This window comes from Dendrobium catenatum, unplaced genomic scaffold, assembly GCF_001605985.2.
Source record: "Dendrobium catenatum unplaced genomic scaffold, ASM160598v2 fragScaff_scaffold_447, whole genome shotgun sequence".
In the NCBI taxonomy this organism is placed as follows: domain Eukaryota; kingdom Viridiplantae; phylum Streptophyta; class Magnoliopsida; order Asparagales; family Orchidaceae; genus Dendrobium; species Dendrobium catenatum.
The window spans coordinates 343,101-407,530 of NW_021318909.1; the positions used below are offsets into that span (position 1 = coordinate 343,101).

The window sequence follows — 64,430 nt, forward strand, 5'->3', positions numbered from 1 at the left end:
GCAGGGTGCATCCACTTATTACAGATATGGTCTTGGGAGCATCTGCATGTTGGAAGACCTCAGCTTCATGTACCATTTCCTATTCAGCTTGATGGTTTGAGTGTTGGAATAAGGTAATCTGTTATATTTATGTTATTTAATTTTAATTTTATTGCTAAGGTATTAATAAATATTAAATAGGTGGAATGAGGAACGACTTCGGGAGGTACCTGTAGGAAATGTTATGACATACAGGGATGAACTTGATGGCTTACTGGAGAGTCAGGTATGTTAAGTATAATTATATTGATACATTTTAATCATTTTTGTTCCATATAATGACGATTAATTTATTATATAAAAATGATACAGGTAATATGGGAACCATACACTGCAGAGATTCGTGCTCAGGTTCCAGAGATATGCACTTCAGGTCAAGACACTTGTCTCTCGAGAGTTCCTTTGATCAGTTGGAAAAGGGTTGAGTGGCATCTCCCTGATCGAGTACTACGACAATTTGGATACTGCCCTTCCACTGATATCATGCCAATGGATCCTAGTTTTGTAAGAGTTGATGGACGTGGTAAGTCAGATACTGATTGGGCATTGTATCACCAGGCAAGTATTGCACTATGGGAGAGCAGGAGAGCATACATTGTTACTGGAGAGATTCCTAGGTTGGACTATGATTATAAGGTGAAGCAGTACTTAGCATGATTTCATTCTTGGGCTACACTATACATGCTAAAGCCCCCAGTGGATCCTCCGAGTACATACTATCTAAGATCACCAGCTGAACGTCACATGGTAAGTTTAAGTTATTTAAATTTAATTATATGAAAAATTTTAACTGAATTACTTATCCTAGCAGCGAGATTTCTTTGTGAGCCTGGAGAGAAGATTCAAACCACACTTTGGCGGTACTGAGGGGACACCTGTACAAGTGGATGTGAATATTATTGGAGATATGTGCCAAAGATTACGACAACAGATATACATTGATGATGCTCATTATTTTGATGAGGCAGATGCTCATTCTTAGTCCAGCCATTCCGACTGCAGATCCATATGATGCTGGGCCATCCTCCTATCCTGATCGGTCCCTCTCAGAGCCACTTCACAGCTGAGTTTGACGTCGCCTCCACACCTCAGTTCGTACCTTCCTCCTTGGGAGAGCCCCCAGTTACTCAGCAAGATGTTAGTGATCAGAACCAGCGCCATCTACGTACCAGGCCACTACGAGCACCTCAGCATTTTACTCGAGGCACTGATGTGATTCCACATCAACATAAAAGGAGGCATTAGTTTTTTGTATCATGTATCTTTTAGTTGCTTTAGTTATATTTTATTTTTTATGTTTCTTATTGTGCTACTATGGAACTACTATTTCGTATTATGGAATTAAATTTATTATGCTCTTCTATTAACCCTTACATGAAGTTTGATCTATAGAGCGTACATAATTTATTATTATCAATTAGAGCGTATATAACTTCTCAATGATCTAAGATCTAATCTTTCTAAATTTGAATTCTAAATATACCAAAAACTTGAAAAATAGATTAAGCCTCTATACCAAAGCCAACTTTTATTTATAAAACAGAATATATAGTAATTGATCATAATCCTATTTAGTTGCAATTTTTTTTTGTCTTCACAAGAGTAAGTCGCCCGTTAAACGGGCGACTTACTACGACTACATAATCCCGTTACTTCAAGAAATAACGGTTAGTTGAGTTATTGAGGGATAAATCGCCCGTTTAACGAGCGACTTATCCTAAATAAGTAAGTCGCCCGTTCAACGGGCGACTTTGGCGAGTTTAAAATTTTTTTTTTCGTTGGTTAATCGCTTAATTAAATTTTAAACGTTACTTAGTGAGCACATAATAAAAGGGCCACCAAAGAATGCAAAGATAAAAGGTGGAAATGCCTACAACATAAATATTGATTTATGTATTGAATTTCATCCATGTATGATGATATTTTTCCAACCGTGAAACAAATGAAAAAATAATAAAAATCATGCGCTCTGAAAATCATTGTTTCAAATCTACATTTCATCAATCAAAGCTATCAACCACACTCTATATATTAACAATGGAATTCATATATTTAAATTTTAGTCTCGGATAGCACTGATCACATTTTACAACTATGCTTTCCTTTTCATATAATAAGAGATATTAAATCCTGCAATTATATATCTCTTTCATATAATAAAGAGACGCGTGGTCAACTGCACTGTGCAATTATTTTATTCTTAAAAACCTCAGATATTATGCACGTGAGAATTTCACCAAAACGTGTCCAATTTTGCTGGTCAAAGAAGAATGGAATAATTATTAGATTAAACTGTCCACTAAAAATTGGTTAGCTTTATCTACAATTATTAGATGCTCTTTTGTTCAGGTTGCTTTTTATGAGTTATATTGCTATATTTTTCTTAATCATAATTAAATTAGTAATGGAGCTTCTTAATGACATTTACTTTTTACTTGAGAGTTGAGATACTGTTTGCATTTTATAAATTAATATTTATAGGATAGTCCTATTTTATTTTATTTATAAAAAAAGATATCTAAGGGTGTTTTATGATATTAAAAATTATGTTATGTGTTTACATAAATAAGAAATGTTGTATGAGCATCTTATCATTTTGATAATATATAAATGTCTTATGCTTTTGAAATATTTTGATGCAAAGTATTAAAGTTCAAGAATTTTTTTTAAAATTTTTAATTTTATATTTTAAATTAGAATTTAAAATATTAAAATTATAATTTTAAAAATTTGTTTAGCAAATTTTGGAAAGTTGGTGAATAGTTAGTTGCAAGAAAGTTGAAAATAGAGTTAGATGATCCATCATTTGAATGTGACTTTTTTTTTTTGCAAAATAGGTGCTTTCAAATCCATGATGAAGTGTTTGACAACTCCACCCTCCAAATGAAATTAAAATGATAAGGTGCCTCCAGTACTAAAAAGTTGTCTTTTTAGCGTCAACTGGTAGCAGCGGTAATAGAATGTCATTGCATTACTCTGGAGATTTGCAGCGGTTATAACCGCTGCTATAGTCAGCATTTCTACCCCGCCGGTTCTTAAACGCTACGGAATGTCATTGCAGCGTATTGCAATTACAACGGATATGTAGCGGTTTAGAACCGTTGCAAGAAAAATAGTAGAGGTTAAAACCGCTGGGATAGGCCCAAAATAGTGCTGCAGTAGCCCCATTTTTTGGTAGTGCTCCATGGATCCTTTCCTATTGAAAAAAGCAAACCAATCAAGTGACCAAAGACGTTCTTTCCATTAAACTCAATGTTTGACAGAGTATAAGTCACTTGGTTACATCATATTAAACATGTTTATGGCTAACGTTGTCATGGAGATTTGTAATACTAAGTCACTCAAAAATATAAATAGTGAAAATCAATCCCAATTATATAATTTTCATGAGTTAAAATGATATCCAACAGAAAGATTTCTTCATATAATTAATATAAGAGATTAAACATCTGATTCACCAAGGACATTAGTGCTACTAACCTAAAAAGATTGAACTCCTCTTCTCATGGATTTTCTAGAAGTTATGTCTGAACAAAATGTAGCATACATATCTCTTAGAGGTAACTAAAGATCTACCTTTTAGAATAAATTTAAATATCAGGTTTTGGTAAAAGAGCTGGCTTTGGGATTGTTAGTCGAGGAGGCGGTGTAGCACGAGGCTTGCGGCTAGTGCTTCTTCCTCTAGGCTTAGGAACAGTTGGAGGTCGGATGATTGGGTCCTTGGGACACAAGGTCAAGGGATGCATAATGGAGTCGCATTGTGAGCAGTGCTCTGGCTTCCAGTCATATTGCACACGCAGGGGGAATGATTTTCCATCAACAGAATAGAATATTTCATCAGGGAGAGGAGAGGAACTGGTGATTTGCACACAAATTCTAGCGAACGTTAGTCTAGTTTTTGTGGCAGTGAGAGCATCGACTGCAGGGGGAATACCTACACAGCTTGCGAGTTTAGAAATACCTTTCGAGGTCCAGAGAGATAGCGGCAGGTTCATGATTTTGATCCACAGTGGAATCGACGGGAACTCTTCCCTCTTTGGAATGAAATCAGGAGACCACTTTTGGAGGATGAAGGGTTTTCCGAAGAAGAACCATGGTCCTCCGGTCCACGCCAGCTCATAGTCTTCTAAGGCCGTAAACTTCAGGAGAAAGAAACCGTCGTCCATGGTGAGGAGGGAGAAAGCTCCTTTGAGGTTCCACGCTTTTTTTATTGTCGCCAGCAACGCCTCGTAGAATGGTCGCTTACCAATGGAGTACCCGACGAGAGACAGCGACCATTCTGAAGCTCCAGTAGTAAACTGTTCAGTTGTAAAACTAGCTGTAAAATTTTGGGCTGGGACGAAGGAGAGCTAATGCGAAAAGGTTGTAGAAACTTGAGGAGTGGTGGCTAGGAGATTTTTCCAATCCAGTGTAGAAGATGATGTATGGAGCGTTGGAGTGGTGGAGACAAGAGGCGGGAAGCCGACCATGGGGGATGAGCCCCGGCAGGGCGGCGGCGGGAGGAACAACGCTAGGGTACTCTCAAAACCCTAGCAGAGCAAAATATCTCACTCGCTTGTGTATAATTGATAGAATAATTTTACACAGCCTTAAGAAAATGTACTTGATTTTCGATCCTGATGAGAAGTCTATGTTAATGTCTAATGAGTCACACCTTATCATAATCTTTTTTTTTTAATTGTAATTATTTGCCACAAACTTTTATGACAAAAATTTTTATTATCAAATGATATAGATCTTAATATTTGGAAATAGTGGCAAATAATACATCATCAAAAAATTAATATGATTAAACATAAATCTTGATGTAATATTTGAATATATTCACAAAAATTTTCAAAATTTTTTTATAGATATGGAACCAATTTTTCAAGAATTTTTGTCTAATTAATAGGCCAATTCAATGAAATATAAATTATGATTAAGAAAAATATACTTTGTTTACACCCTCATGAGAGGTCTATGTTAATGTCTAGTGAGTCATACCCCATAATCTTTTTTTTTTTTTTAATTCTAATTTTGTGCCACAAATTTGTATGACTAAAATTTTTAATTTACATGCAATATGGATTTTGATATTTGAAAATAGAGGTAAATAATACATTATCAGAAAATTCATATGATTAACAAAAAATCTTGATGTAATATTTGAATTAAAAACTAGTTAAACTAAATTCAAAAATATAAGAACTTCAATTTTAAGAAACTTAACTTCGGGTCCAATAACACTTAGAATTTTCTTTTTTCTTTTTTTCTTTTTTTTTGGGGTTGGGGGGGGGGGGAAAATAAAATTTTATTCAATAAATGGAAAAGTACAATGACAGACTAAGACAAGATAACACAAGACAGATAAAGAACAAAAAACAAGTGAAAATGACGAACCAAGCCTTCGGACTCAGGAAATGGCTACATTCAGCAACCCTCTATCAACTAGGCAAGAGTCATCCATTGGAGGTAGCAGACCACATGCCAACCCACAAATGGCTGAAGACCACCTATCAACCAGAAGAAAACCTAAAAGGAAAAAAACATCAACCCGCAAGCCACTAACGACCACTCAAAAGGAGCCACCAAGGTTGCCAACAAGCCACAACCAACTAGGTGAAAGCCAAATGCAGCCTCATAATTGTCTAAAAAAACAAACCAAAGAAGTAGCACAAAAAACAAAACCACCACCAGTAAAGAAAGAGACACCAGATACAACCAAGACCTCAGAGCCCTAACAGGAGCCTAACCCAAGGAAACCCAATCCACCAACCCCCAAATAAAACCCATATGCAACCAACCCAAACAATAAAATCCACAACAATAGAGACAAAGACTCCTCACAAATATTACTACCTATTGGATTTCTTCCTACCATGTTTGTCCTTCCCTTGCGAGAAACCTTTAGCAATAGAATGACCAACCTCCAAAGCAAACATATCATGAAAATCAGCCCCAAGTTCACCACGAACATCGCCAAGCGAGGAAGCAGCCTCTTCCAACCAATTCATTTGGTTCAAACAACTACCCCTCAAGTTTACCCTCATATGAACTTTCAATTCATCATTGGAGATAAGGGAGATCGAAACATCAATAAAAGGTTCTCCATTTGGTTGCATATGAACAATTGACAGAGTAGACTCATATGTAAGCAAGCGAGAAGCAACATTAGTTTCATTAGATGATTCATCCAGCAACACCTTGTTGACAAGACATTAATCCTTCTCCACGTACAGCCACAAGCGCATCAGCTAGAGGAGGCTCAACACTTAGAATTTTCTTATCCAAAATCAAATGAGCCCAAATTAGGTTATTGAAGAGTAGCTATAAACGTCTCGAAACTATTTAAAGGAATGATCGTTCAATTTGGGTAGTCACAATTAAGATGAGCTTATTGATGAGAAAAATCAACCAAATTTATAATCACCCAACTCTGATATCATTAAAGAACTTAATTGCCAAATGAATGAACTATGATGGAGTTAATCAACATGAACCATTCAATAAATTGTTTGAGAATTTTATTTAAAATTACCAAAATGTCACTCTATAAGATTATAAATGGACAATTATTCTTCACATGAAAAGATTTTGGAATTAAGAAGAGTTTGAAGATATGAAAGACTCATATTCTTGTTCGACAATCAATATTAATGTTCACCATCATAGCCTAACAATCATCACTATCATTCCTCAACAACTATTCCTTGATTGTCATAGCTATTTTACCATCACTCGATCACCATCATCTTGCCATCACCTTATTGTCGTAACTTCTCCATCAGTACACGATTCTCATTGTTTTGTTTTTGTTTTTTTTTTTTTACCCGATTCTCATTGTTAAATCACAATGACATCACCCGATCAATGCCATCACCCTTCACTATTTCTTAAACATTATTTACTGTAATCACAAGAGGTCAAGCTAAAGTGATACACTTTGCAATCCTATCATACATAATTGGCGGGAAAAGTAAAATTCTGTAAATTTACTTGCATGGTAACATATTTATTGTGCCAAACCGTACAATCTTCTATAAATTTTTCCTCCATTGAATTCCTCTTTGTGACTGGAGGTTACTCAAGTCAAAATTATATTCACTCGCATCTCAAATAAACTCTATCTCCTAATCCATTCCAAGAGTTCCGAGCTACCGTCTTCACTGCGAAAAATTATTTTGTGTGGTGTCCGGACATGTCCGGAAGTCAATTCGGATAAACCATGTCATCCAATGTGTATTGGATGACATGATACGTCCGGATTAATTCCCGGACACCCGAACATGCAAAAAATAATCTCTCCTTCACTCCACTCTGAAATTCTTGACAAATATTGGTGACCGGTTTTTTTTTTACTTTAGCAGTACCGCATAACACACAGAAGGACTATTTCTCCTACTTCTTGGCTTTTTTATGCTCGCTAGTGGTGGGCACTCGGTAGGAATGTAGGCTTCATGGTATTAAAATGATGAGGTACAGAGGGAGAGGGAGAGGTAGAGGGAGAGAGAGAGAGAGGAGGGGAATGAAACTGATTACGCCAAGAAGATTTACCAGCAAATGCGGCCGTGAGAAAGTAGAGATGGGATTTGACAGCAGATACTGAGGTTGAGACGCGTCATCTCTCTCTATATATTGCAACTTCCCTCATCCACACTTCATCGTCCCACTTCTTCTCAGCTCACTCGCTTCCTTCTCGTTCCCTACTATCGCTCACTGTTTGTTTCTATTCGATAAAATGACCGAAAACAATGCTGTTAAGTACTACTCTCAAGCTGTGTTCACTCCCATGGAAGTCTCCATAGAGCTTAGCCAGAATGAAAACGAATGCTTCGAAAGCTTCGATGACGACGGCCGCTTAAAGCGAAAAGGAACGATGTGGACGGCGAGTGCTCACATAATCACCGCAGTGATAGGCTCCGGTGTGCTTTCTCTGGCCTGGGCCATCGCCCAGCTCGGGTGGGTCGCCGGCCCGGTCGTCATGATCCTCTTCTCTTTCGTCATATATTACACTTCTTCTCTACTCTCCGACTGCTATCGCTCCGGCGATCCCATCTCCGGCAAGCGTAACTACACCTACACCGATGCTGTCACGGCTTACCTTGGTCGGTTCTTCAGCAAGATCAATTTTTACTGCGAAATCTACTGATTTTTAACTAGCTCTTGCTTGTTCTGTAAATGTTCTTCAGCAAAATCAAATTCTTACTACAAGATTTCTCAATTTTATATCAATCTATGATTGTTCTCTCATGATATTTCCACAAGATCAAATGTTTACTGTAAAATATAAAGATTTTAAACTAACCCATGCTTGTTCTCTCAGGTGGGTTGAAGGTTAACATATGTGGTTTTATTCAGTACGCGAATCTCTTCGGCGTGGCCATTGGCTACACCATTGCTTCCTCAATTAGCATGACGTAGGTTTCTCCTTCTTCCTCTGTTAAATTAGGTGGAAATTAAGAACGGTAAAATAATAAAATGCTTTGAAATTTTCAACAGGGCAATTCGGAGATCGAATTGTTTTCATCAGAAAGGTCAAAATAGCCCCTGTCACATCTCTAGCAACCCTTATATGATCATCTTCGGAGTTATAGAAATCATTTTCTCACAAATTCCTGACTTTGACCAAATTTGGTGGCTCTCCATTGTCGCCGCCGTCATGTCTTTCACTTACTCCTGCATCGGCCTTGCCCTCGGCATAGTTCAAGTTGTTGGTAATTTACTCTTAATTTATCTCTTCAACAGAAAACCAGTTATGAAATTCCCATGCTAAAGACTCTCCATTTCTTTTCCAAACAGCAAATGGCGGAATCAAGGGGAGCTTGACTGGAATCAGCATCGGTGCAGTCACCGAAACCCAGAAGATTTGGCGCAGCCTGCAAGCTTTCGGCGACATTGCGTTCGCTTATTCCTACTCCATGATTCTCATCGAAATCCAGGTATCAATCTTTTAAATCAATCAATCAAAACTTGAACTTCAGCTTTTTTTCTTTTTTCCCTAAAACCTTTCTTCTGCTTCAGGATACAATTAAGTCCCCGCCCCCATCCGAAGCAAAGGTAATGAAAAAGGCGACTCTTTTAAGCGTCGCAGTAACGACAGTTTTCTATTTGCTCTGCGGTTGCCTTGGCTACGCCGCCTTCGGCGACTCAGCTCCCGGAAACCTACTCACCGGCTTCGGCTTCTACAACCCTTTCTGGCTTCTCGACATCGCCAACGCCGCCATTGTCATCCACCTCGTCGGCGCCTACCAAGTCTACTGCCAGCCTCTGTTCGCCTTCATCGAGAAATGGGCGACAAGAAAATGGCCGCATTCAGAATTCATTTCCAGAGATATCAATATCTGCAGGTCATATAAACTCAACCTCTTCCGACTGGTTTGGCGCACGGCGTTCGTGGTGGTTACTACGGTAATCTCAATGCTTCTTCCCTTCTTCAATGACATCGTTGGCCTTCTTGGCGCAGTTGGGTTCTGGCCTCTTACTGTTTATTTCCCGGTGGAGATGTATATAGTTCAGAAGAAGGTAGCTAAATGGAGCACTAGGTGGGTTTGTCTGCAGATGCTTAGCTTTGCCTGCCTCGTCGTCTCGTTGGCAGCAGCTGTTGGTTCCATAGCAGGCGTTGTCTCTGATCTTAAGGTCTTTCGACCGTTTAAATCTAGCTACTGACATTAGATAATGGAAAGCTGAGCTCTGTTTTTATTTGTTGGATTTCTGTTACTTAGCACTTGTTTTATTGACCTGCTGCTTGTAATGGATGGAAAGTTCATCTAAGAGAAGGAATGGGATTAAAATTTTGAGAAGATGAGTGCCTGTTGCCAAATGGTTTAGGGCTTTTGGGATGCCGAGAGTTTCATGGAAGAATCTGAATGGTTTGGGTTTTAGAATTTCGGCTAAATAGAGTGGGTACATGCCACATAATAATGATATATGATCAAATAATCTGGTATATTATTTATTTAAGAAAATTTTGTTTAAAAATTTATTTCGGATCAAATTATTCTTAATATAAATACATTTTTGTCGAGCTATATTCCACCCGATACATTCAAGAGCACTGTTTCCAACTCCTTCCATTCACTATCAGTTGTCAGACATTCTTTGTACTGAGATTTTACTTACAGTAAGGTAAGAATAGTTGGAATTCGGAGGGAATATCTCAAATAGCTAGCAAAAATGGTATAACTCTGGTCGTGGATGCTCTTATTGCCCAAAAAAGTCATCTCACTTACGCTCATGTCTATGTGCAGGTTAATAACAGAACTGTTTACCTAGAGCACATTCCCATCGCTATTGAGGATGAAATCATAAATCTAAAAATTCAATGTGTGGCGGCCAACCCCTTGTGATTTTTGTGGTTCTTTAGTTCATTCCCAGGGGTCTTGCACGTCTCAGCCTCCAACTGAGCAAAATGAGAACATTCTAACTGTTTTTATGAATAGGTGCAGAAGACCATCCCAGACTCCTGAGGACCTCCAGCTAGAGTAGCTACAAAATTTGTCATTAGTAGGACTAAGGCTCCAACTTCTCAAAGCTAGATTCTCCACAACCTGTAACTAGAACCTACTCAAACTCCTAACCTTAAAGTAAAAGACAGATTTCGCATAGCCAATAGCAGCTGATATCTTAACCTCATAACCCTCAAGCCAATAAGTTCATTTTGAAACACACATCCTCCTCCACAGATCAAATTCCTCACAGCCAGCAATAGCCGCTCTCTCAAACTCCTAACCCTCAAGCTAATAAAGTCATTTTGAACCACCCATCATCCACCATAGGGTCACCAGTCTTAATAAATTTGACTCCTACTCAAACTCCTCCATTGAGGAAACTATTCAGACTTCGATTACCACAATTGTTTTCGTCACAGCTCCCACCTCTATTGTTTCTCCAAATAAATTTGACATCCTAACAGATTCTCTTTCTGAAGCAAATTATAAGGAAGAAGCTTGTGTGGATAAGAGCTTATTATCAAAGTGCAACTTAAAAAAGCATACTTCAAACATTACCTCTCATCAAAAGAATCCAAGAACCAAGCACTTGAGAAAAGGCCCCTCGTCTTCTGCTAAATCTAAATGATTTTTCCTTCTATTGCCACTTGCATGGAATATTAGGGGATTTAATAATCCCAGGAAAGTTCTCACTTGCAAGCAATTGGTCAAAATCAACAATTTGGATATGTTTTGCCTTTAGGAGAATAGGATTCAAGCATATTCTTTATCTGATCCCTGGGTTTCTACTTCACATTGAATTTTTGATGGTGAAGTGAGCTTCAATAATTTTGATCTTTCTACCTCTGTTAGAATTTAAGTCAGATGGTCACCCAAAAAAATTCACTTATCCCCTACCTTTACCTCTTATTAAATGATCAGTGGTTTGATTCATCTCGTGTCTTCTTTTGCTTTTCTTCTTTCTGTCATTTATCCCTCTAATTCTGTTGACGAAGGCTCCTCTCTCTGGCCAACAAATTTGTGATACTGCTCCATCTCCTCCTATGCTCTGAATTATTATGGGAGATTTTAACTACTGTAGATTTCTTCCCATAACCTACTCTGCTTATTTGTGCATTGAAGGAGAATCATTATATAGTGTAATTTCCAAAGAGAAAGACTTTTGGACAGTAGATGTAGGTCAAGTTGGTTGAACCACTAAAAATATTGATTTGCATTTTCTTACTTACCACACTTTACTTTTAGTTGTGATTTACTTTATTGCTCTTTATTTTGATTTAGGGATGTCAAAATTGGGTCACGGGTCGAGTTTAGGTCTAACCTGAAGCTGACCCAGCACTATTCGGGTCAACTCAAATCCAACCCATTTTTCAAATAGGTCGGTTTTTTCGAACCCGAACCCAGAACCGCATAGTTTTCTCCTTGGACGACGTTCCCTTCCTGTCAGAATCAAAGTTACAACATTTTGATTGGAAAGAACGATGGGAGTTTGCTTGCTGTGAAGGTAACTTCTCCCTTTCGTGTGCTTCTTCGTACCTGTTCGACTTAACTCCTTAGACGACTTTCCCTTCCAATCGAATCGAAAGTTACAACATTTTGATCAGAAGAAATGACATGAGTTTACTCGCACTCTATGAAGGTAACTTTCTCCCTTTCGTGCGCATCTTCGTATATGTTTGACTTCACTCCTTGGACGATGTTCCCTTTCAATTGAATTGGAAGTTAAAACATTTTGGTCATTGTGGGCTCCGAAAATTCGGCCCCGGCCTCTCCGCTAGTTTTTTTCTTTTTTATTCGGCGAGGGAGTTTTAACTGATTAGTTCCGAGGTAAATTTTGGAAGGCAGATGGGTTTCTAGATAAGACACTACCCATAGATTTCGCCCTCATTTTATGAGGACTTTATAATCTGAGTTCTGGTTTTCTATAGGAGCAAGCCCCTATAGTTAATTACCCCTCTCGATCACGAGAGAGAACTTTCGATTAAGGCTATTCGTCAATCAAATACGTAGAGATATGTGTTATCTGGCATATAGTAGCAGCAATGGATTTGGATTTGGAAATTATATTTGAATTTGGGTATTTGGGAAGTTTGGAAAATTTGGAGATATGATATTTAAAACTCAAAATTGCATCATCTTATACTTAAAGTAGATGGTTGGGGAATGGATGATGGACCCGATCAAGATCCCATGGTTTTGTCATCCCGGGCCATCATGGTCCCTGGTCTACTTAGTCAGAGGAGGTAGTCGACCCAACCTGACAGAAGGATCCTTATCGGCAGCCATGGGTTGCTTCGTCCAAGGGGACCTTGTAGACCTGTGGTGGATATTTGCCTAAGGGGACAAATTTAAATTCACCTTAGCTAATAGAGGGCTTTGTGCCCTATCAATATATCATATTGATTCATATCTCAAGGATTTGATGTCAATAAGGAACGTATCGGTGCTGGTCATAACCGATATTTCGTGGTGCCATTTGACGGCAAAACAACTCGATTCAGAGGGCCCCGGGTCATAACCGTTTATCCTGCGGTGTCATTTGATGGCAAACGCAGGTTAGAGTACACATACCATGTCCTTACTAGCATGAGATTATTTTAGAATGGATCCTAGTGATATTTTCGACTAGGCATTTGGCTCTAAGTGAGCTAAAGTTATATTTGAATTTGTCCATCTCGGCAAACTGTTGCAGAGGGTGGATGGATTTTGCTTTAAGCATTGATGGATTTATTTCAAATTTTAAATATTTGGGATTTTAGAATTCGTTGGATTTTTTGCTCTGGGAAGTTTTGGATTTTTGAATTTTGATGGGCATTTGGGTGGCATTATGAAAATATTTGGAATGGACCCCTCCGGTTGAGATTTTCATTCAACACGATCATCATTGGGGTGTTTGGGGTTATTTGAAAATATTTATATCTTGAACCTTGTCGACCCTATCGACTTGCCGATAGGGGATCAGGTTTTATAGGCTTTGTGTCTTTATTAGTGAATTCATATTGTTATAGACCTTGAAGGTCTAATATGAATGTATTAATACAAATACATCGATCACCATAATCGTATATTTTTTTTAAAGGTTCGAACCCTATTGACTCCTACAAATTCGTATAGAAGGATCGGGTTTGAACTTGAATTCACTTATCGACCCGCGTAACATCCCAAGATGTCACGTGTATACCAATAACATGCTCGTCCGGGCCCATACGGGTGTTTGGGGGTATTTTGTAATCATTTGTTGAACCTTATCAACTCTTACCTACCTGACTTAGGAGGATCAGGTTCAACTTTAATAACCCGCGCAGCATTCCTAGACATCACGTGTGTTCCAATAACACGTTCATCGGAGCTCATGTGGGTGTTTGTGAATTTCATTGATTTAACATATCTTTTTGTGTACATATATGTATACAAGCTATGGTGCACGTGCATGGGTATTTTGAAAGTATTTGTAGATGCCTTATGTCCACTTGTATAGAAGTTGCGGATCCGATGGCGTGGCGTTGTAGTTGTGGACGCCTTCTGTCTACTCGTACGAATGTTACAGATCCGGTGGTGTGAAGTAGCAGCTTCTGGATTAGTTATTTGCTGCTTTGTACAGGTAGATTATCATGCACTACTTGCATGATTTACGCAGGTAGATTATAGTGCACTAACTAATCTCTTGCCTTGGATCATATGAGCTCGCACTTGTCATATTCTTCATACATTTGCGCAGGTAGATTATAGTGCATGTAGATTTTTGGTCTTTTCAGTATATCTGCTACTGCTGCATCTAGATAGGTAGATGTATTCCTTCACAGACTGAAATTGACTTCAGGATACTGCATTTATTGAAGTCTTTCTGCATCTACCCATAAGTGGCATGATGCGCATACATCTGTCTTTGTAGAGTGCTTGTATATATTGCAGATCTTTTGTTGTGTATAAAGGCTTTTGTATTTATCACAGTTCTTCCATATTTATCTGTAGATGCTCATTATACATTTATTCTTCAAGAACAAGTTATTACCTATGCACGGATATCATATGTATTTGTTGTCTTTTGTATGTCATGGATATTCTACTTGCTTGCTGGCATTAGATTAAAAATCTAGAATATCGTCATTCAAGATTTTATATTTTTGAACTTGTTGTGCAATCATAGACCTAAGGGTCCCAAGTCCTTGTATTCATGGCTTTACAATCAAACTATCATTCTCATGATCTTCTTATCACTTACAAATAGGTTAATTGCAAGTTTGTTGTCTTCAAATATGATTCACAAAGATAACTTGCAATCTATATGATGGATTTGATATTCATCCATCTCTTCATCCCAATTAAGATGATTAACACAAGTGGCTTATTATTGTTCAAATAAATTACCATTTTAAATCTTGAAATAAATTTGTGTATGAGTCATTGCTTGCTTGGATGAGATTTGGATGGATTGCCCTCCTTAATTAACATTTACATTCTCATTAGAATGATAATTCCATAAGAACATTGATTATCCTCCAAATTACATTCTTTGAAGCTCCTCCATTGATGTTTATTTGAGTCCTTCAACTTGTGTTTATGAATGATTTAGATCTCTTTGGTTAGCATTTTGCATTCAACTTGAGATGACAATTCCTTAACATTCCATTAAAGTTTTGATATCATTTTCAAGTCAAGCTCTTTATAATTGTCTCAAGTCACAATCTTGAGTCATTGTTTTTTTTGCATTTGTTCTAGCTCAAAATGTTGGAGCCTTGCTTCAATATTGCTTCAATATTCAAATTTGATTTAAATTGTTACAAATTCAATTAGGCTCAAGTTCAAGTCATGTTCCGATCGAGTTTGAGTCCAAATGAAGTCCTCCATATGATCCAACTTGCTTGAGTTCAAATGTCCAAGATCATGTTCAAGGTCTTTATTCTAATCATTTGATTTTTAAATCAAATGTAAGCTCAAATCTTATATTTTTAAATTTATTTGAGTTTGAGTTCACTTAGGTCAATTGAATCAAGTTTACAGTCCGAGTCCACCGTTCTATCAAATTCAAATGTTCACAAGCTGAGTCTAAGTTCGATCGTCCTTTGAGTTCAATCAAGTCCAAATATAGCATTGCGTTCACCCGAAATTTCGGCAGTCTTCCGGCGTCTCCCCCGTTTAGGGGAAAACTACGGAAAACTAGGCCATTCCCACCACGCTAAGAAAAGCGTGTATGGTAGGTGCCCTCTTTCGAGGACACTGCGGTCGTGTATTTTTTGATCCCACACCACGCTAAGTATGGGTATTTTTGAAAATGTTTTTGCAAGAAAAACAGTTATTTCCCCGCAAGCGGGTACTTATGGGTATCCCCGCTTTGTCGTACGCATCGCACCGGGCTCCCTTCCCACCACGCTAAGAAAAGCGTGTATATGCGGGGTTTCATAGGCGATACGAATTTCGAAGAAAGGATTTTGGGTGACTGCTCGCTTCGTCGCAAGCGTCGCAACGCACTTCCTCCCACCACGCTAAGAAAAGCGTGTATAGGTGGTCGCTTTGTTGCGCCGCATGCATTGAAACGAGTTTTCTAAAATTAAAAAAATTTCCAATTTTTTTTTAAAGCTCTTTTTTTTTCTTTTTCTTTTTTTTTTTCTTTTTTTTTTGTTTCTCTTTTTCTCTCTTTTTTTTTGGAGAAATCTTTCTTTTTTTTATCATTTTTTTTACAGATACACACATGAATTTGCACATATATACATATATATAAATATTTACATACTAAAGAGAGCTGTGTGATAGAAAAACATGTTAACTGTTAAAACTAAAGGAAAACAAATACTAAAGAATAGTAAAAAAAAAAATGCTAACTAATTAGAAGATGGCATCCAGCAGAATTGTGGACTTGAGATAGATGTAGGAATGGGCTTCATGGCTTTGAGAGGTGAGTTAAAAGGTTGCTGTTTGGGCTGTTTTGGCCCCATTAAATGAAGGAAGATTTGCTTAAGCAGGCTAATGTGATTGCTTAGAAATGTGGATTTGAGTTTGGGAGATGGGCTTTTGAATTCAGCAAACTGCTGTTGGACTCTTTGGTGGTGTTTAGACTGTAAATGATGCAAAAGAACCAATCAAAATGTCACAACTTGATGTTAGAAGGGCCCACATGATAGGAATCTGTTGATTCTTTCTATGTGGATTAAAGGCTGAAGCTCAGAGCATGGGTTGTTAAGTAATCAAACAGTTTGCTGCATGCTTCCTTTGATTCTCGTGACCAAAAGGAAAGGAGAAATGCAAGACCCTTGACAGAACTCCACGTGGAGAGTGGCAAAAACGTTGCTGAAACGAATTTAAATGGAAGAAATAGTCAAGAGCTGAATGCAGATTGGTTGAGATCGGCAAAGTACGAGAACTGAAGAAAGCTACTGTAGCTTCTATAAACCATTAAAGGCTTTAAAACTCCTGTAGATCTCCCTTTGAAATAAGTGCAATATTACTTCCATTCAGCAGTTGGAGGAGAAAACGACAAGACTTCAGGTGTTCGGCAGGGAAAACGGGGTGAGGTTAGATGGAGATCTTGATGCATGTGGGAGGGTAGATCGAACCAAGAGCAAGTAAATGTAGTATGGGGAGTGCGCTCAGTGCAAACGAACAGGGAGGCTGTGGGAAGCTCGTGAGTAGAGGCTTGAATGCGTGAAGGCCGGCAGCTACAGTAGGAAATCAGTTAGGTGATTTCAGCAAGCAGGTTGGGAGGCGGATCTGCTAGAACCTGAGCGGGAGATCCGTCTTGAGTGGAAGATTGGCGTCGGAATCCACTTGAATGAAGGGATTAAATTCAGTGTGAGGCAGATCCACCGGAAGTTCGATTTGGTGTTGGTAGGGACGGAACTTGAAGAAGCTCAGCAGGTGGGAATTTGGTCATCTGAGCGTGGGGAGGAACAGGCTAAAGGATTTCGCACAAGCTGGAGACTTTCGTTGAAGCAGAGATGTGTGGATTGGAAGAAGAGATGAGGTTCAGAAGATTGTGGATGGAAGGAAGCATGAAGAGAACGCCAATAAGCATGATCTCTATTCGTTGGAATCAACCGAAGAGCTCGTTCCACTTCTATTTAACGATGAAGTCTTCATTCAAAGCGAGGTGAAACGTCTGTCCGAGGTTTCCATTCAGCTGGATTCGGCAGAGATTTTCGTTCAGAGGATACGAGGTTCTCACTTAATGAGATGTGAAATTTGTTTTGAATTTTGCTCTGATTTTACTTCTTTTAAATTAATATTAACATCACTAATATGTTATTAATATTAATATAGAGTTTAAAGATTGCAATCGCATGTTGAATTCAAATGAAGTCCGATGATTTGTATGTGAACTGCTCTGCTTCGCGTGTCGGCTTTGTCGAATATAGGAATTAAATATATTTAGTTATTTAGGATATTGTCGATATCTCGGTCGCAACGGTGCAGTTCGTTTTGCGATCAGACTTCATTGACTATCGTCGATGCCTCATTTTCGTCATAATGCACGTCTTTGTTCATATTAGATCGCCTCGGAATTTATTTCCACCACCTCAATGATCCAATTGATTGAATAAAATATAGGATTCTTAATGGAGACGATGTTCCGGACGCAATTGCATTGTCCGTTTGTCGAGTCGGACGCTGTCCGAGCGTTTTCGAGGCCTCGTTCCTTCGAACGCAGGCCTTTATATCATATTTGCATCGCCTAAAAATTCACCACCATCTTAGATGATCCAAAATTTATTAAATAAAATGTGTAATCTGAATGTCGATGATGTTCCGAACACAATGGAATTGTCCGTTGTCAATCGGACGTCGTTCGAGCATTTTCGAGGCCTTGTTTCCGTCATAATGCAGCCTTTATATCATATTTGAATTGCTTAGAAATTCGCCACCATTCAGACGATCCAAATTTATTAAATAAAATGTAGACACTTAATGGTGACGACGTTCCGGACACAATGATACTTTCCGTTTTGCAATCTGAAATCGTTTGGGCGACGTAGGGGACAAACTCCTCGATATGCGTGTTATTACATTGGGATCCGTGTCACCATTACGATTGATCCAATTAATCACACAAAGATGTATATTTTGAATGTCGAGGACGTTCTGGACGCAATGTCATAGTCCCGTTTTCATGATCGGACATCATCTGAGCGCGTCGAGGCTGATTTCCTTGAAATACGCATTGCTCGAAATTCATGTCATCATTAGGATAATCTAAATTGACAAATAAAATACAGTTTTTGAGTATTTGCAATGTTCTGAAACATTGACGAAGTCCGTTTGTTGATCTGACATCGTTTGATCAGCCTCGCGCCTTTAATTTCGGAGATCGTCGTCACCTTTTGACCGATCCGTCCGATTCAATTGAGAGAGGCCTCGACCCAACAGAGTTCAGTGTCCTGATCGCAAAGATACCATCCATTTGACACTCGGAGGTCATGTGACCCTTCATAATGATGTTTGTATCAACCCGTGCGCTGCTCGATCCGCCATTTTTGTTCTTTTGCGTGTAGTTTAAGAATATAAGGGTCAACATTCATAAACAAGAATGGGAGTTTGCTCGTTATGAAGGTTTATCTCTTTCACGCGCTTCTTCGTCATCTGTTCGAATTCACTCTTGGACGACATTTCTCTTCAATTGATCAGAAGTTACAAACATTTTGATCAAAGCAACAACTGAAAGATCGCTCGTTGTGAAGGTAACTTTCTCCTTTTCGTGCACTTCTTCGTTCACACGCGGCTGGATTCCAGGTCAAAACCAGATTTTCGGGTGAACTCGAACACAACTCGGAATTTGAAACGAGTAAAAAATTAAGGGCTCAAACTCAAAATATTCTTGTCGGGTTCAAGTCAGTTTTTCGGGTCGTTTCAATTTGACACCCTAGTTTGATTGTGATCATATTTGTGAAAGAGGATTGTGATGAATATTTTTTATTTAATCTTGACTTTCAAAAAAAAAAGGCAGAAAATAAAATTATATTTGCTTTTATTACGAAATGCGTTACAAAAATTTAAAAACACAAAAAAAATTGTACTTTATTTTAGTTGTGATTTGCATTGTTCCAATTCATTTGTTTAATCGCTTCCGCATATTTCAAGATTATTTTTAATAAAAACTTTAGTAAAGTTTTATAATTATCAATTCAACCCCCCTCTGCTGTATCTCATAACACTATCAATTAGTATCAAAGCTAATGGTGAACTATCACATTAGAATTGCGTTGAGTATAGTATCAACACAGGATTTACATATAAAATAGATGGATGTAAAAATTGTCTTTTCCCATGTTTAATTAAAAGAAGAGTTTGTACAAGTTGAACCTCAAGGATATATGATTTTAAAAAATAGAAGACAGGATGTGCTGTGTAGGCTCAAAAAGAGTCTATATCAGTTGAAATTGCGGAAGGCCTATAATACAAAGAGAGGAATAACTTTGTGAGGATGTGAGATCTACTAGTTCTTCTAACTTAAATAGTAGTTGTTAGAGGAACTCCCTATACATCATCAACCTAAGTATAATATACTTAAAAGAACCTTCTAGAGTTACCTCTTTGAAGTCCTTGTACATTTTCTCTTCATTGAATGTCACATCCCAGCTTTTGAAAATCTCTAATTCTGATAGTCCTAGAATTTATAACCAAACTCACCTGAGCTATATCTAATGAATATGCACTACTTAACAAACTTTGGATCGAGCTTACTCCAATATCTTGTATCAATATGAATATAAAAGGTATTACTAAAGACTTTTAAGTGAGATAAACTAACCTCTTTACCACCAAACTTTCTCAGTTAACCCTTTAATCTAGAGGAATTGTTGCAATACGATTGATTATATAATCAACAATATTTTCTATTTCTTTCCATAAGTATTTTAGTAGACCAGCATATAGTTTCATTCTCCAAGCACTCCTTATGATAGTTCTATTCATGTGCTATATAACATTATTCTATGGACAAAAATAATAAAATTTGGGAAGTTTAAACCTCAGAAATTTCAAAACAAAAATAAATTCAAGATACAAAATACCTCGTAATGTCTACAAAATAATTTTTTTTTTTTAAATTGAGGAGTTATCTCTTTTAGTTTTAAGGCAATAATGGCAAAGAAAATCGGAATATACATAAATATATAAAATGGATACAAATAATAAAGACTTATCCATCAAGTCCCGGCGTCGCCGCCGCTTGTTTCTCCTGGCGACACTAGCTAGGCCCGATATCGCTGGCCCCCTCTGACTTCAGATCGGCCGAAGCGACAGGAACGACGACGCATGGCTTTCGCCAAGGAAACAGTGTAAGGTACAGGCAGGCCAAGATCCAGAAGAGCCAGGGGACGGCAATGAGGACAATGCCGGCGACGGCGAGCCAGGTGGAGTCCTCCATCTCCGGCAAGGTGATGTATAGGATGAGCATGGCGCCGCCGGCGAGGATGAGAAGGAAGAAAAGGAAACTTATGAACCAGAAGCAAATGTTACCGGACTTTACCGTTGGGATAGCCATTTCGCTGGCCTGGTGGTGCGGCGGCTGGTCCCCAGCTTTTGGCCCTATAAAATTTCTATTTAGAAACTAAATGTTTTTTTTATTCTGCACAGATCATGAATGGAAGTTTTTTCCCGATCTGTAATATCAAGAATGGTGGGTTATGGCTAGACGGAGAGAAAAAACCGGGGAAACGGTGAACTCCAACAACGGCCTTAATCTTATTTTATTTTATTTATTTCTTCATTTATTTTTATAACTACGGCCTCTTAATAAGGGTTAGGATGTAATTGTCAAAATATTCTAATACAAAGTATGTTAGGATTAGGATGTAAATGAGCCAAGCTGGTGATCTTGATCGACTCGTTAATGAGCACACGGGTTAAGAATAGTACTTATTTGAGTTTGAGATTGACATTAATAAAATTCGACTTTTTAGCTCACAAGCTATCTTTTATATTAACTATTTTTGATATTTAGAAAAATAGAAATGTTGCTGTCATTTTTGCACTAAAGCTACTCTTTGGTCATTTTTTATTTTTATTTTTCTTTAAAAATTGAGTTGCTTCCATTGAGTTATAACCGCGATGTCTGTGTCTGACATCTTCTCCTGTGAGCTGCCACTACAACTCTCTCTGATGAGCTTCTCCAAGGGTGATGAGCACTTGAGTCACGCTGAAGCTTAGTTTTATCTTAACGAGTCGAGCTCGAGCTAAAAACACAAGCTCGAGTTCAAGTTTGAACTTATTGTGATTGTATGAGCCAAGCTCAAGTTAAGTAAAACCCAGCTTGACTCGTTTATACCACCATATTAAGATGAGCCTTGAAGTTATTAAATTATATTAAATTATTATTATAAATGATATCATAATAACATAAATCTTAGTGCAAATTCAAGGACAATAAAATTTTCTCGACTCATTTTGTATACTACATATTGTTTATGTATTTTTTGCTAATTGCATGCCTTCAAATATAAAAAAATAATAGTTCAAAAAAATGTTTTAAAATTTGGGCCAAATTAAATACAAAGCTTAAAAATAATTCTCCATAAAACAAATTGATATGGAAAGTCTTAGATATAATAGAGCTTAGGTCTAGTATATCTTTAATTTCTATAATCTCTTTTTGTAATATTACATATAGTTGATGTAAAGAGTCATAGGGATGAACTGATATGAAGAATTGTATGTTATTTGAGTTGGTTATTTGGTTTGTGGGATTTTTTATTCTTGCATCCTCTCTTTTTTATTTTTTGGATCAACTATTTCAGTTAGAATCAGAGATATAAAGAAGATGGACTGCCAAAGAAGATTGATTATCGATGACGATCAAAGCCATCATGCCTTTTGGATAGCTAAAATGAATGCATCACTTGATTGATTAGATTATTTATTATCTAATTTTATTTGTTCGGCATAGAGATTATGTATGGCAACCAAACTGACATCTTCCCCTTTGCTCCTCCAGCATGCCTGCACGGCTGGGCCCATATCCGCGCAAAACACCACCTCCAATATTCAACCCACCAGCGCCTTTGTAGTTCATGCATTTGATCAGCCTCACATGAGCATTGTCTCTTAATTTTCCTAAACTTCCCACTCTTAAAGAAGATCCTACTTCAGTTGCTGATGATGACACCGAGTCATCCTCAGATGATGACTCGTCTAGGGATATCAACTATACATCTGATGTTTAGTCATCCACGACATCGCCACGGGGATCCTAATTTTGGAGAACCATAACTCTTCAACAGACAAAATTACCTTGAGAGCAACCTCACACTCGAAGTGTTACGCCCCAGAATTTAATTTGAAAGAATTATTAGTTTTTCTTTCTTTTAATAACAATATTAGAGCTATCTAATATCATCTATCAGTCATAAATAGTGAATCTAAATTTTATAATTCAAAACAACAATATAAATCAATACTTATTACCCCAAAAATCATATACAATTCTCATGAATTATTAATCATATCATGTCTATACAAATCCTGAGTGCATAAAACTGAACATGAAGTCAATCTCCTTTACCTTGACCTGAAATTATTTAACAATATATAATGAGCTAACTAGCCCAGCATGTCACACTAAAACCTATAACTGAATTCATAGTATGATAAAGGAGCAATATATATGTCCGAAATCAATTCATAGTAATGACATTAATATGATTCTTGAATCAATACAAATAGTAAAAATCACATGTAATTGAATTATAATCTATAAACTACTATATGAAATCCAGTAAGTCAGTACAAGTGTGAAATCTATATAGCAATCATCATATCAAAGTGGTAAAATCAAATTATTAGTAAAATTGTCAAAATTACATCAATGTAATTAAATCATATAGAAGTGTACACATACTTTCTAGTGATTCTACTAATATTATATTAATATTTTAATCATATGCTCAGTGTATCACATGCTCAATCAATGTTAATAATCAATATAATATAGTGAGTCAATAAGAGTATCCGTAACAATTTTAGTGTTCATATTAAAACTAATAGATCCAGTAATAGTAACAATACATCAATGCTATAATAATAATTCTTACAGTAATAATGAATTTGAATACGCATTTAAGTAGTCATATTAAACAAGTAAGGTGTCATGACTATCATGATATTTTCATTACATTATCAATATTAGTAAATCATTGGCTCAGTAAATAGAGTCGTCGCTCTTTGATCATCATCACAATAATCATCTCCTTATAACTATCAATCGTTGCTCTAAAATCATTGTATCATTCTATCGAATAACACCAAACTATAGTATTTAAAGGAAAGCCCATCATCCCACCAGTCTATACATGTCAACAGCCTCCAACCAATGGGTCAACCAGTCTTTACTTATTTTCCATATATTCTAATAAAAATAATAACAACTAGCTATTACTCAATCACACTTTCATTTCTATTCTCAAAGCTTATATAATAATATACTTAAATAGAATACTTGCTAGGTCAAAAGTACAGTCAAAATGTGCAGTTTCAAAATATAACCAAATTAAAAAGGATTATATAAAATACCATTTCAAGACTTTAATCATATTAAAGCATTATTTTTGAAAGTCCAAATTATTTCCTGTTCAATAAAATCATGAAAATTCCAAAAGCAAGTAGAAAATTTTCAAAAAAAATATTCAAAAAGTTCATAATCTCAATCTTAATAATATATAAAAATTTACATAATGAAAGTTTTACTAGTCCAAATTTATAGACATTTTCACTAACGTAGTTATAAAATTAACTGAGAAATTTAGGAAAATATTGAATTTTTAAAAATAGTGAGGCAAAATGTGACTCATCTCGCTCCAGATAACTTTCCCAACTGGCCTGACAACTAAAAATGGTGAAGCAACTAAAATATGAACTTTCTCTCTCTAAAAACCCTCTCTTTCTCTCTCCTCTTTGACTAGCTCAGTGCTCAAATGATCTGAGAAAATAGATTTTAAACTATATAAAAATTCTCATAATGGCGTAGCATTGTGGTGCTCATTTTTAACCATTTAGGCTATCAAAAATTTATAATAATTCGAGAGCTAGGGCCGTAATATCACTTTCTAACACCTTGGCTGAGTGCAACACTGTGGTGCTCGAACATGTGGCATTGGGGTGCTCCAAAAGTGACATTATCGGATTTTGCTGAAATTCGCATGCAACACTTGAGACTCATTTTAGAGCACACCCAAACATTTTTCAAGCATTAAAACACTTCATAACATATGTTAATGGGTTCAAGCCAAAATTTTCAAATATTATTTACCTTTTTCAAGTTGTTACACGAAGCCACTAAAAAGCCATTTTACAAAATCATTAGTGAGAAGTATCCTCCTCGGAATTTTCCTTCTCTATACTATGGTTTAAGCTCCAAGAACTCAGAAGGCCATTGGAGCCCAGAAGTACATATGTAGTTATTCTGTCAGTGGTCTATCTATGATCTACCCAATACATCCCCTCACTCCAGCTTGATTTTGTCCTCACTCCCACTTCGTTCATATGATCCCACTCTATTCCCATGGTCACCCATCTCGATCCCCACGCCTGGCCTCCAACTCGCTCATAATCCATGAGCCTGCCTCCGCCTTCCACATCACCTCTTCTGTATGCCATCCATGATGTCTCTCATTGACACTTACGAGACCATCTACCTCAAATCAAATCTCACCTCTGGAACCTTCGAGCTTCCCAGTTTGTTTTCTACCCCTTCTCGATCCCCGACATCAAACTTCAAACCAGAAAACATTCTCTTGCTTAATAAAGAAGAAGATACTCCTCTCCAAGCAACTGATGTTGGACTCTATTTTCGTCAAGACCGGAGAGGTTCTCAAAGGTATAGCTAGCATTGCTTATTATATTTTTCCTGAAGTACCAAAAAGGAAATATGAACCGGAAGTTGATATATGGAATATTGGTGTTATGCTTTACATTCTCTTGTGCGTTGTTCCCCCTTTCTAGTTAAAGTCTAAGCGTTGAAGTTTCAAGGCTATCCTCAATACATTGGTCAATTTGAAGAGTGAAACTTGGCCAAGTATATAATTATAAGTATACCTGATATGTAAACCTCCTTATGCATAAGTCAACTCACCTTACACTACCACCTCCACATTCTCTACTTTGTAACAGAATACTTTTTCGTCATTACAGTTTGATTTCTACTAATTTAATCAACACCATTGCTTTGTAACTAACTACCTTATATGTGATCTACTATATCTACTGTGTAGAGGTGGGGTAATAATGATTTGTTGAAGTAGCAAAGTTCTTTAATCTTCTTGCTTGTTATCTTCCTCCTCTTCTCTTGTTTCTTCTATGAATCTTAGATGTTGAAGCCGACGATCTTCATCATGGTATCAGAGCCATAGGCCAATTTTTTTTTCAAAGCATCCTTATCTTCTCTTATGTCTACTTCATCTACCACCTCTCTGATGGATACATCCAACTCTACTTGCTCCCCTGCTGAGATTTCCATCCCACCGCGGCTAAAGTTTTTCATGTCCAATGTGAAGACGATGGTTACAGTTACAACTAACCTCTGAAAACCACCTTATATGAAAATCTCAACTCTTAAAAATGTTCACTACAAACAATTTTGAAGGCCATCTTACGTGATCTAAAGTAAAGCCGACAAAAAAAGATTACCTCCTCTGATGGTACTAGTGTGATTAATCCTCTCTTTACTTCCTGGATGCTTATTGATCAGCATTTAGCTTTAGCTATTTATTCTACTATTTCGCCCTCATTACTGCCATATATAATTAATCTTGATTCCACTCACAAGATTTGATTAACGCTTGAATGCTGGTTACGATCCTCCAACTGTTCCTGGCTTCTTCAACTCAATGGTGAACTACATCAACTACAATTTGGTGATAAAAAAAAGTTCCAATACCTCTCAGACATCAAGAACAAATTCTTGATCTCGAGCACACTATTATACCTACCAACTCTACTGGATTTACTCAAGCATCTAAGTATCCATCTTGGAGGACATTTATAAGTAATGAATTTGAAGCATTACAAAAATAGCGCACTTGGATATTAGTTCCTATGATCCTAGTCAGAATATTTTGGGTTGTAAATGGATATTCAAAATGAAATATAATTCGGATGGCTCCTTTGCTCTCTACAAAGAAAGACTTGTAGCTCAAGGGTTCAAACAAGAACACAGTCTAGACCATCTTGAAACATTTAGCCTAGTTGCAAAATTTGCTACCATTCACATTTTGCAAACAGTTGTTGTTACGAATCACTGGTCTATTTTGTAGTTAGATGTGTCTAATGCTATTCTCCATGGCACTTTAAATGAGACGGTTTATATGAAACAATGGCTGGTTTTATGGATTCTCAATTCCCACAACATGTTTGTCTCTTACAAAAAGCTATTTATGGTCTCAAGCAGTCTCCGAGACAATGGTTTGGTACTTTCTCCTCCTATCTCCTCACCCCTTCTCTGTTATTACTTCATCACGATTACATTCAATTATATATGCTAGTGTATGTTGATTCATATTGTTAACTGAAAACTCTCAAACTGAAATCAACAAATTGATTATTGCAATTAAGTCTACTCTATGAGAAATCTTAGCAAATTTAATCAATTTCTTGGATTGCAAGCATCATACACATTCTATGACATTCATTTAAACATGTCTTACTATGCAAAAGAAATTCTCAATAAAGTAGCCATGTTAGAATGCAAATCGGTGCTCACTCCTTTGCCAGCAAATCTACATACTACAGTTCAGAATTCCATACCTTACTCTTGCCCAGATTTTTATCGCCAAATCGTTGGATAGCTCTAATATTTTTCCATCACCCATCAAGATTTGCTATTTGCTATCAATTTCCTATGCCAACTCATGCATAAATCATAAACTATACATTTCCAACTATAGAAACATGTGCTTCACTATGTTCAGAGCTCTCTTCACCTTGGCCTACCGATTACTCGATCCACTTTGCAATTAACAACATTTGCTGACTCTGACTAGGCTTATGATAAAATAGATCGGTACTCATTTACTGGTTACTGTGTTTTTCTTGGTACTATACTAATACCTTGGATGGTCAAGAAAAAAAATTTGATTGCTAGATCATCAACTGAAGCTGAGTATAGAGCCATATCCACAGTGGCTTGTGATCTCATTTGGCTTCATAGTCTTCTCAGTGAATTCCAAGTTCCTCTCACAGCTCCCACAAAACACTATTGTGATAATGTCTTTGATCTTGCTTTAGCCAATAACCCAATATTTAATGTCCGACCTAAACATATTGATATTGATTTTCACTTCATTCGAGACTAGATTCGCTCACAACACATTTCAGTTCATCATATTTCAGCACAAGATCAACCAGGTGATATTTTTACAAGTCTCTTATTGTGGTTTGATTTCTTCACCTTCGAGACAAATTAAAATTTGATCACCATCTATTAACTTGAGGGGGCTGATAAGTATACCTGATATGTAAACTTCCTTATGCATAAGTCGACTCACGTTGCACTACCACCTCCACATTCTCTGCTTTGTACCATAAACCATTTTCAACATTATCGTTTGATTTCTGTTGATTTAATCAGCACCATTGCTTTGTAACAAACAACCTTATATATGCTCTATTGTAGCTGCTGTGTAGAGGTGGGATGATAATGATTTACTAAACTAGCAAAGTTCTCTAATTTTCTTGCCTACTTTCTTCCTCATCTTCTCTTGTTCATGTTGTGAATCTTGTATGTTGAAGCCAAGGATCTTCATCATATCAGACGGTCCGAAGAATCTTGTCAAGGGGATGCTTTGCAAAGACTCATAGAATAGGTTAACAATATTTGACATTCTCAACCATCCATGGATTAAATAAGATGGAGAAGCACCAGATACACCTCTTGACAAAATTGTTCTCAATAGGATAAAGAAATTGAGACAACTGAACAAGTTCAAGCAAGTTGCTTTGCGGGTCAATGTAGGATGTTTATCTTATGATGATATTAGGGGCCTTAAAGATATTTTCAAGAACTTTGATACTGATAACATTGGGACCATAACAGATGAAGAGATAAGGCAAGGGCTGCTAAAGTAAGGAACAAAGCTTTATGAAGCAAATGTTAAACAACTATTGGAAGCCGCTAATGTAGATGGAAATGGAACTATCAATTACGATGAATTAATAACTACAACTTCTACTGTAGAGCTAAAACATTATCTCCTGCAAATTCATTCAACTTTTGCAGAAGATTCTGATATTCAGTTTATCAATAAGACCTATGTTGTTACTATTTTTGAGAGGTCAAGTGCTATTGAGATATTACTTAAGGACATGAGTTTAGTTGACACTTTTTCTGGTTGTCGAAGGGTTGAGGGTAGTATAATAAGATGCTTACAAGATGGCTTGTTGGTTGGACCTTTAGGAGGGAGATTTAACCGATTCGTTGGAAATTGCATTGGCTGAACATTGGAAACATATACTCATATGAATAAAAGCTTGCAGACATGCATCGAAGAAGCAAAATATTTGGTCCAGGAGGATTGCTTATGATTCTACACCTATCTCACTCTCCATAATGCACTTTGACTTAGTCGAGCTCTTTTGACACGAGGGAAGTGTGATGTGGAACATCTTAGCTATAATAGAGCTTATGTCAAGATTAACTTTAATTTCTAAAACTTCTTTTGCTATATTACATATAGCAGATGTAATGAATTATAGAGATGAATTGATATGAAGAATATTATGCTCTTTTGAGCTTGTTATTTGATTTCCTGATTTTTTTATTCTTGAATCATCTTCTTCCTTTGGATCCGCTTCATCACAAATAATATATACATACCAACTTCAATCACACTTACAAAAAAACAACAAAAAGTCACCATAATACAAACTTCAATCATCTCCACTTTTAAAAAATACATTGGGAGATTCATATATTTATATAAAATTATTATAATTTTGATAAAATGTTCGTTTATTAAAACGGAGCTAAGACGCGATTATGTCCCCTGCTCAGGCATCTGAAGACACTACACTGAAATAAGACTTGCTGTAGAGAGAATCCCCCATCTTTCCAGAATCTTTCTTCCTCTTAAACAAGTCTCCAATCAGAGGAACGATAGGCTTCTTCTTCTTCTTCTTCATAACGTTCGCCCTTCTCCTTCTAGTAACCTCAGCAGCATCAGCCTCTCCAAGCCTCAGAGCCCCAGCCAAAGATGGAAAGTACTCATACTTCACCTCCATGATTTCCTCCTCCTCAACACCCCAACGGTCACTTCCCACTTTCAAATTTTTCTCCTCTTCCATGAAAACACCACTAGCCGCTTCCATCTCGGCAAGCTTCGCTTTGCTCTTATGGAGCTCTGCGTTCAGTGAGGCGACTGCGATCTCTGTCTCTGAACCCCTTTGCTTAAGAAAAGTTACCTCGCGCTTGGTTTCTTTGAGCTCCGACTCCAGTTTCTTCATTGTGCTTAGAATTATATTCAACTCGTCATCTCTGTCTTGGTTGAATCTGGAAGAGGACGTGGAATAAGAAGGAGAAGGAGGCGAGTATTGAGGCTTTGGAGGTGGATGCTCGGGCTTAAGGCTTGAGCTGGTGTTCTGAGAATAGGCTTCTCCGGAGAGAAGGCGCTCGCCGAAGACGGCGACCGCCTCTTTCACCGACCGGAAAGGGCGGCGGGTGTCAACTTCCGATCGGGAGGAGGTCATAATGGTCAGGGATGAGGATGCTCCTCTTTCCATTGGTTAACGAAGGGGCTTGAAGACTAGAGGGCGGAGAGGAGATCATATTTGATGTTGTGATCAGGAGAGGACTTGGTTTCTTTGCTTCTACTGCACTGTGAGGAAGGTAAAATACTGCATTGTGTGAAAGAAAAGAAAAGTTTTGAGGGGAAAGGTGGCCATTCACCTAATGCTTATTAGCACTGAAAGAGTGTCAGGGGTTTGAGATTTAGTCAATTCTGTAAATTTGGATTCAGTAAAAATTATTTGAACGATAAATATTAAATTTTTAATTTTAGTTTTAAGATTTATGACAGTTAGATATTTAAATACAAAAAAAGCACTGAATTATATTAATAAAATTATTATAAATTCTAGATAACTCCATAACATATAAGAAGTTCAACATGAGCTCGAAACAGAACATCATATTATGATAGAGTAATAATAATCTAGATATCGAAAGAATACAATGTAATCTTGGATTTTAGACTATTAGTTTTGTTGCGGGCTAGAATATATGCGGCGATAAAGTTATTATTTTGCGTCTTAGCGTTATACGGATAGCTAGCTTACACACAAAGAACACAAGATTTTTTACGTGGAAAACCCTTAAAAAGGGGAAAAACCACGGGGCCTAGCCCAATTGAAAATGATTCCACTAGAATTTGAGTAGGTTACAAAGGGCTGAATCGCTTCCAAGGGCGATCAGAATACAACTAGCAACTGTTCGATAGAAGTCTGGTGTTAAACCCGGCGTCACTTGATTGTCGGACAGTACCCAGGCGTCACCTGGAAGTTCGGGTGTTAGTTGGTAGTTTTGCCTTGAGCAGAACGTCGGGCCTTGAGCAGAATGTTGGGCCTGAATGTCGAGCCTGAACGTCGGGCTTTGAGCAGAACGTTGGGCCTTCAGCAGAATGTCGGGCCTTCAGCAGAACGTCGGGCCTGAACGTCGGGCTTTGAGCAGAAAGTTGGGCCTTCAGCAGAATGTCGGGCCTTGAGCAGAACGTTGGGCCTTCAGCAGAATGTCGGGCCTTGAGTAGAACATCGGGCCTGAACGTCGGCCTTCAGCAGAACGTCGGGCCTGAACGTCGGGCCTGAACTTCGAGCCTTGAGGTGGTGGTGCAACGAAGCTTCGACAATGGTTCGGCGAGGTTCCGACGGTGGTCCGGCGAGCTCCGGTGGTGGTCCGGCGAGGTTCCGGTGGTAGTCCGGCGAGGTTCCGGTGGTAGTCCGGCGAGCTCATGTGGTGGTCCGGCGAGGTTCCGGTGGTAGTCCGGCGAGCTCATGTGGTGGTCCGGCGAGGTTCCGGTGGTAGTCCGGCGAGCTCATGTGGTGGTCCGGCGAGGTTCCGGTGGTAGTCCGGCGAGGTTCCGGTGGTAGTCCGGCGAGCTCATGTGGTGGTCCGGCGAGGTTCCGGTGGTAGTCCGGCGAGGTTTCGGAGGTGGTCCGGCGAGCTCCTGTGGTGATCCGGCGAGGTTCCGTCGGTGGTCTAGGAGGAGCTTCTTCCTCTTACTATTTTGGGTTTTGGTTGGGGTTTATGCTCTTTTCAATCTTTCGAAGCTATGGAAGTTGTGCTAATGGGGGGACCCTGGTACGTGAGTGGGCATATAATTTGTATTGATAAATGGTCTCCTAATTTTTCTCCTACATCATTGAAGGGATTGTCATCTCCAAAATAGATTTGAATGCATCAATTATCATTGTATTGTTGGGATGAGATAAATGTTGCAAGGATTGCTTCTAGAGTTGGTACTCCTGTTTTGATGATGGTAACATGTTTCAATGTGAAGAAGAGAGTATGCAAGGATTTGTGTTCGTGTTAATAAACTTGATAGCCAGCTTTCATTGGGAGTTTGGGTGGAAGGATTATCAGTTCATTTTTTCCAAAAATTTGAATACCAGAAAATATCTTCATTCTATTTTAAGGGTGGAAGGATTGATCACAAAGTTAATGATTGTTTGAAGAATTATTCAGATGGCAAAATAGGTTCTTCTATTGGGGGTAGTCCAAATTCTGTTGATCTTAATTCCAAAGTCTCTAATACTGCTGAAGGTGGATGTATTAATTCTTATGGCCCTTGAATACATGTTATGCAAGTTTAAGGGTCATTTGTGATCATTTCTAAATTTTTTTAATATAAAATAGATAGTTTTAATATCTTAGAAAATATATATATTTTAAATATCGAATAAATTATTTATTCAAATGTGCTGATGGATGTTGGTGTGTAATAGTGGCAGACCGGCCAATGAGCGACGGTAGCAGCCCAATGTAAATATATTTCCTTGGCCTTTTTGCTTGTTAAGCTTATGGTTCTTTATTTCTTATTTTCTTGTTGAGTGCAAATGTCTTTATATGTTTTGTGAAGTAGGAGATTAGTAGTAGGTGGAAAATTAAGGTTTTGTTTGTGATATTTTCTTACAATTTTATAAAATTGTTGTAGAGAGTAATTTTATAGAGTAATTTTCTAATACAAAAAATTTTTAAAAGCAGTGGCCAAATCAAAATTATGATGGTTGTTTAAAAAATAAAATAATAAGAAAGTTGTCTCAAACAAAACTTATGAGAAAAAATTATTACGTGTGGTCCGAATGCATCCGAATTTCAATATATACAAGTAGGGGTGTCAATTCGGGTCAACGGGTCGGGTTCGGGTCGAACTCGGAACTGACCCGTCACTGTTCGGGTCAACCCGAACTCGACCCATTTTTAAAAACGGGTCAGGTTTCCGGACCCGAACCCGACCCGATTCGGGTCCGGGTCAACCCGACCCGACACGAATGACACGAAATTGACCCAAAATGGCTAGTTTTCGGGTCAAAAATCGGGCCAATCTTCGTTTTTCGGGTCAAAATCGGGTCAAAATAGGGTCAAACTCGGATTTTCGGGTCAAATATGAGTTTTCGTGTCACTTTCGGGTCAATTTCGTGTTTCCGTGTCAACCCGAACCCGACCCGATTTTTAAAACGGGTTGATTACTTCAACCCGAACCCGACCCGTTTCGGTTTTGGGTTGACCTGAACTCGGATTTTTTCGGATCGGGTTCAGGTCGGGTTTCGTGTCGTGTCAAAAATTGACACCCCTATATACAAGTTGTACACAAGGTGGACAAGCTCGTAATAATTTCTCAAAAGCATGAGGTTTTATTGGAATTATTTTTTCAATGTTGTATTTCCAATTATTTTTATATTATTTTTTGGTTATAAGTTTCAAAGTTTTATCAGAAATTTCTATGATAAGAATTAGTTTTTAATGATCAGATTTGTGGTGTGTTAACTATAAGAATGTTATTATTCAACTTTTTAGGCTTGGTTTCGGACATCATTTATCTGTTTTTTAAAATAATTTTTTAGTACAAAATGTTTTGAACTATAAAATTTTATACTAAAATATTGATTTAGAAATTAATAAAAAAGCGGCTCCAAATGAGACCTTAATCATAAAAAAAAATATAATATTCATAATAATTTTTAAAAAATTGCTTTCGCTTTACACTCCCAAACTTTATTTACAAACATCTGCAGCACTACTAAGTAGACTTTCAACATTTTAAAAACTCCCAACTTTTATGTTACTAAAAATATAGAATCATTATGAAGCTTACCAACCAATCTTAGGTAAAGTCTTCTTCCTTCATGATTCCAATTTTCCTGCTTAGGTTGACCAACAAATCTCTTTTACCCAGTTAAGTTGTTGGAGTTTGTCAATTTTTTAATGACAGGTTTAAGGCTTCATTTGAGATGACTTTCTGACTGTTTATTAAAGTAATTTTTTAGTTCAAAAATTAAAATTTATGTACTAAAAATTTAATTTATGAAATAATAAGAAAGTCATCCAAAATGAAGTCTTAATTAACTAAAATTGGAGAAACATTAGCATTTAAATTGTGCCTCCATGGATAAGAATTTTTTTATTCTTTTATTCTGAACACATCTTCTGAGTATGGACTATAAGGAGAGGAAAACGTATTCTTCAAGCATAGCTGCACCAAGAAGACAAAGTAAAGCATAACTTTTGGATTTAAATATGATGACTAGCTAGTTATAAAATATCCTTTCTCTACCAGCATTCTTTATTATTATGAAGCTATTTTAATCAATGCACAATAAACATTAAATCCTATGTGTTATTATTTTTGGCTTCACTTTATCTCTCTTTTTAAAATCTTGAGGAAAATTACTTAAGAGAACTTGGTTTTTTCTAGATAGAAATTCCTGTTTTTTCAAATTATGTCAATCCGCCTTTTCTGCGGTTTATTCGCTTATGGCGGCAGATGTCGCCGGCCATTTGCTGTTGGTGCTCCGACTGGCTTTCGATCAAAGTTTGATATCAAAGCTTCTGTGGTTTCAAATAATGCACGTTCGTTGGTGGTTTCCGATGGATCTTCTTTCAGTAAACAAAAGGAAATTGGAATCACCTTTGGTAATTAAAGAGCCAGTGATGCAGTTTCGTTTATCCTATCAGCTCTCGGAGGTTCATCATACCACTGTTTTTAGTTTCCACTTCCTTAGTACCTTTTCCGTTTCACTGGTACACTTTTCCCTTTTTCTTATGTTACACTTTTTTTAGCAAAAGGTTGGTTATAGCTACAGGGAAGGAAATTATATAAAGGAGACACAGATAGAGGAAGCGTAGTTTTTGCTGTTTCAGAACCTTGAACGATTTCAAGCTTAATATACAGGCCTTTGAAGCCTTTTACTTCTTTCCCCTATTTTTGTGTTCTTGCTTGCTTGCTGGTTTTCCCTTTGCAGATCCTCGATTCCATCAGCCAGTTTCTTTGTCATTTAAGAATAATGTTCCTGTTTCTGTTATTGGTAACGCTAAATGCATTGTGGATGAAATTCCTTTCAAAAGCTGAGTTTCTGCTGAGGGTTTTAAATTTAAAAATGATGACTTTAAGGTTGCTAATGATTCTGAAGCCTTACCTCTTGGCAAATTATTATGTCCGGTGTCCGGATTCGTCCGGACACCAATTGAGAGGCGCTACGTCACCCAAATGCACTGGATTCCGGTGTATTTGGGTGACATGGCACATCCGGATTGGATGTTCGGACGTCAGATACCGGACGTCCATAATAATTCGCCCTACCTCTTCTTCAATAATGAAGATTTTCGTTAATGGGTTTGGGAATATTAATTCTAATTCCCTATTGGAGTCAGAGTTAGATGCTAATGTTAAAGCTTCGTTTGTGAATTCATCTGAGTTGAATAATGTTAATAAGTTTGGCAAGATTCCTTTTGATGGCCTAAATGAATCTGTAGGTGCCCATGCTTCTAATGTGACAAATTCTGATTCTATATTGAAGAATGTTTCTTCTCCGGTTTGGAATAAGCAGCCTAACATTAAAGTTGATTTTTTTATTATTATTATTCTATTTTAACGAAAGATGGCAATGCAGTTAAGCTTCATGTTGCTGATGAGGTTGAAAATACTCAAAAACTGAAAAATGCAATTGTTATTAAAGTTTTTGGGAAGAACATTCCGATCCATTTCATTTCCAAAGAATTACGTAGACAATGGATGCAATTTGGTCAGTTTCATCTTACTATTTTGGGTTTTGGTTGGGGTTTATGCTCTTTCAATCTTTCGAAGCTATGGAAGTTGTGCTAATGGGGGGACCCTGGTACGTGAGTGGGCATATAATTTGTATTGATAAATGGTCTCCTAAATTTTCTCCTACATCATTGAAGGGATTGTCATCTCCAAAATAGATTTGAATGCATCAATTATCATTGTATTGTTGGGATGAGATAAATGTTGCAAGGATTGCTTCTAGAGTTGGTACTCCTGTTTTGATGATGGTAACATGTTTCAATGTGAAGAAGAGAGTATGCAAGGATTTGTGTTCGTGTTAATAAACTTGATAGCCAGCTTTCATTGGGAGTTTGGGTGGAAGGATTATCAGTTCATTTTTTCCAAAAATTTGAATACCAGAAAATATCTTCATTCTATTTTAAGTGTGGAAGGATTGATCACAAAGTTAATGATTGTTTGAAGAATTATTCAGATGGCAAAATAGGTTCTTCTATTGGGGGTAGTCCAAATTCTGTTGATCTTAATTCCAAAGTCTCTAATACTGCTGAAGGTGGATGTATTAATTCTTATGGCCCTTGAATACATGTTAATTATGGAAGGAGGAATAAGTAGTCTAACAAAATTGTTAAAAAGGTGTTTCATAATAATTATGCTGTTAAGAAACCTTCATTCAATTATTTTGTTGGTGTTATTGTTGATAACAAAGTGCAGTTGTCTGAGGTTTCTATAAAATATATTTCAGAAGCTCTAATTAAATATAGTGGTGACCATTCTCTAAATAAAGATGCTATTTTAGAAGGAGTTGGTGTTCCAAAAAGAGAAGTATCTGAAAAAATTATGGATGCAACATTAAATGATGTTTTTGCATTAAATAATGGTATGACTTTATAACTAAAAAATGTGATGTTTGATGTTTCTTCGGATATTTTGGAATCTGTTATGAATTCAAGTCCCTTTTCTTCTGTGATTTCTATTATGGTTAACAAGTTCAAAGCTTTAGATGGGATTGTTGAAGATGATGTTATATCAAAAGATTCTAGTATTTAATTTTATATTTCGAAAGAAGATGTTGGTAATCTATTGAATGGTGAAAAAATGGTTTTTCCTAGTTATTCTTTTGTTGGTTGTTTTAATGATGGGAGTTCTAGCTCGATTAAATTTAAACTTCATAAAGAACTTAAGTCATTAGGCCAAATTACAATTCTTACTCGTAGTAGGAAGTTTGATGTAGTGAATAAATAAAAAAGTTGGGGTTCTTCCCCTTTAAATCTTAAATGACTTCCATTGCCATCTGGAATTATGGAGGAGCTAAGAAAAAGGTAGCTTCTCTTTATTTAAAGGAGTTTGTGAAAGATTGTGATGTGTTTTTTATTGAGCTGGTGGAGACTAAAATTTCATCTATTAAAAGAATGGAATTCAATAGATTTATTGGTGTTAATTGAGATTTTTTTCCTTTTATCGGGTGGTATTCTGGTTTTATGGAGATCAAATTTGGCATTTTTTTTATTTAATTAATGCTTCCTCTCAATTTGCTATTTGATAACTTAATGTTTTAAACAAAGGAGTTTGGATGATTGCTACTGTTTATAAGAGTAAGGATATTTATAAAAAAGGATTTTGTGGAATAACTTGGAATTGTTATTTTAATGAAATTCCTTCAGTTGTTGGAGGGGATTTCAATTGTATTTTGTCTCAAGAAGATAAAAAGGGAGGTAAGAAATTTGTGTATTCTCAAGGGCCTCAAGAAATGAAGATTTTCTTGAATAATAATGAATATCATGAGATTGGTGTGATTGGCCCTAAGTACACATGATGTAATAATAAAGAAGGCGGAGCTCATATTTTGGGAAGATTGGATAGATGCTTGCTTAACTTTAAAGCTATGAATGTTTTCATATGGCGTTTGTTAGACATTTAGCTAGAATTTCTTTGGATCATTGTCCCATTATTTTGAACCTCATTCATTCTATTAATCCTTTTAAAAGGGCTATTAGGTTTGAATAAGTTTGGGCTTCTTATCAGGCTTCTTTGACTATTGTTTTAAATTCATGGAAGAAAATGGTTAGTGGAGATACTTCTCATATTCCAAACAAAACATTCAAAAATTCTTTGAAAGCTGTATTTTATTGGAGTAAAGCTAGTGGTGATGAAGGAATAGCTTAAGAATGAAATTTTGGAATTACAAATTGAGGAAGCTGTATATGGTATTCTTTCTAGAGATAACTTATTTTTTCTCAGCTCTAAGGTTAATGAGTTGAATTTTACCTTAGCTCGGTTAAGTTCTTGGTGTAGGCAAAGGGCTAAAGTCAAGTGGATGGAAGAAGGAGATACAAACTCAAAATTTTTTCATGGATATGCAAGTGCTAGGAGAAATAGGAATTGGATTAATCAAATTAGAGACAACAATGGCTTGGTTTTTGAAGATCAAGAAAGCATTGAAGGAATTTTTCTGAATTTTTTTAAGAATAAATGGGAGGAAAATAATTGTGTTCAGCATGGCTGGCCATCTCCTTTTCATCTCCTTAACGATTATGATAAACAGTTTTTGGAATCTAAATTTTCTATGGAGGAAGTTGAGGTGATTAAGCATCTAGAAAGCTACAAATCACCGGGTTTGGAAGGAATCACTTACTCTTTCATTAAGTCTTATTGAACCATTATAAATGAGGATGTTTGAAAGACTATTAACCAATTTTTCTCCTCTGGTAAGATGTGCGCTGAATGGAAGGATACCCTCATAGTTCTCATTCCTAAAGTTCAGAATCCTATGGTTCCTTCTAATTTTTGTCCTATTAGTCTATGTATGTTTATATATAAGATTGTTGCTAGATTTTTGCTAAATAGATTGTTTGTAATTCTTCCAAGAATTATTTTTGAAGACCAAGCTGCATTTATTAAAGGTCGTTCACTTTTTTATCATATTCTACTTTCTTAAGAAGTGTTCAATAAGTTCAAATTTTTCTAAAGTTAAGAAAGGACTTCTGGTAGTTAAAATTGATATAGAGAAAGCTTATGATAGCATGTGTTGGCCAACATTAAGATAGGTTTTGGATTATCTAGGTTTTCCTATTAAATTCTCTAATCTTTTAGTGGAATTTGTTGTTGATCCTATATTTTGTATTTTGATTAATGGTAATAATTCAAAGCGGATTGAAGAATGAAGCTGATTCACTACGGGAAAATTGCACATTACTGATAAATTTTTTTCGCAGCCTTCTGGCAGTTTTACGGTGATTTACGATAAAACATGACCAACTTTTTTTTTTTTGTAGATTTTCGGTGGTTGTCTGGTGGCTATCCAATGACGTTTTTGGCAGCTTATCCTTATTACATTTTAAATAAATAAATGTGTCACTTAAACACTTTTTAATAATTCAAAGCGGATTGAAGAATGAAGCTGATTCACTACGGGAAAATTGCACATTACTGATAAATTTTTTTCGCAGCCTTCTGGCAGTTTTATGGTGATTTACGATAAAACATGACCAACTTTATTTTTGTAGATTTTCGGTGGTTGTCTGGTGGCTATCCAGTGACGTTTTTGGCAGCTTATCCTTATTACATTTCAAATAAATAAATGTGTCACTTAAACACTTTTTCCCTTCCAACAAACTAGTTCGGGCTTTGGAGCATACATATTGTTTCATAAAATTGTAATGATTTAAAGATAAATTAGCTAAAGTTCTTGATGATAAGACTAGTGTTGATTATAATGATTTTAAAGATAAATTAGCTAAAGTTCTTGATGATAAGACTAGTGTTGATAGGTTATTTAGCTAGATAGGCAGTGATACTTCTATAATTTAATATCACATATATTTCATAGAATAAAGTGAAAGGGAAAGACATCCAAACTTTCTTAATGCACATCTCATTCTTATAGATTCACCACTCAGTGATGATTTGCCCTATGAACAGATTATGAATGCCCAAGGAAAGGATAAATCAGAAGTCTAGCGATGTACTTTGATTGAACATCATCGATTAAACTCTCCCAACCTCTAAATCTGGCAAAAGCCTGAGCTGGCATCGATCTCATATTCGTTCATTATGAGTGAACCTCAAACTAATAACAAAGCTGAGTATGAGGCTTTAGTGGTGGGTCTAGAGATTGATATTCCAATCAAAATTCATAACCTTTGAGTTTTGTTAATTCTCAACCTATTCCAAATTAAGTATTATGCATCTATAAAATTAGCAAGCTTAGTTGGGCATCTATAAAATTAATAGGCTTGAGTTAACCTACTATAAATATCAAGTCCTTGAGCTTATGAAGAAAATTCCAACCTTTAAATTAGCTTGAGTTCCCGAGCTCATAATAGCGAAGTTGACTGCTTAGACAAATTACCTAATAAAATAGCAAGTATGAACAAGGAGTCTGTGTTAATTGGAGTCCACTCATCAGGTCTTAGATCCATATTCCATTCTATAATTCTCGCAGGTAGAGTAGTTACAAAATCCAAGCTAGTATGATACAACTCTAGTTGATCCTCAACATCCCCAAGAAGTTATTCCTGAAAATAATCTAAATAAACATCAAGCAGTCACAAGAAGATGCAAATCTAATGTAACCTCAAAATTATGGTGGTGTTACTTATTAGTCAAAAAATAAGATTATTGGAGGAATCCATTTATCAACTATTTCATAGAAATCAAACTACATGCAGACAAATTATAACAAGCATAAATCATGAAACAAAGTTGCAATACGTGTTCTTTAACAACATGATGTATCAAAGACCTTTGGACCATATGTTGTTGAGGTGTTTAGAGACGAAAGATGATAAAAATGTGGTGGTAGAAGTTCATGAAGGACTTTATGGCACACACCAATCAAGTCTGAAAATGTCCTTTAAAATTAAGAGAATGAGTTATTACTGATTAGCATTAGTGAAGGATTGTATTGACCATGCTAGGAGATGCCATCTCAAACCATGGTGATGTTATACATTAACTTCCAAACCAATTTCACCCTATAATGACATCCTAGTCATTTGAAAATTCGGGCACTAAAAAAATTGGCATGATTGATCCACCGTCATCAGTTGAACATCGCTCTATATTTGAAATGGCTAAGTACTTTTCTATGTGGGTAGAGGTGGCTCTGTTTAAATAAGTCACCTCCAAGTGTGTGATCAATTACCCATAATATTTACTATAAATTTCATGTACTACACCTTATAATCTTAGACGACGGTACAATATTCAAGAGTACTAAAATTCATAAATTTGTTGATTGCCACAAAATTGATTGGTGATAATCATCTATACACATCCCATGAGGAAATGGCATAGCATAGGCCTTTAACAAAATATTGGTGAAGTTATTAAAGAAGATCATTACCAAGAATAAAAGAAAGTGGCACACTAAGATAAGAGAAGCGTTGTGGGCATATCATACTACTTAAGTGTTGCTAACCAAAGCCACCCCTTATGCATTGGTGTTTAGGTTGAAACGTGCTTCCATTAGTGATTGAATTACCTTCACTTCAGATAGTTGTCCAGCATGATCTCACTCAGGAGAAAAATGAAAGCCTTAGAATGAAAGAGCTCAATGCACTAGATGAAATCAAGTTGTAGGCTCAGTAGAACCTAGAGATTTATCAAGCAAGGATGGTGAGATCCTTTAATCAGATGGTGCCTCACCAAGCATTTTAAGAATGAGAATTAGTCATGGTGTTGAGAAGGCCAATTATCTCACACCGAAGAATCGGTGGTAAATTTGAGTCTAATTGAGAGGATCCTTTCATCATCGAGAAGGTGTACTAGGGAAGAGTTTACAAACTTATCTATCTCAATGGTCAAAGGCTTGTTCCACCAACCAACGCTAGATATCTAAAATAATATCACACATAAAGTTCACCCAAATAAATTATGTACTTAATGTACTATATAATTATTAAAATACTTTATGAATGATTATTAATATTACACTTCATGTTTTTGAAATTTTCTATAGTACAAGAAATAATTTCTAAATTCCATTAAAGTCCCCCTGTAAGACAAGGGATTTATAGTTTTATGATTTAAACTTGCCCAAATTCTCCTATAAGAAAAGAGGCATTTTAAATATTTATTGGGTCGACATCATGCTTCACGCTGAGATCCTCAAATAAATATTTAAAATCATAAAACATAAGAATTGTCTGAACTTTACCCACATGATAGGGGACATTTTAAATATTTATTTAGTTAGACATCATGCTTCATTACAAGATCTTTAAATAAATATTTAAAGTTATCATACATGAACATCTCTATAAATAAAAAGATATGGCAATTTCTCTTTTGACATGTATATGCAGGTGATTCTCCAAAGATGGAGACATCACCTTTCCAATATACTAAAACTCTAAAGTCAATAAAGAAGATTTTTATGACTGCACACTATAACAATTCAAGCTAGAGTGGTATAACTTCTACTACAAGCAAAAGCAAAGGTTCAAATGGGTGTATGAGGCTAGATTCAAAAAGGCCAAATATGGTCGAATCGCTAGAAGTTTGATCTACTCAATAGGACATAAGAAAGTCCATAGTGGTGGGACCCCACATTTCATTAACTTGATAGTAAGTACTATAAAGAGCATGAAGGCTCATCTAAACCAACAACTTCTTGTGTCGTAGTCTAGGAAGTTCTCCTCATTGACCAAAGAGTTGAGGATATAATGCAAAGGTTGAATTACAATAAAAATTTTACTAAATCCATGTAAACTCTAGGACCTTAAACCATTAAAAAGATATGAAATCATCAAACTTCAGCAAGTTTAGCCTAGGGAGTGAAATTATTCATAGCTCAACCCTAAAGATTGAGCAAGAGTCACTATAGGAAAATCACCCATTTTCGGCATCCTTTTCCGGCAGAAATTGAACATTTTCCTGTGGTTTTGTAGATTTCGAGCGGTTTTCCGGCGGTTAAGTTACCGCTGGTAAAAACGGCATAGGAAAATAATTTCCGGCGGTTTTTACCGGCGGTAAATTATTCCGGCGGTTATAAACGGCCGGTCAAATTTAAAAAAAAAAACCTCACCGCGACCGCCACCCCGCTGCCGGCGCCGCACCCCCATGCTCTCGCTCCCGCGTTGCCACTCATTTTCATTAAATTTTTAAAAGCCGCCGGAAATTCTGCAGGAAAATTCCTTGGGAAAAAACCATCGAAAATGCGCCGGAAAGCCGCCGGAAATGTGGCCGCAGGAAAGCCGCCGGAAATCAGTGATTTTCCTGTAGTGCGTATAAGGTCATACTCAACAAGGCAAGATGTGGTCGACTCACTGGCAACTCCCCTTACTCAACAAACCACAATAAAGACCACATAAGGGGTACCCACATTTTGGTAGTCGAATGATGAGAGATGTCAAATCTTAGCTCTCATAATATGATAAACTCAAGTAACCTAGATCAGAGTCTTCTTAATAGATTAATGATCAGAATACTACCTACATTCGGTACTACCAATTAAACCCAAAACCTATGAATATTTCAAAAAATCCATAAAGTATAAAATGAGATCGAAGGAATTCTTCATTAATAAGTCTATCAAAGTAAAAAAGCAAAAGACCAAAGATATTATCTAGAGTTCATACAAAGCTTAAGGATGAAAATAGAAGATTTTTTCATCTAAAAGTTCGCTATGCGAAATGCCCTGGAGTGATGTCCTCTCACCACTAACCTAATGCAAACCTAAAGAGTAGGTCACTACATATATTCCTTCATCAAATCCACTAAAGCTAAAAGCATAGCGTAGAAGGCATGTAAATCTCTTGATAAATCAGTATAGAAAAATTAGTTAATCATTCACCAATATCCATCACACAAAGCATAAAGAAAAAAGAGTCAAAGCCTTAGAACTAAAGCAAAGGTTATGAAGAGAGTACAACTGTTGACTCAAACAAGTGTCTAAAGCTGTGACACCACAACCATCGAAGTCACAATAGAAGTAAAAGAACTCATGAACAGTTTAAATATTAAATTACTTTATTTTATTAATTCAAATTTTATATAAAATTTTACAATTTTCTTCTTTTATAAGCTTGCACGAACAAAAAAAAAGTACATTATCCTTCATAAATGATTGAGGTCTATCTCTCAGATTTTTGTCTGAAGAAGAAGTCAACAACCTCACTCTATTCATTCCAAAGACCAAGCATTCTGCACTTCCGGGATTTGCATAAAGAAACAGAAGTATCAACATAAAGAAAAAAAACTAAGTATATGTAAAGCTATGAAAAAGGGTGTATACTTGAGCTGAGGTCTCTTGTATTAGCTAACTAATTAGTGTGCTATTCCTTCTAGAACCTGTGTAGAGCAATAAGGGTACCAACAAAACAAAACAAAAATATGGGAAAGCTATAATAAAGGGTGTACCTAGGTTGAGGTCCCCTATAGTAGCTAATCCACTAGTGTCATATTCCTCCTAAAACATATGTAGAGAAACAGGGTATCATTAAAGCAATAAGAATAAAGGAAGAAAACTACAAAGCTACAAAAGAGGGAGAAAGCACACCTGAGCTGTAGTCCCCCGTAGTATCTTCCTGACTAGAGTCTGCTCCTCCTAAAACCTATGTAAGATAAAAGGAGTACTGGTAAAACTAAAGAAAAAAAAATTTATGAAAACTAACAAAAAGTGTACCTGAGTTTATGTCTCATGTGGTAGCTAATTGGTTGGCATCCTACTACTTCGGAGACCTACATAAGGTAGTGAAGTGGAAGTTAACCTATTTTGTAGAAGAGAAAATATAGAAAGAAGGAAAGCATAAAGTAAATGTGAAAACTAAGAAAAAAAAAAGAGAAATTATACCTAAGTAGAAGGAAACTATGAGAAAACTTGAAGTAGTAAAGTCTTGCTACTTAGCGAGCTTACAAAGCTCAGACAAACTCTAAGTGACACTCATTACTTTCCCCTAAGATACGATGTAGTTTTACTAGCACCGCAACGTTAAGAAGTCAGCTTGGCAGTGATGGATTCTCTGTTTTCAAATACCATGGTGTCATAAATTCTCATGCCTTAGAGCAATTTTATGCACTCGAGCACCATAATGTTCAAATGTCAATAGTGATGTGGCGTTACATTTGTAAATTTCAAGGGCCATATTCTATTAGTGAAAATATGTGATTGTTCACTAAGTAACTAATCCATGCAAGCGCATGATAGTGCAAAAGTTTTAATGTCGAGGCGTTAGTTCACTTCAAGGGCCTACGATGCCACTCTTTGAAGTGTCGTAGTGCAAAATGCCTTTTTTGTTATCCTATAAATAGTTGTGATGTTATATTTGTAAGGGAGTTCAATTACTTGTGTAAAATTTAGTATTTCTTAGAGTAAAATCTAAGGGAGGCTAAGGAAGTAGAAGATACAATCATTTGGATTAGTTAGCCTGTGTTTCTTGAAATAATTTTATAAGTTATTGGAGGAGTGTAGAGGAGATACTTAGATCCTTTCTATTGATATCACTCTCTTGTATTTTTATTCTTCTATGTGTTTAATGAAAATGAGTTTGCTTGATATTTATTCTTTGTGGATAATTATCTTATTTTTTATTGATGATATAAAGTGCATGTTAAGTACTAATGAAGACTCTTATTCTATAAATATTAAATGATGGTTTAAATATTATCACATTCTTAATTTAATACACATAGTGGCCATATGTGTGGTTTAAGTATAGTGTGATGTATAGTCTCTATGGAGGATTGCAAGAATAACCAGAAATATTGAGGTAGGATGTTTGCATGCCTATACATAAGATGTAAAATATTCTAGGTTCTTAAGGAGATGGTATAATTGTAGAAGGTCAGTATATATCCTTTTCACCCCTATAATCTCGACATATATCTAGGAATGTATATGCTTTGAATCACATCGGTAATTAAAAGTCTCATTATGAAAGATATGAAATTTATATTCATTAATTCAAAATATTTTAATTAAATATTATATCCAATATATTTTACTATTTTATTCAGTGATAAAATCTCAATAATTATAATTTTTATTTCAATAGGATAATTATTGTAATTAGAGTAAATGGTATTAGTTTGTTGCAAGTGTAAGCATACTTACTTGTGGGTTTGACACTCTATTATATTACTTTATTACTTGATTCAACACATATAGTTGCATATATTAATTTTATATTATAAAAATTTTAATCATTGTTTAGGAGTGATAGAGCCTTAGAATTTTATATAATTTAAAAGTTCACTCCACAATCCCCATCAGTCTACCACAAAGATGGAGCAAAGAAAAAAATTGTACTCACTATGACTCTAAAGTGGAAGAGGCCTATGAATGCTGGATGACTATGGGATAATCTCTCTCTAGAAAGTAAGAAGGGCACTACAATCAGAAAATATACCCTGAATATGCAGATGAATCCATCCATACAGTTAATGTCATAGTAAGGTCAAGTACCACATCTCAAGAGAACTCATCTTAGACATGGTACAAAGATCCCTATAGATCCTAGCAACCATTATTAGAGCCAGAGAAGATACTTCATATAGAAAGCTAATGACACTAAAAGAATATTGTTTCGAATATACCCTACTTAGAGCATAAGCACAAAGATGCAAATCCATATTGCAAGAACCTCGTAAAGAATGGGTCTCTTCAATGCTTGGCAGCAAGGGTGATAGGTAGCCAACAAAAGAAAATGTCTCGATAGTCTCCTCTAATAGTATATCCCCGTGTTGTAAGCTAAGACTTAAGGGATCAAGCAATGATTGGGTAGAGAAGGACAAGTAACCATCTTGAAGGAAGCTATGAACCCAAATGTCTATAGACATGGAAGCTCGTATCGAAGAAGGACAGGGTAAATATTTTTCAAAACTAATCTCCCTCTCCTATGCCCCTTTACTAATGGTCTACTATGGAAGAGCTCCTTGTTAGGAAGAATACACTCCTCAAAGTGGTGGACAAATACAAGTAATTCATACACCGACTATAGCTCCCATAATTTCAACATTAGCTCCTATATCCCGATCCAGTAGGTTTTGCTCCTAGCATAAAAAAACTCTATCATGCGAAGGGCACATGAAGAATGAATACTCACAAATTTAAATAATGAGGCATACACTACCTCATAAATCCTTGCCTCCTATAAAGTGTTCCTCTGGACCTGCAGCAAATATCTTTCCCAATGAACATACCCACCAATAGGGCTCTAGATCTTTCCAACAGAAGAAGCTCATGGCTACTCTAATGATGTTAATTGTAGCTGATAGTGGCTCAATAATCTTGATTTCTCCACCTTCTTAATGGAATCTGTTACAGGATATAAAATGTCATACATGCCAAAGCTTACTTGATCAACAATGTTGTCAAGTAGGTTTTACTCCTTGCATTTTAGCTTGATAATGCTAACCCACTCATTAGGATCTTCAAATTCAATAGAATTTGAAGTGCACACTGGAAGCTTAGGAGAGCAGGCAAAGAAGCTATGAAAGATGTTGCATCCTCTAAACATATCCTCATGCTACTCATGCCTATCTTGGATGTCAACATCTCCTCAAGGATCATGCCTATCAATGGCATCCTAGATGGTACTCTCTAGGCTCACTACGGGGCAAATCATCAGACCTCAGCCAACAAAATATTTTCCTACGCAAGAAAGATGTGAATGCATTAGAAGTAATATAAACAAGGCTAAGTGCATAAAAGGAAAGCTACAAATGATGTTCAATATTGTTACAAAAAATGTGGTTTGCTTTAAACATATATCACATTTTTAGGGTGTATTTGTTAACCAATATACTAAGAAACATGTGAAAAGAGGAAAAATCATTGATGCAAGTGATGGTCGGTGGACACAACACATAGCTAAAGCGTTCAAATGACCTCCGATTTCCAAATGAACAACACCATTGCGATCAGAGTTTGAATTTACTTAAAAGGGAGCCCCTCGCATTCAAATTAGAAGAAAAAGATCGAAATCGATGATCTACGCTCAAAAATGTTGTGTGACACTACCCCAACAGCATTCGATTACAAAACAGACTTCACCGTTGCATTTAGAACATCTGAATCACTTAAAAATAATTGTAATTTTACCTAATGGACTTCAATCAAGAAAATAAATGTTTCTCTTAAAGCGTCGACGAATAAATCGAGGCAAAAATTAAAAAAGAAATCTCTATTTTATTTTCACTATTATGTAATAGTAATATTATTTTTATTGAAATGAAAAACATTTACCTACTTTGTTTGGTGTTGTTCTTCACGAGATTTCCACTCAAATCCCACAATCCTCTTGTCGCTTGCTCTTGTTAAAAATAGGAAACAAAATAATGAGTTTGTTTCTTCTTCCACACTCAACTCTTGCAGCCGACCTTCAAACCCCCTCACACACCAATTCAGTCCTTCAACCTTTCGTAACTGCAATTCAATCTTCCTTACTTCTCCAAGATGAAACTTCCTCTCTCCTACTGCTCCCTTCGTTTAGCTCTGATATATGTTACCACTCTTTGGGGTTAAATTTAACAAACCCAACCTTCTAATTCCTCATTCACCTTATGTGAAATCTAAACCCAGCAACCTCCCCAAACCCGCTCGATCTCAATACCTTCGAATCTCAATCCCATCAAATCTTATTAGCCTATCAATAACAATCCTGACTCCACTCGACCAAGCCAAACAAGACGCTCCTTCGGATCATCTTCTTCCAATCATACTTAGTATCCACCCTATTACTCCCAATCTCCACAGCCCACAATTATCCACTCTCGATCCATGCATTGTGCCTTTTAAACCCAGCCTTTGTTTGGCCCTGATCAAACGATGTCAGATCGACAAACAAACTATGTCATTACGTCTGGAGCATTGTCAACATTCAGAAAATATATTTTATTTAATTAATTTGGATCATTTGAGGTGGTGGAGCGAATCTTGAGACGATTTGGATATTATGCAAAGGCATAAATTACGAGGGAAATTTCCTCTACGGAGACGAAATGATGTAGGATCGACAAACGGACAGTGCCATACGTCCAGAACATTGTTATCCTCTGGAAAAAAAAAACTTTGTTTTATTTAATTTGAAGTATCCATAATAGTGGCATGAATCTCAAGGCAAAATACATATACCGAGGGAAGAGGTCTCGAGGTTGCCCAAATGATGTCTGATTGCAAAACGGACTGTGTCATTATGTTCGAATTAAACACCGTCAACCCTATGAATGCATTGTCAATTTGTTTGAATGAGGTTTTGCATGCAAATTGAGAAAACACGCATTTCTAGAGATTTAGGCCTCGTTGTCGACCAAACGACGTCCGATCGCAAGACGGACTACGTCGTTGCGATCGGGACATTGGTAATACCCTAAATGCACTATCAATTTGTCCAATTTCAATATTCGGCAAGATAGACATGAACTCCTAAAAAAATTACATGAATCTCGAGTTGATGTACGCATTTCAAAGCATTTTTAGTCAATTGCCTCTTGTCTTTCATGTTAAAGCTTAATGATAGAGATAATTAATGATTATTTCTATTTAAGGAGTTTAAAAAAAGTTATCACATGTTAAAGAAATTTTGTAAAACTATTTTCATGAAAATTCAAATCAAACATTAAATGTTATTTTCCTCGGCTGCGTAGAAGCCCTCTGTCGAGATCCCTGAAAACCCGCCGAAGTAATCTTCACCTAGGACGCTGCTATCTGATGGTGAGCTGAGCGTTAAATGAAGCAAAAAAAACCTTCCTTGCTCTGGCTCTCTTTTGGCAGATCCCCAATTCTGTCCAAGGTCATCTGCCAAACCTCACACAAGCTCCCTCTCATCCATCCTGTGCTCCCCAGCCCAGCCGTTGAATCTCTCTTCCCTCTATACCTATAGCCGCATACTTCAAGCCACCAGCCTTCAAATTCCATCTCCAGCCAATGAAGCCTCACACAAAGAGCCTTGCAACCTCTTCCTTCTAACAGCTAGTCTGTTACAGTTCATTCACATAAGCACTCAACCGATTCCACCTCAGGTTTGTTGTAGCCGTAAACCTCTCCTCCCTTCACTGTCCCTTATTGGAGAATAAGAGGCTATAGCAAGAGGAAGAATTTTAGAAGAGAAGATGAACACTTATAAAACTCACTTTTATTTCACTCTTGAACTCTTAATTCTACTTCTTACATAAACACAAAGACTCCACACCTATTTATACTAGTGACTTCCCCCTTAGTATTGTGCCAACACATTTCAATCCAAGGGCTAATATTGACTCTCTAGAATATTCTTCAATCTTCTTTTACAAAAGTATTAATTGCATATTCTAGAATACTCTAAACAACTCTTTTTAGAATATATTTATAGAATCCTCTAAAACATTCATCTTAAAGTGGGATTCTAGAATATTCTAAGGACTTTTCTAGAATATGGGATCAATTAGAAAGCCCACTCAATTAAAGGCCCAATTATCAAGTTTAATTTTCAACACCCCCTCTTAACTTGATTTGTTATCCCGAGCAATCTTCTCATCCTTATAAAATCTTCATTCTTGAGTGGCTTGGTGAATATATCAGCTACTTGATCATAAGTCTTCACATACTCTATTTGCACATCCTTTCTTATGATACAATCTCTGATTAAGTGATAGCGTGAGTCGATATGTTTACTTCGATTATGAAAAACAAGATTCTTGGTCATGGTAATAGCTGACTTGTTATCGACACAAATCTTTGTTGGCTCTTCTTGCGGCAGTCTTAGCTCCTTCAATAAATTTTGAAGCCAAATTGCATGACAAACACATGAAGTTACAGCAATATACTCAACTTCACAAGTAGAAAGGGCCACGATTGGTTGCTTCTTTGACATCCAAGTGAAGATAGTGTCTCCCATGTAGAAAACGAAACCCGTAGTGCTTTTTCGCTCATCTAAGTCTCCGGCCCAGTCGCTATCACTATATCCGACAAGATTGAAATCATTTGATGATGAATAGAATAGGTCAAAGTCAATCATACCTTTGATATATTGAAGAATCCTCTTGGCAGCCTTTAAGTGAGTAGTTGTTGGCACCTCCATATAACGACTAACTATTCCAACATCATAAAGGATGTCCGGCCTAGTGCAAGTCAAGTAGCGCAAGCTACCCACCAAGCTCTTGAAAAATGTTGGATTAACAATTTCATTATCCTCCTTTTTTGATAACTTGCCTCCGCATTCCATCGGAGTGCTTATGGGCTTGCAATCATTCATATTGAATTTCTTGAGTATTTCTTTTCCATAGCTTTCTTGAGAGATAAAGATGCCTTCATCCTTTTTCTTAACTTTAATACCGAGGTAGTATGCCATTTGTCCAATGTCCGTCATCTCGAACTCTTTAGCCATTACTTTCTTGAATTCTTTAAACATACTTGGATTACTTCCAGTGAAGATCAAATCATCCACATACAAGCACACTATCAAAATATCCTCATCCTTGACTTTGATGTAGAGGGCATGCTCGTAAGGACATTTGCTGAAGTTATTCTCAAGGAAATACTTGTCGATGTGATTGTTCCATGCCCTAGGAGCTTGTTTTAACCCGTAGAGAGCCTTCTTCAGCTTCAAAACCTTGTCTTCTTGCACTTTGACTTTATATCCCGGCGGTTGTTGAATGTAGACTTCCTCTTTAAGGACTCCATTTAGAAAGGCGGACTTAGCATCCATTTGATGTATTTTCCACCTATTTTGATCTGCCAAAGAAATGATTAGCCTTATAGTTTCAAGTCGAGCAACAGGAGCAAATACAAAATCATAGTCGATGCCAGCTATTTGGTTGTAACCTTTCGCCACTAATCTTGCTTTATATTTCTTGACTTCTCCTTTGGCATTCTTCTTTGCTTTGTACACCCACTTTACACCATTCGCTTTGTGTCCTATTGGAAGTGCTGCTATCTCCCATGTATTGTTCTTCTCGATTGCCTTGATTTCTTCGTCCATTGCATCCTTCCAATTTTTAATTTGCACGGCTTCGTGAAAATTTATAGATTCACAATCAACAAAGAGGCAAAAGAGAATGAGATTGTCTTGATTCTCAGTCACCACATAGATTTCCTGTAAACTTTTACAATGTGGTGCTTTTTCCCTTGACCCTTCACTTGAAGATGATGGATCCTCTTGAGTACTTGCAGTTGGTGTAGTTGGTGGTGTTATGGGCTCGTCTCTTTCTTGATACATCCTTGGCTGCTCAACTTCTTCATCCATAAAGAAGTTGTAGTGATCTTCATGTGGGTCCCAAACCCATTCTCCTTCTTCATTGAAGATGACATCACGACTGATGATTGTATTCATAGTGTTTGGATTGTATAACTTGTATCCTTTTGAGTTGTATTCATAACCGATGAAGATATACTTCTCACTCTTATCATCTAGCTTACTTCGTTGCTCATCGGGTACGTGCACATGTGCTATGCTTCCAAACACTCTTAGATGAGAGATACCGGGCTTCCTTCTATTCCATGCTTCCTGCGATGTCATTCCCCACACACTTCTTGTTGGAGATCAGTTGGATAAGTAAACCGCGCATGCAATAGCTTCATCCCAAAATTCCTTGGGTAGTCTCTTACTCTTGAGCATACTTCGAGCTATATCAAGGATAGTTCGATTCTTTCTCTCTGCTACACCATTTTGTTGAGGAGATCTTAGGATGATCAATGGTCGACGTATTCCATTGGCTTTACAAAATTCTTGAAATTCCTTTGAAGTAAACTCTCCTCCTCGATCGGATTGCATAGCTTTGATCTTGAGGCCGCTTTCTTTCTCCACCAAGCTTTAAACTTTTTGAATACTTCAAATACCTCTAATTTTTACTTTAAAAAATATACCCATGTTTTTCTTGAAAAATCATCTATGAAGAGAAGGAAATAATTACTCTTACTAGGAAAGCTTGGCTTGATTGGACCGCATACATCTGTATGTATGAGTTCAAGTGGCTTTTGTGCTCTCGAATTTGACTACTTTGGAAAACTCTTCCTGAATTGCTTCCCGAGCAAGCAGCCTTCACATAGCTGATCTGGGTGTTTGATATAAGGCAGACCTCTCACCGTTTTTTTTTTTTTTTTTTTTTTTTTTTTTTTTTTTTTGATAATAGCTCCAATCCTCCAAAATTAAGATGCCCAAATCAAAGATGCCAAAGCCAAGATGGGTCTTTGTAGCAATCTTTGAGACACTTAGCAATATCATTTTGAACATTGAGCATGAACATTCTGTTTCTTGACATCATTATATATGCAATTAGGTTGCTCATATTATCTCTTATAGAAAGGTTTTTATCTTTCAAATGAATATCATAACCTTTCTCTAAGAGTTGACCCAAACTCAAGATATTACTCTTCATATTTGGCACAGAAAAGACATTGGAAATGAATTGGTGCTTTCCATTCTTCAATCGGATAAGAATATTACCTTTGCCCTTCACAGCAACCTTGGACTCATCTCTGAATGATACATTGCCGCTCACTGACTTGTCAAGTTCCACGAACATGCTTTTTCTTCCACACATATGGTTGCTTGCACCGGTGTCTAGATACCATGTGTTATCTCCACCTTTTTAATTCTCCTTATATGCCAATAGCAAAGTGCCATCTTATTGACTTCTCTCTTCCACATAATTAGCCTTCTCTTCAACTTTATTGTTATTAGAATTTCTACATTCTGCAGCATAATGACCAAATTGTTGACAATTGTAGCACATCACTTGAGATTTATCATACCTTGGTCTTGGTTTTCCTCTTCCACACCCTCTTGTTGAACTTCCTCCGTGTCCAAAATTTGTATTATCGTTCTTGCCATTATTAGAGCTCCAACCTCGTCCGCGTCCATGACCACGACCTTGTCCACGACCATGACTTCTTCCTTGTTGGCTTCTACCATACTCGAGGATCTCTTCTTTAGCTGAATTAATTTGTGACTTAAGGAGTTGTTCCGTGATAACTTTCTTCTTCTTCTTTTTTTTTTTCTTCATAGGCTTGTAAGGATCCTAAGAGTTGCTTGATTGTCATAGCCTCTAAGTCTTTGGTTTCTTCAATAATGGCGACAGTATGACCGAACTTTGAATCTAGAGAATGAATGATTTTCTCCATAATCCTTACATCTTCTAGCTTCTCACCATTTCTTTTTAATTGATTAGAAACGGCTAAGACTCTAGTAAAGTAGTCGGAAACGACTTCAACTTCTTTCATATATAAGGCTTCGAAGTCACCTCTTAATGTTTGGAGACGCACCTTCTTGACTTTCTTCGCTCCTTTGTAAGAGGTCTGAAGCTTCTCCCATGCTTCTTTGACAGACTTCGCATAGGAAATCTTCTCAAAAGAGTCATCATCTAATCCTTGAAAGATTAGATAGAGATCCTTCTTGTCTCTCTTCATTGAATCTCTTAAACTATATATCCTTTTGAGCTTGGGATAAACTTGACTCATGATCTTGTGGCTCTTTGTAGCTTTTCTCTATCATCTCCCATACATCTTGCGCTCCAAAAAGGGCCTTCATTTTAATGCTCCAATTGTCATAGTTGCTATTGTTGAGCGTTGGGACTTGGAAAGGGATCATACCATTGCTCGCCATCTCTTTAGGAAGAAACTTTGGCTCTGATACCACTTTGTTGGAGAATAAGAGGCTATAGCAAGAGGATGAATTTTAGAAGAGAAGATGAACACTTATAAAACTCACTTTTATTTCACTCTTGAACTCTTGATTCTACTTCTTACATAAACACAAAGACTCCACACCTATTTATACTAGTGACTTCCCCCTTAGGATTGTGCTAACACATTTCAATCTAAGGGCTAATATTGACTCTCCAGAATATTCTTCTATCTTCTTTTACAAAAGTCATTAATTGCATATTCTAGAATACTCTAAACAACTCTTTTTAGAATATATTTTTAGAATCCTCTAAAACATTCATCATAAAGTGGGATTCTAGAATATTCTAAGGACTTTTTTAGACTATGGGCTCAATTAGAAAGCCCACTCAATTAAAGGCCCAATTAACAAGTTTAATTTTCAACATCCCTTTCCCATTTCGCAAAGGACATCCAACGCCAGCAGAAACTTGAAGATCCCTCCTAGACCTCACACCACCTGTTTTATTTTTCTCTTCAGCCCGTCACCTTGCTTTCGCCATTTTTTTTTCCTCTTACCCAACCACAAGCATCTGCTTTCAAATAAATAGCAGATTTTGTCCTCTTCCCTACCATCTAAACTACCTACATGCTTCTCTAATCCACACAGCAGCCCATTAAAATTCACTGAACATCTATCCTCCTCCAAACTCCACTAAAATCAACCTCACGCCTCAGTATTCTTACCATCTTCATGCAAATTTTCTTTTTAAAAGAAAACAACTCCATGCCACTATTGTCTCTTCCACGTGAAGCAACAGATCATCTCCTCCATTTTATCCAAAAGTGACTTTAACTTTTCCACCTCCCAGCACACTTTTCCTTTATCTTTATTACTATATTCTTTTCTAAGAAAAAAAATATGTTATTTCGTCCTTACTCTGGTTTGCAACCTTTAATGGTGGATTATTACGGATATCATTTTATGTTAAAAACCTGTCCTACATTCAATTGTCTTCTTATGCTAATTACTTTTATCATCTCATATAACTAATTAGTGTTAAATAATGACTCTTAGCCTTTTTTTAGTATTATTATCATATGTATACAGATGTCTGTTTTATATATATTTATATATATATCTGTTATGTAAAAAAAAAAAAGAGGAAAGCTTGCAAAGAAAAAAAAAAGAGAAGAAAAGAAAGTCAAAAAATAAAAAAGAAGAAAAAGAGAAAAAAAAAGGAAGAAGGAAAAAGTGTTGTTTCATTTTTGTGCTTTCACGTCGTCATCAACCCCGCATAGGTATAAAGCTCTAAACTTTGAAAACCCATTCCCGGCGCTTGCAACGCAGCAAACGACCACCTATGCACGCTTTTCTCTAGCATGGTAGGAGGGAATTCATTGCGATGCTTGCGACGGGATGGGCAATCAAAACCCCATTTTCGGCGTTAGTGTCAGACCGAAAAACCAACTCATGCACGCTTTTCTCTAGCGTGGTGGGAAGGGAATCCAGTACGACGCATACGGTGAGGTCGAGTCAAATGTAAAATTACTTGTTTTAAATCGGTGCCCCGAAAACCCATGCACGCCTTTCTCTGGCGTGGTGGGGAATAAAAATTTTACGCCCGCGGTGTCCTCGTCTGAGGGCACCTACCGTGCACGCTTTTCTCTAGCGTGGCGGGAGGCCCAGGTTTCCGTAGTTTCCCACTAAACGAGGGAGACGCCGGGAGGATGCCGAAATTTTCACTGAATTACCGGACTTGGACAAAATTTTGGAACTTAATTTGGATATAACTTGAGCATAAAATCAAATGTAAATCAAGTTTAATCAAATGAAATTGAAGTGAATCATGACTTGAACAAGTTGGACATGAAATTGAACTTGCAAGGACTACAGGGGACTCGAATGAAGGGAAGAGGCTCATCTTAAGCCTGAACTATACTTGGACTTGAACTGGAGCTTGTACTTGGACTTAAACTTATGGACAAAATAAAAATGACTAATTTTGAATTTAATTAAAATAAAACAGAAATGAGAGCTTAAATTGAGCTAAATTTGGACATTAATTGAACTTGCATACCAAATTGGTGGACTTTTGAGCATAGGAGGACTTGCAAATTGACTACAAAAGAGCTCAAATTCAAATAAATGAGCAAAATTTGGACAATCATAAAATATTTTTATTGGACTTGATTGAACACATTTTACTCAAATTTGAACTTGTATTTTGAATCTCATTTGATTCAAAATAAAGTAGAACTAGGACCTGAATGTGACATAGTGCATACGCACTGGACTTGCAAATGAAATTGAAATGGGCTCATACTTGAATTTGACTTGGGCACAAAGGAACCAAATTGAGCATGAATATAACTTGATCTTGAACATAAATGAGTGATCAATAAGATGCTTAATTTCAACGATCTCTACAAAGTTCCAATGGGAGGTAATTTATTTGAACAATAACAAGCCACTTGTGTTGATCATCTTAATTGGGATGAAGAGATGGATGAATTCAATATCAAGTCCATCATATAGATTGCAAGTTACCTTTGTGAATCATCTTTGAAGACAACAAATTTGCAATCAACCTATTTGTAAGTGATAAGAAGCTCATGAGAATGAAAGTTTGATTACAAAGCCATGAATACAAGGACTTGGGACCCTTAGGTCTATGATTTCACAACAAGGTCAAAATAATAAAATCTTGAATGAAAATGTTCTAGGTTTTTAACCCAATGCCAGTAAGCAATTAAAATATCAATGACATGCAAAAGACAATAAATGCATGTGATATTCGTGCAAAGGTAATAACTTGTTCTTGAAGAATAAATGTATAGTAGGCATCTACAGACAAGCATAAAAGTCTATGATGAATGCAACAATGTTCTACGATCAACGTCAAGACATAAGCAAATGCATTCAAACCTGCAAGCAATGAATATTGAAATTGACGGTAGCCTTCATGACAATTTCACAAGAAAACATAGTAGTCCCTCCAAACAACAAAGTCTCTTACTAACACACAAATGAACTCAAGGGATATGCAATGAATACAACGATATCCCACCAATCAATACTTGTGGGTGTTTAGATATATGCAGCAACCAATATGCAAGTGGATAAAGCAAACTACCAATCAGTGTGCATGAAGAGGTTGATGGAAAATGCGAACTCCTATGAATCACCATAGGAGACTTGTTACATACATAAAGTTCCATCTACGAGCAAATACAAAAAGAGAACTGCAACAGATATGAGCTGCTACGAGCTATTATAGAAGAGTTTCATACATTGAATAGACCACTCACAAGCAAAATATAAATATTAATTACAAAATATCCCCCGCGCGTGCACAATAGTTTGTATACACATAGGTATACTAAAAGGGGTAAAAGCAATCATAAAACCCATATGGGCCCTGGCGAGCGTGTTATTGATACACACGTGACGTCCAGGGATGTTGCACGGGTTGATAAGTGAATTCAAGTTCAAACCTAATCCTTCTATACCGATCAATAGAAGTCGATAGGGTTCGAACCATCAAACAAATATACGGTTGTGGCAACTAATATATTTGTTCCAATACATTCACATCAGGCCTTCAAAGCCTATAATAATATGAATTCACTAACAAAGACATAAAGCCTATGAAACCCGATCCTCCTATACGAATGAATAGGAGTTGACAATGTTTAATTATTAAATGCCCCCAAACACCCGCATGGGCCCCGACGAGCGTGTTATTGGTACATATGTGATGCCTAGGGATGCTGCACGGGTCAATAAGTGAATTCAAATTCGAACCTGATCCTCCTATACATATCAATAGGAATCGACAGGGTTTAAACCTTCAAACAAATACACGGTTGTGAGGACCGGTGTATTTGTTTTAATACATTCAAATTAGTCCTTCAAGGTCTTTAATTAAAAAAATTCACTAACAAAGACACGAAACCTATGAAACTCGATCCTCCTAGCATGTAAATAGGAGTAGACAGGGTTTGAGTCATCGGATAAATATGCGATCACGAAGTCGATCAGAATATTTATCTTATACAATCATATCAGGCCTTCAAGGCATTTAACAAAAAAAAATCACAAACAAAGGCACAAAGCCTACGAGAAACCCGATCCTCGATTAACAGCTCGGCCGAGTTGACAAGGTTCAATAAACAAAAGAGAAACGATGATGGCCGTGTTGAAAAAAAATCTCAACCGGAGGGGTTAATTTCAAATACTTTCAAATGCCACTAAAATGCCCGGAAGTCCAAAAATCCCAAAATCATCAAAATCCAAAAATATTTAAAATTGAAATTCAATCATTAAATGCTTAAAGCAAAACTCATCCACCCTCCGCAATAGTTTGTCGGGGTGGACAAATCAAAATTTACTTCAGCTCACAAAGAGCCAAATGCCTAGTCGAAGATATCACTAAGATCCATTCTCAAGCAATCTCCTTCCAGTAAGGACGTGGTACGTGTCCTCTAACCGGCAATTTTGATGCCAAATGGCACCGCAGGATAAACGGTTATGACCCGGGGCCCTCTGAACCGAGTGGTTTTGCCGCCAAATGACACCACATATACCAGTTATGGCCAGCGCCAATACGTTCCTTATTGGAATCAAATTCTTGAGATATGAATCAATATAATATGATCGATAGGGCACAAAGCCCTCTGTTAGTTAAGGTGGATTCAAATTTGTCCCCTTAGGCAAATATTCACCCCAAGTCTATAAGGTCCACTTGGACGAAGCAACCCATGGCTGCCGACAAGGATCCTTCTGTCAGGTTGGGTCGACTACCTCCTCTGACTAAGTAGACCAGGGACCACGATGGCCCGGGATGACGGAACCATGGGATCTTGATCGGGCCCATCATCCATTCCCCCACCATCCGCTTTAAGTGAAAGATGGTGAAATTTCTATTTTAAATATAAAATTTTGGCCTCACATATGCGCGTGTATTTTGGGCCTTTAATTTTTTCTATATATATATATATATATATATATTTGAGCCTTGATCCACATGACCTCAACATATCCATTGCCACCTCTTGCACAAGTAGTGCTCTCTAAACTTAAAAATTCCCAAATCCTATTTTTGGCTCTTGTAGTGCAACGAGCAGACCACTTATACACACTTTTCTTAGTGTGGTGGTAGGGAGCTTCGTGCGATGCTTATGGTGAGGAGGGTGGGAATTGTGCACAATTTTCTCAGTGTGACGAGAACACTCCTAAGTACCCGTATACATGATTCTATTCCTATGGGGAAATTTGTAAGCTTCCATGCATGTATCTTGAAGACCCATACACACTTTTTGTAGTGCAGTGAGATTGAAACCCATGATCGTGGTATCTCTTGACATCTACCATACATGTTTTTTGTAGCATGATGGGAAGGCCCATATTCCCAACATTTCTCCTAAACAAGGGTGATGCTAGGAAGCTGCCAAAATTTGAACTAACAACGAACAGGACTTGAAAAAATGATAGGGAACTGAACTTGCAAACTAACAAAATTTTGGCAGCTAATAAATTGAAAAATACATTATCACAAAGAAAATACAAGTGCTAAAATAATAATTCTAGTCATGTAAATAAACTTCAATTCGCAAGCATGGAACTCATAGTTGGAAACATTCAGACATGATCAACTTGCAAGCAAACATGTCGGTCTTTTACATGTACTGAGAATCAATGTGCAGTGAACATTGTATGTTGCCAATGGACGTGTATTGGGGAAATCAGTGATGAATGCAGCTTGACAAGCAAATGGACATACTAAACCCGCCTGCAAACAATAATATTCCCCATAAGATCAACTTGCAAGCAAACACATCAAACAACAAAGGATCTATATTGTATGCAATGAAACATTCATGAATGGCAGCAACAACAGAAAACACACAATGAATGTGTTAGCTCACAAACAAAGATTCCTAATGAATGTAGTAAACCTGCTAAAGGAGCTTCTAATGATGTGCTAGTGAGTGCAGCCTGCCCACGACTAACATTTGATTCACGAATAGAAGCACCGATCTTTTGTGAATAATAGAAATTGATGTACAAGTGAATGCAGCAACTCGCCAACAAGAATTAGTGATGAACGTACTAATCAGCCTGCAAACGATAACATTGGATTGGTTGTACGATGAATATCCTACAATGAATGTAGCAACTTGCCAGTCAACATACATGGAAAAATTAGTGGTGAATGTAGCCCAACCGATAGTCAACATTAACATGCAAAAAAGCATGCTAAATCTGTCTAGAAGCAACATTAATTAAATTGTTGAGAATATATTCCACCTCCAAATATGCACATGATCTTTACGGCAAATGTGACAGCCGACATGGATCTTCTGCAATCATGAACAAGAGAATTACAATGAGTGTGTTGTATCTCCTATAATCAAAAGAAGTAAGTTCTTGATGAATATGAACTCCTACGAGTCACCGTAGGAAGCTTATCAAGCACGTAGAAGCTAGCTTATGGGTAACAATTGGATACTTAAAATGTACACAACAATCTACAAGTAGGTGATAACAAGCAACATGCGATGATTGTTAGGATGACTTTTAGTTAATGTGAATTAAGTACATAGCAATTATAATAATTCGCTACAAATAAAGTCGATTGATATAAAACAAATTAAAGCACCTACAAGCAGTGCTGGGGGTGCCACATTGAACGTAATTCACCAACATATGATGGTTAGTAACTCTTGAACGTTAACTATTAACCTACAAACTAGTTCAACAAAGTTTGTATAGCATAATAGATCACTTGTAAGAAGCAACGAGGGATGTACCCATAATGCAATGCTATGACTCACCTATAAGAAATACTGGAAAATTCATGATGAGAAAAGTTCACCTACACGTAGCAATTGCTGGCTTCTAAATACCTAGCGTTGAACCACGGGTAATATTAATAAAGCCCATAATCCTCAAGGATGGTTGTGTTGAACGTAAATCTCAACTGGCGGGGTTAACATTCAAATACCTATTAAAGATTCAAAGGTCTATATTCATGAATGATATTAATGTTTAAATATAAATTTCATCATCATTTATTTAAAATAAAATACCCATACACCATTCATAACAGTTTACCGAGGTGGACAAATTTAAAAAATATTTCAGCTCATAAAGAGCAAATGCCTAGTTGAGAATATCACTAAGATTCATTCTCAAATCATCTTTTTCCAGTAAAGACATGGCTTGTATCCTCTAACTAATGGTTTCATCACCAAATGGCTCCACGGTTAAAGTTTTATGATTGGAACCCTCTAGCCGGGTGGTTTTTCCACTAAATGGCACTATTAAATTATAGTCATAGTCATAGCACATATGTTCCCCAACTTTGTTAAATTATTGAGTAATAAATAAATAGGGTATGACCGATATGGCACATATTTGACTTCTTAGACAAACATTCATCCTAAGTCTATAAGATACCCTTGGATGAAGCAACCCATGGTTGTTAACATGGATCCTTCGATCAAGTTGGGTCGACTGTCTCATCTGACTAAGTAAACTAGGGACCATGATGACCAGAGATGATGGTAACCTAGGATCCTGATCGTGTTCATCATCACCCCACTGTTAGCGGTGATAAATTTTGACTTTTAATTATCAAATTTTGTTATTATACATAAGATACTATGTATCTATTTGATGAATTACCTTAATTAAGAGTTATTTCTCATTAGGGGCTCGTACTTATAGAAAAATATAACTTAGATTGTAAAGTTCTCATAAAAAAGGGTGAAATCCCTAGGTAATGTCTTATCTAAAACCCCATCTACTTTATGAAAAATTTTCCTCATAACTTATTTGTCAAAACTCTCCTCAACAACCCGAAAAAGAAAGAGTTTTGCGGAGAGGCCATGGCATAAATTTTTGGAGCCCATAGCTAGCATATGTGTTCATAAGTGCTTGAATTATGATATATATTTCCGATGGGAGGTATAAGGGCCTAAGAAAAAATTGTTACTTTTTACTTGAATATAAGAAGTGATTGTTTTTTTACTTTCAGTGTACAAGTTACTTCATTTAAGTTGTCTACTAGCTATAATTTATATTATGCTCAATATGATAATTTTTCTATGAATTGACTTTATATTCAATTAATTTTATAAAATTTATTAGAAATTTAGATCAATGAGTGTGACCTACTAAGCTTTGTTGGCTCACACATATTCTCATTTTGTTTTAGATCAAGGGAAAGTGAAAGAGCTCGTTGAGTAGATAAGCATTCAATATCTTATATGCTTAAGTTTATAAAGGCATTTCTTGGTTTTTTTTGTATAGTTATGGCTAGTTATTAATTATTATGTTTTGATTTATAGCAATGTATTGCAGTGTAAAAATATTATATATACATTTTGATAATATATGAAAAAAATTTGTGGATGAGTTTATTTTATTCCACTCAATGGAAGTTAATTAGAAGTTATGTAGTCTATGTAATTTAAAAGAAATCTAAAAAGCCCCCAAAATATATATTATGGGCTCAATCTATCACAAGCAACACAATATGGCATGTTATGTTATTAGGTCCTACTAGGTTGGGTTATGATATAAGCAACTTACACAATTTTATCAAACTGAATATGTAATGTGCATCTTAATTGGATTGAATGAATCTTTCGCCCAAGTTAGGATTCAATTCCCCATCATGGATCTTATTCTTAATATTAGTTGTGTTTTTGCTCTCTTATCACAAGAAGAAAGCCAATGTTATCCAACAACTTTCCAATGGAAACAATTGTAATAGAGTTGTATTTTCCATCAAGAATAATATCACTAACCCATCAAATCAAAAGAATGAAAATACAAAAGAGAGAAAATCCTTATAGCACTTATTATAGGTTTCAAGGACATATAAAGGAAAAATTTTATGTGCTTCATGGATATCCTCCGGGTTACAAACGAAATTGTAATTCCCATGCAAACCTTTTTTAGGGGGCATGACTAAGAATAGTTCAATAAAAATGACCTCCAATGCAACCACCTAAAGCCAGAAATTTGATCTTAAATTGTATAGAGATTTGGACAATGGTCAATTAAAAAATATGATTTCTATGCTTTCTCAAGTCTTGAATACTGTCAAAACTCCAATGAGCAAATCATAAACTTCACCAGTACATGCATTCCCACTAATATATTCTCTCTAGGAAATTATTCAAGTACAATAAGTAAATGTTACAATATTCCTAAAAAAATGATTTCCATTAATAAAATTCGGGTTGTGGATTCTGGCACATCAATTCATTTATGTGTCCATAAGGAATTGTTTATAGCTCTACAACCTATTTATTATTTTAATGTTTCACTTTCTAATGGAATGTTAGTTCAAGCAAATCATCAAGGAAACATAAAATTAAATAATCACATAATCTTACACAATGTTTTATATAAATCAAAATTTCATTTCAATTTATTTTCTATGAATTCTTTAATGAATGATAAGAAGTTTGTTGTCATGTTCTTTATTGATCATTTTGTGATTGAGGAAATTCATAATGGGAGGATGATTGGCAAGGGTAAGAGATCCAAGAATCATTATATGTTTTATTCAAATGCTTTGTACATGAATAATTCTAATAATCATAATAGTTATGCTATTGTTAATAGTATTTTCATTGACACATGTCATAAATAATTTTTGACATCCTTCTAATAAAAGCATTGTTAAACAACTTAATTGTAATAATCTTGATTATGTTAATACTAAACCTTAGTATATTTTTCCTTAAGCTAAACAACATAGATTACCTTTTTCATCAAATAATCATATATATAAAATTGTTTTTGATTTATTACATTGTGACATATGGGGTCCTTATCATGTCGTCGTAGACACAAGTCATCAATATTTTGCAACTTTAGTTGATCACCATCACTGGAGGAACCACCTCTTGCTTAGGGGGGGCAATTGCCCCCCCTCAAAAAAAAACTTTTTTTTTGTAAGAGTAAAAAAAAAATTTATAGGAGTGTAAAAAAAATTTTTTGCCCCCCCTAAAAAACTCTTTTGTCCTAACTTGCCCTAAAATATCTACATATTTCTTCACATTTAATTTTAATATTCTCTTTCATGTTTTTCATGACAGTTTAATTACACATTTTTTTCATTATTTTCTTGCTTAAATTTTTTTGAAGAACTTTTTGTAACATATAGATGTATAATATTATTTTTTTAATATTTAATTATTTTT

The 64,430-nt window shown here is 36.3% G+C and overlaps 2 protein-coding genes across 2 annotated transcripts; one reads left to right on the forward strand and one right to left on the reverse strand.

Moving 5' to 3' along the window:
• The first annotated feature begins 7,528 nt into the window (after positions 1 to 7,528).
• Positions 7,529 to 9,925, forward strand: LOC110111144 (amino acid permease 3). Its single transcript, XM_020842887.2, has 5 exons — positions 7,529 to 8,126; positions 8,345 to 8,438; positions 8,521 to 8,735; positions 8,821 to 8,960; positions 9,043 to 9,925. Exons 1-5 carry the CDS (start codon positions 7,760 to 7,762, stop codon positions 9,685 to 9,687), a joined length of 1,461 nt encoding a protein of 486 aa, XP_020698546.1. The 5' UTR covers positions 7,529 to 7,759; the 3' UTR covers positions 9,688 to 9,925.
• A 19,322-nt stretch (positions 9,926 to 29,247) lies between these two features.
• Positions 29,248 to 30,371, reverse strand: LOC110111155 (WEB family protein At1g75720). Its single transcript, XM_020842904.2, has one exon. It carries the CDS (start codon positions 30,162 to 30,164, stop codon positions 29,436 to 29,438), a length of 729 nt encoding a protein of 242 aa, XP_020698563.1. The 5' UTR covers positions 30,165 to 30,371; the 3' UTR covers positions 29,248 to 29,435.
• Between the last annotated feature and the right edge of the window lie 34,059 nt (positions 30,372 to 64,430).

Excerpts from the sequence above, each read along its gene's own strand:
- LOC110111144 (XM_020842887.2), top strand. The coding sequence starts at position 7,760 with ATGACCGAAAACAATGCTGTTAAGTACTACTCTCAAGCTGTGTTCACT. Across the intron at positions 8,127-8,344 it reads TGCTGTCACGGCTTACCTTG|GTGGGTTGAAGGTTAACATA; the intron begins GTCGGTTCTTCA and ends TTGTTCTCTCAG. Across the intron at positions 8,736-8,820 it reads CGGCATAGTTCAAGTTGTTG|CAAATGGCGGAATCAAGGGG; the intron begins GTAATTTACTCT and ends TTTTCCAAACAG.
- LOC110111155 (XM_020842904.2), bottom strand. The coding sequence starts at position 30,164 with ATGGAAAGAGGAGCATCCTCATCCCTGACCATTATGACCTCCTCCCGA.